Source organism: Neolamprologus multifasciatus, chromosome 5 (genome assembly GCF_963576455.1).
Source record: "Neolamprologus multifasciatus chromosome 5, fNeoMul1.2, whole genome shotgun sequence".
NCBI classification, from domain to species: domain Eukaryota; kingdom Metazoa; phylum Chordata; class Actinopteri; order Cichliformes; family Cichlidae; genus Neolamprologus; species Neolamprologus multifasciatus.
This window is the reverse complement of record NC_140443.1, coordinates 30,897,960-30,970,048: the sequence shown is the minus strand read 5'-3', so window position 1 is coordinate 30,970,048 and position 72,089 is coordinate 30,897,960. Positions and strand designations below refer to the sequence as shown.

At 39.7% G+C, this 72,089-nt stretch overlaps 2 protein-coding genes, 1 long non-coding RNA gene and 1 pseudogene across 6 annotated transcripts; 3 read left to right on the top strand and 1 right to left on the bottom strand.

Annotated features, from left to right (window-relative positions):
• Positions 1–19,667: 19,667 nt before the first annotated feature.
• Positions 19,668–25,588, top strand: eevs (2-epi-5-epi-valiolone synthase). Its single transcript, XM_085158425.1, is given in 6 exon segments — positions 19,668–21,295; positions 22,071–22,375; positions 22,378–22,502; positions 22,717–22,956; positions 23,173–23,425; positions 23,635–25,588. Coding segments are annotated over 6 exon segments (1,164 nt in total). The 5' UTR covers positions 19,668–21,152; the 3' UTR covers positions 23,733–25,588.
• A 7,642-nt stretch (positions 25,589–33,230) lies between these two features.
• On the top strand, positions 33,231–35,788 carry LOC146519096 (uncharacterized; annotated as a pseudogene).
• A 2,669-nt stretch (positions 35,789–38,457) lies between these two features.
• mitfa (melanocyte inducing transcription factor a) lies at positions 38,458–71,602 on the bottom strand. 4 transcript variants are annotated; one of them, XM_085159387.1, is made up of 10 exons: positions 71,413–71,601; positions 61,296–61,545; positions 45,955–46,155; positions 45,763–45,858; positions 45,513–45,618; positions 45,137–45,220; positions 44,731–44,787; positions 44,454–44,529; positions 44,077–44,224; positions 38,458–41,340 (listed from the first exon to the last, which is right to left on the bottom strand). In XM_085159387.1, the coding sequence occupies exons 1-10, from the start codon at positions 71,424–71,426 to the stop codon at positions 40,936–40,938; spliced, it is 1,437 nt and encodes a 478-aa protein (XP_085015513.1). In that variant the 5' UTR covers positions 71,427–71,601; the 3' UTR covers positions 38,458–40,935. The 4 variants fall into 4 exon arrangements, with proteins under 4 accessions (XP_085015513.1, XP_085015514.1, XP_085015515.1 ...); XM_085159388.1 differs by lacking the exon at positions 45,137–45,220 and having other exon boundaries at positions 71,413–71,602; XM_085159389.1 differs by lacking the exons at positions 61,296–61,545; positions 71,413–71,601 and adding an exon at positions 46,833–56,343.
• LOC146519095 (uncharacterized) lies at positions 64,755–65,819 on the top strand. The gene is made up of 2 exons (XR_014874080.1): positions 64,755–64,832; positions 65,484–65,819. It is a non-coding gene; the product is annotated as an uncharacterized LOC146519095 (long non-coding RNA).
• Positions 71,603–72,089: the final 487 nt, after the last annotated feature.

Genomic DNA, 72,089 nt, shown 5'->3' with positions numbered 1-72,089 from the left:
CTTCTATCTGTTTTCATTCTTGTATGCTTTTCATACAAGTTTCACACAAGACAGATACAAACTTTATAAGATTTATATATATCTTTTCCATATGGGTGGGCCTGATATCCACTTACGAGGACATTATACTGCCGCTGTTCTATCAAAGTTTTAAACAAATATCCTCATGTCTGCTTCCAAAAAGACAAAAAACAAACTAAAAACCAGCAACAAACAACGTAAACATTTACAAAGAAAGAATAATACAGTATCCACATCTGAACCAAAGAGTAAAACAGTGAAATGTGGATTATTAAATTCAAAATTCAAATTTTTTTATTTGTCACATACACAGTCATACACAGTACGATATGCAGTGAAATGCTTAGACAACTGCTCTTGACCTAAAGAAAAAAAAAGAAAAGGCTATGAATAAGATAGGAAATAAATATGAAAATTAAAAAGGGTAAATTTAACCAGGAAGGAATAAAATAAAATATAAAAATTAAGTTAAGAATGAGATAACTGTACAACACAAATTAGAATGAAGGGTAAATTTAACTGGGAAAGAATAAGATAAAATATATAAATTAAAGTTGAAAATAAAATAACTGTACAACAAAATACACAGTATAGAAATATATAAGAATGTATGAAGAAATATAAATATAAATATATATATACACACAATAACAGCAGCTGTACAAGAATTAACTGGAAATGAGGAATATAATGTCCAGTGTTGTGCAATCCACATTATTTAGTGTCTTGTGCAGTGCAAATATGCTTAAAGTGGTTTAAGTGATGAAGTGAAAACAATGTCCAGAATGTCCAGTGTGTGTGTAAGAACTATATGTGTGGGTCAGTACTGTGTGGTGGTGTGATTGAGAGACTGTATCGCCTGCGGGAAGAAGCTCCTCCTCAGTCTCTCTGTGTTGGTCTTCAGGGAGCGGAATCGCTTTCCTGACCTCAGCAGAGAGAACAGTCCGTTGTTGGGATGGCTGAGGTCCTTCACGATCTTTCTGGCCTTGGTCCAGCACCGCCTGCTGTAGATTCAGTGCAGGTCAGGGAGCTCTGAGCGGATGGTGCGCTCAGCTGAACGCACAACCCTCTGTAGAGCTCGTTTGTCCTGCATGGTGCTGTTCCCGAACCAGGTTAAGATGTTTCCCGTCAGGATGCTCTCTATGGTGCAGGAGTAAAAGTTCCTGAGCACCTTGGGGGGCAGTCGGAAGTCTCTCAAGTGTCTGAGGTGGTAGAGACGCTGACGGGCCTTTTTCACCACGGTGTTGATGTGACAGGACCATGACAGGTCCTGCGTGATGTGAACTCCGAGGTATTTGAAGCTGTCCACTCTCTCCACTGGGCACTCGTTGATGACAGGGGTCTGGTAGTTCCTCTCCTGCTTAGTGCTGAAGTCCACTATCATCTCCTTTGTCTTACTGACGTTTAGAAGGAGGTTGTTCCTCTGGCACCAGTTCTCCAGATTCCTAATCTCCTTCAGGTAGGGCGTCTCGTTGTTGTCAGAGATCAGACCCACTACGACGGTGTCGTCAGCAAACTTGATGATGGTGGTGGAGCTGGTAGTGGCCACACAGTCATATGTGTACAAGGAGTACAGCAGAGGGCTCAGAACACACCCCTGGGGGGCTCCAGTGCTGAGAGTGGTGGAGGCTGAGACATGTCCGCCCATCCTTACTGCCTGTGGTCTGCCAGTTAGGAAGTTGGAGATCCACTGACACATAGATGAGCTGAGTCCCAGATGCTCCAGCTTGGTGGTGAGTGAGGAGGGAATTATGGTATTAAATGCAGAGCTGTAGTCTATGAAGAGCATTTTAACATAATTCCCCCTTCTAGTGTCCAAGTGAGTGAGTGATGTGTGGAGGAGATGAGAGATGGCATCGTCTGTGGAACGATTTGGACGGTAAGCGAACTGTAGTGGGTCCAGTGTGTCTGGTAGTGAAGAAATGATGAAGTCTCTGACCAGGCGTTCAAAGCACTTCATCACTACTGAGGTGAGGGCTACAGGGCGATAGTCATTGAGAGAAGCAGGGTGGGGTTTCTTTGGGACAGGAACAATGATGGACTCTTTGAAGCATGTGGGGATCACCGACTGAGATAAAGAGATGTTGAATATCTCAGTGAACACAGGAGCTAGCTGGTATGCGCAGTCTCTGAGGATACGACCTGGGATGCCGTCTGGTCCTGCTGCTTTCCTGGTGTTCACTCTCTTGAAGGCTCTCCTTACTTCATGCTCGGAGATGACGAGCACGTTTCCGGTGCTGGCAGTATCTTCCTGTCTGCAGCCGTTAGCGCCGCTAGCACTAGCATCGTTGGAGTCCTTAGCTGCAGCCTCGAAGCGAGCATGGAAAGTGTTCAGCTCGTCTGCCAGAGTCACGGCCGTGTTCGTCATACCGGTTGTTGGTTTTTTATAATCCGTTATTGTCCTTAGTCCCCGCCACAGGCTCCTAGAGTCACTCTGTTGGAGTTGTGACTCTAGTTTCCTCCCGTAGCGCTGCTTCGCCTCTTTCACCGCCTTCCGCACGATATATGACGCGGCTTTGTACGGGTCCATGTCCCCCGTCGTGAGTCCCATGTTGTAGGCAGCGGTGCGGGATCTCAGAGTGTCGCGGATGGTTTTATCCACCCACGGCTTCTGGTTGGGAAACGTTGTGATAGTCTTTGTCTCCACGGTATCATCCGCTAGTTTCCCGATGAATCCCACAACCGCTTCCGTAAACACGTTGACATCATCGTCGGAGCTGTTTCTGAACATGTCCCAGTCTGCGTCGTCGAGTGCGTCCTGTAACGCGGCCACCGATTGATCCGTCCAGCGCGCGACCTTCCTCTGAACCGGAGCTTCCTGTTTCAGCCTTTGTTTGTATTTTGGCATGAGGAAGATGGCGGCGTGATCGGATTTGCCAAACGGAGGGCGGGATTGTGCCTTGTAGCCGTCCTTGACCGTAGTGTAGCAGTGGTCCAGTGTCCTTTCACCTCTGGTGGGGCAGGTGATATGTTGATAAAAGTTCGGCGCTACGCGTTTGAGGTTGGCACTATTAAAGTCCCCCGTTACAATAAGCGCAGCGTCCCGGTGTTGTGTCTGGTGCTGTGTGAGTGCCTCATGCAGCTCGCATAAGGCGGTGACCGTGTCCGCTTGTGGTGGAATATAAACGGCACTTATAATGACCGATGTAAACTCTCGAGGTAGATAAAAAGGACGATACATGATGGACAGTAGTTCCAGATTTGGTGTGCAGGAGCGTGTGAGAGGAACAACGTTCGCACTGTTGCACCAATTGTTGTTCACCATTAAACACACGCCGCCTCCCCTTGACTTCCCCGAGTCCCGTGTCCTGTCCATGCGGTGAACCGAGAAGAACTCGGCCGGCTGAATGGCGTGGTCCGGTACCGCTGGGTTCAGCCATGTCTCGGTGAAGCAGAGGAGATTGCAGTCCCGAATGTCTCTCTGGAACTTTATCCTGGCCCTGAGGTCATCAAGCTTGTTCTCCAGTGACTGGACGTTGGCGAGCAGGATGCTAGGCAGAGGTGTGCGGTGTGCACGAGCTCTCAGCCTGTTTCCTGACGCCGGCTCGTTTCCCTCGAGGCCGCCGCTTCGCGTTGCGTCCTTTGTTCCCCCTCAAGATCTCACTCGGCCAGCTCGGATCCGGAGTTAAAAACTTCGAATTGTGAGTACATTGTATACCAATAGAAACAAGAGTGTCACTGTCATACCTAATGTACCCAATGGTGATGATTTTGCCGATTTAGAAACGCTGAAAACTAACTTAAAAAGCAAAAACAAAGAAAAGGTGGTCGGAGCAGTCGTGACGGCAGCCGACCTCACCGGCGCCATCTTTTCTTCTCTTATTAAATATAATCTAATAATCTAATATTCTTATTAAATATTAGGTCTCTCTCCTCCAAGTCTCTGTTAGTACATGACTTAATAATTGATCAACAAATCGATTTACTCTGCCTTACAGAAACCTGGTTGCAGCAGGATGATTATGTTAGTTTAAATGAATCAACACCCCCGAGTCATTCTAACTACCAGAAATCTCGAAGCAGAGGTCGAGGGGGCGGTGTGGCAGCAATTTTTCACACCAGTCTATTAATTAATGAAAGACCAAGACAGACTTTTAATTGACCCTGTGCACGAGAAAATGCTAACTTCCTGGTTTGAGACCGGATGTGGGGTTGTACATTTCCGGTAGCTTTACTTTGCGGTCAATCGCTACTGCAAAGATATACTCCAAAATCATGTACAAAACTCAAAAACGGAAAGGTCACGTTAAGTTACAAAGAGCAGAAGGTGGGAACACTCACCACTGTTGTGTCATAAAAAATCTAATGATCAATTTTGACGTTTAAAGAGTTTAGATCGATCAGTTGTTTACATCACTCAACACAAGCAGAACTGCATCACTGCAGCAGAAGACACATCGTCCACATTCAGAAGCACATCTCTGTATAGTGACTGGTCTTATGATTTAAACAGGCAAATGTTCAGCATTCAAACTACAGGTGAAGAATAGTCAAACCAGATGTTTCCCCGTTATGTTGATATCAGCTAGTCAAGTACACACCCGCACAGCATGTTAACAAACCATGAAAAAAGCCACACAAAGTGAATGATTGCTGGTAAGGGTTTCTATACATTAGTATGTACAAAGGGTATGTTGTGACTTACCTTCAAAATGACAGTGGTCCCTCGCTATAACGCGGTTCACCTTTCACCTCGCTGTTTCGCAGATTTGTTAGTGCAAGTTTGCATGCTTTTTTTTTACATCACATTGTGTCCTGCGTCCTGATCGCTGCAGACGATCTCCTCCGTGCTGTCTCTCCTGTACAGTACAGAATCGCTGCATCAATCGCTAGCAGTGTGACTCTGAAGTGCAGTGCTGTATGTCCACGATGTCCACGAAACGTTTTGCACCGTCAAAAAATAAAATTGGCTACTTGATTTCACCTATCGCTGGTTATTTTTAGAACATAACACCCACGATAAACGAGGGGCAGCTGAGAAATATAACATTTGAATCCCTTTTCTCTTTTGCTCTGAGGCGCCGGGGGAAAATATTGACAAGTCGATGAACATCATTTACAGATATATTGGGTAAATGCCCGAGACATCTATAGAAATGTAAATCGCCGCTTGATTCATTCATTTGCTTAACTTGTTTTGGACCGTAAACCGGGCGCAAATAGGACACCGGAAACAAAGCTCCCCACAGGAGTTTCCGCACCGGAAGTAGCACATGCTAACATGCACATAGTCAATTCATTTGAAAGCCTGATGCTTAACATTGTCCACCCCAGCTGTGAAACTCAGAAACCAGTCTTACTTGTTATCATCTATCGTCCACCTGGGCCTTACACAGAGTTTCTGTCTGATTTCTCAGACTTTATTCTGATTTAGTTCTGAGCTCAGATAAAATAATTATTGTGGGTGATTTTAACATCCATGTTGATGCTAAAAATGACAGCCTCAACATGGCATTTAATCTGTTGTTAGACTCAATCGGTTTCTCTCAAAATGTAAAAGAACCCACCCACCACTTTAATCACACTCTAGATCTTGTTTTAACATATGGCATAGAAACTGAACATTTAACAGTGTTTCCTGAAAACCCTCTCCTGTCTGATCATTTCTTGATAGCATTTACATTTACAATAATTGATTACGCAGCAGTGGAGAGTGGACTTTATCAAAGTAGATGTCTTTCTGAAAGCGCTGTAACTAAGTTTAAGAATATAATCCAGCCACTGTTATCATCGTCAATGCCCTGTACCAACACAGAGCAGAGCAGCTATCTGAACGCTACCCCAACAGAGGTCGATTATCTTGTTAATAATTTCACCTCCTCACTACGTACGACTCTGGATACTGTAGCTCCAGTGAAAACTAAGGTCTCTAATCAGAAGTACCTGACCCCGTGGTATAATTCTCAAACACGTACCCTAAAGCAGATGACTCGTAATCTGGAGAGGAAATGGCGTGTCACAAATTTAGAGGATCATCATTTAGCCTGGAGAAATAGTTTGTTGCTTTATAAGAAAGCCCTCCGCAAAGCCAGAACAGCTTACTACTCATCACTGATTGAAGAAAATAAGAACAACCCCAGGTTTCTCTTCAGCACTGTAGCCAGGCTGACAAAAAGTCAGAGCTCTTTTGAGCCAACCATCCCTTTAACGTTAACTAGTGATGACTTCATGAACTTCTTCACAAATAAAATTTTTATCATTAGAGAAAAAATGACCAATAATCATCCCACAGATGTAATATTATCTACAGCTACTCTTAGTTCCATTGATGTTAAGTTAGACTCTTTTTCTCCAATCGATCTTTCTGAGTTAACTTCAATAATTACTTCCTCCAAACCATCAACGTGTCTTTTAGACCCCATTCCTACAAAACTGCTCAAAGAAGTCCTGCCATTGATTAATTCTTCGATCTTATATATGATCAACCTATCTCTAATAATCGTACCACAGGCCTTCAAGGTGGCTGCAGTTAAACCTTTACTCAAAAAGCCATCTCTAGACCCAGCAGTCTTAGCTAATTATAGGCCAATCTCCAACCTTCCTTTCATATCAAAAATCCTTGAAAGAGTAGTTGTCAAACAGCTAACAGATCATCTGCAGAGGAATGGTTTATTTGAAGAGTTTCAGTCAGGTTTCAGAGTTCATCACAGCACAGAAACAGCTTTAGTGAAGGTTACAAATGATCTTCTTATGGCCTCTGACAGTGGACTCATCTCTGTGCTTGTCCTTCTTGACCATAGTGCAGCATTCGATACTGTTGACCATAATATCCTATTAGAGCAATTAGAACATGCTGTAGGTATTACAGGTATTGCACTGCAGTGGTTTGTATCATATCTATCTAATAGACTCCAATTTGTGCATGTAAATGGAGAGTCCTCTTCACACACTGTGGTTAATTATGGAGTTCCACAGGGTTCAGTGCTAGGACCAATTCTGTTTACATTATACATGCTTCCCCTAGGCCGCATCATTAGAAGACATAGCATACATTTTCACTGCTATGCAGATGACACCCAGCTCTATCTGTCCATGAAGCCAGATATCACACACCAATTAGTTAAACTGCAGGAATGTCTTAAAGACATAAAGACTTGGATGGCCACTAACTTTCTGCTTCTTAACTCAGATAAAACTGAGGTCATTGTACTCGGCGCTGAAAAGCTTAGAAATATGGTATCTAACCAGATTCTTACTCTGGATGGCATTACCTTGGCCTCCAGTAACACTGTGAGGAACCTTGGAGTCATTTTTGACCAGGATATGTCCTTCAACGCACATATTAAACAAATATGTAAGACTGCGTTCTTCCATTTGCGCAACATCTCTAAAATTAGAAATATCCTGTCTCAGAGTGACGCTGAAAAACGAGTTCATGCATTTATTACTTCCAGGCTGGACTACTGCAATTCATTATTATCAGGATGTCCAAAAAACTCACTGAAAAGCCTTCAGTTAATCCAAAATGCTGCAGCAAGAGTACTGACAGGGACTAGAAAGAGAGAGCATATTTCTCCTGTTTTGGCTTCCCTTCATTGGCTTCCTGTTAAATCCAGAATTGAATTCAAAATCCTGCTCCTCACATACAAGGTCTTAAATAATCAGGCCCCATCTTATCTTAATGACCTTGTAGTACCATATTACCCTATTAGAGCACTTCGCTCCCACTCTGCAGGCCTACTTGTTGTTCCTAGAGTATTTAAAAGTAGAATGGGAGGGAGAGCCTTCAGTTTTCAGGCCCCTCTTCTGTGGAACCAGCTTCCAGTTTGGATTCGGGAGACAGACACTATCTCTACTTTTAAGATTAGGCTTAAAACTTTCCTTTTTGCTAAAGCATATAGTTAGGGCTGGACCAGGTGACCCTGAATCCTCCCTTAGTTATGCTGCAATAGATGTAGGCTGCCGGGGGATACCCATGATGCATTGAGTTTTTCCTTTCCAGTCACCTTTCTCACTCACTATGTGTTAATAGACCTCTCTGTATTGAATCATACCTGTTATTAATCTCTGTCTCTCTTCCACAGCATGTCTTTTATCCTGTCTTCCTTCTCTCACCCCAACCGGTCGCAGCAGATGGCCGCCCCTCCCTGAGCCTGGTTCTGCCGGAGGTTTCTTCCTGTTAAAAGGGAGTTTTTCCTTCCCACTGTCGCCAAAGTGCTTGCTCATAGGGGGTCATATGATTGTTGGGCTTTTCTCTGTATCTATGAAGCGCCTTGAGGCGACATTTGTTGTGATTTGGTGCTATATAAATAAAATTGAATTGAATTGAATTGAATTCATATGTGGCTCTTATTTTTCTTAAAAACAAAAATAAGGTTAAAAAAAATCTGGTAATTCTTTGTTTTTACATTCATCGGGCCCCAATATGCCCAAATATCAAAGACAAATTAAAAATGCATGTCGTGGAAGAGTTTGGGTCTTAGGCACTGCAAAAACCCACCTCCTTAATACTAGATAAATACACTTATTTTTGGTCAAGATTAGCTTAAAACAAGTGAAATTATCTGCCAGTGGGGTAAGTGTTTTTTTTTTTAATAAGATTTCTTAAAATAAGAACAATATCTAGATTTAAATAAAGCTAAAAAACAAGTCTTTTACACTTATTCCAGGCAACAAATCAGAACAATTGAAACTTAAAATAACTTGCACTAAAAAATCCGTGAAACAGCGAGGTGAAAGGTGAACCGCGTTATAGCGAGGGACCACTGTCATTTTGAAGGTAAGTCACATGAGCGTTCAGATCCCACCCACTGACCCTGATTGCCTGAATAAGAAATTCATTCTGAAATAAATACACCAATTTGAAAAACCCATTATGAAACAAAAACAGACTTTGGGAAAAAGAGATTTTGGAATATAAACTCATTGAATTTAATAAAATGTCTCAAAAAATGTTCTATAATTCATAAAAAAAATTTAATGCTACTTTAGCTTCAAGTGACAACAGACTAAAACAATCCTCTGGACAAATGCTTATATTGATCAAGATTTTGACCTTCTTATTGGACAGTGTTGTAGAGAAAAATCCCTTTATCCAGTTTATTTTGGATCTAATTGAAATTGAGACAATACTTTTTGCCCCAGTTGTGTCTTTACAAACGGTGTCCAAACTAAAAAAAAATGATAGAAGATTACATGCTGCATCTTCCCTCTCAGATTATTGCCCTGGGACCTGTAATACGTCATACGTGTATGAAATTCGAGTCTAAACACAGTTTTTTTTTAACAATGGGCAGCCAAATTAAACTTGAGTGTGCAAGTCTCTTGTAAACCACAATCAGCTGCTGGAGTGTTGTCAAAGTGAAGCAGGAAATGAGCATCCGATATTTGTAAATGAGAAAGAACTAGATCCTGTATCAGAGGTTGCTAATATGGAGCATTTGCAATCAAATGTTGTTGATTTTTTGGTGATTGAAGATGCTATACATCATGCCGTTAGAGTAAAGTGGCTTATTTTACATGGTAACAAATACATCTGTGACAGGTTTCAGATATAAATATACCTTCCAATGATTGACTTTCTTATTTCAAGGAAAAAGGTGAATGTTTCTTATTTTGAGATCATTCTTTGTTTTACGCTCTATCTAAAAGCTAATTTTGCTTGAAATAAATGTAAAATGGTTCATTTTTAGATTTACAGACTAAATAAGAAAAAAAAGTAATATATACTTGAAACAAGTCTAATCATCTAAGACATGAGACTGGAAACTAGCTTATAATGTTCAAAACAAGATAATCTGGCTAAATTTAAGACAATAAATCTTGTTAAGCTACAAGAAATTTGCAGTGTGAGGTTAATAGCAATAAATAGTCTGGATTTAAAAGTCTGTTTCTTAAACAAACGTTATTCTATGGGCATAAAGTCATATATTACAACACAGAGCCCTGTCAGTCCTGTCAACAGACTAGAAACAGATCTCAACAGATCTCATTGCTAAACTTCTACTGTTGTCTTTCATACCTTGCAAGTTGCCCCAGGGCTGTGAAACACTATGAACTCAGAGTCCATGGAACCTGTTTTGTAAAATGGCTTGGTTAGACAGTTACAAATTATGAAATTTTAAAGAAAAAATAACCCGTAATTTAAAGGTTGGTCAGATAAAAACAATAGACAAGTTAGAGGAAAAAAATGTAAGCCTCTCCAATGACTTTTCACCAGTTTCCAGAATCCAGCTGAGCACCTGAGCTCCAAACACACAAATGAAAGAGCACAGAAGCTGTTCTGCCCAACATCTCACTTAATGCTGCTTTGTCCTTTATTTGTCATCCGTCTATTATTCTAGGGTCTATACCTTATAATATTAAGTAACTTGAGGCAACTGTTGTTGTGATCTGTTGCTATACAAATGAAGGGTTCCAACACAAGGATGAGGGGACAGAAATGTTTTAAAAAACAAACATTTTTAACAGGTTTTAACAAAAACTTTGCTTTATAAATATGGGGCAGTCTGGGCCGGAGGACAGCAATCTGCGGCTCGCCACATTTCTTTAGTCGCATGCAGCTTGCGAGCCATGGGTTAGAATTAGAGTTAACAGTAACCCTATTAATACATTTACTACATGTGTTCATTTATCCTCTTCCGTTTACATCTGCCACCCTTCCCCATCACCTGCGTGTCCTGCTCTTTATCTCCTCTTGTCTGGTAGGAGGAGCTAAAATGGCTCTTTCTCATGTTGTGGTTTGCCAACATCGGATCTGGGCAGTGACCTACCAGACCTTCATGTAGAATAACTGAGATGTGCTGCTGTAATTGCATTTCTTTACGTAATATTAAGATATGTCGAGGATTGAATGTGTAAATTTCTTTATGCTGACAGAAAGTGTCGTTTCACTTGTCAGGCAAACTTAAGATCAACGTGGGCTTGACACCCCTGATATAAATAAAACTGAACTGAATTGAAAAATCAAGCTAACACTGAAAATGTAGACGGTTAAGGTTAAAATACCTTAACAAAACAAATTTGTGTTTTGTTATACTTTTTTACTATTTTCTTTTCACTTGTTAAATATGGGACAGACTTGACTGGGGAAAAGAAAAGGGAAAGAAAAACAGCAGGGAAGAAGGACGGGGATAAAGGGCAAAAAATAAAAACCAGCAGACAAAATAAGCAGACAAAAAATACATATATCAATCACCTGGATCACCTGTTGAGAAAGAAAAAAGAGAGAACAAGCAGAAGAAAAAAAAGGAGCAACATAATAAACAACATCACGATGATCTATGGGAATATAACAGTAAATACTAAATATTAAACATTATTGTGCAGCACGTAAGATCGACAGTGCACAGTGTGCTTTGAGTCCCCGTGTGTACACCTGTGAGCATGAACGCACTTGTTTTAAAAGGTTCCTTCGTGTAATGATCTGCTAGAGGGTGTGGGGAGCCACAGCCCCATCCTCCAGGACATGAAGCAGGTATGGAGGAGATCAAGACTCCAGACATCCAGAGGCCCTCAGAACACAAGAGACCAAGGAAGACCAACAGAGGGGCAGCCGTGTCACTATCCCAGAAAGAGCTGAGGAGAGCCCCAGATGAGGGGTCACTCAGCAGCTGCGGAGCAGAAGCCAGGGGGGTTGCAGTGACGTGCCCGTGAGCTCCGCCGGCAGCCAGCTGTGCTAGAGTGACCGAGCCCCAGGCCGAGGGCCTCCATACCTTGGAGGGCCTGAGATGTCCCTAGAGGGCTGGCGTCTGATACCCAACCTGACATATAGACACAGACATACAGGCACACCCAGATACAAACATCCATTCCCACCCTCATGCTCTCATATGTAATTACTCAACACTCACCCAACGTGGGGACACACATAAAGAGACACTGTACACACAATCACACTCCCCAAGCGTACTCTAAGCCCCAGGTCTAGGTACCCTGCTACCCAGACCCAGGTGGTGTTACCCTCTTCCCTGGAGTGGAGAGAAGCAGACTGCCCCGGCTCGGCAGCAGCAGGGAGGCCCCACTTTCCAGACCCCGATCGGGCGGCCATCTCCTCCTGGCCCCCCGCTCCAACAGGCCGCAGAGAACGGGGGTGTGTGAAGACTCCAAACCTCCCTCCGCCCGCTCATATGTAGTGTTGATGCATGTGTGTTCTAAGGTGCATTTAAAACCCAGGAGGGCATGGAGCTACCTGCCAGAGAGCAGCAGGTAAGCGCATAGCCCCTCCGGATAGCCCTCGATGTCTACATGTATTTAAAATTGAGAGATGGGCAACGATGCCAAGGGTGAGGTTGTATACCCTGATGGTCTTTTGGATACTGTGTAGCGTGCCCACCCCCAAGATCCTATATGTATGTGTTATGAGAGTGTGAGTAATGTGAATGTCTAAGTTGTGGGATAAAATTGAGGCACAGGAGGCCAGAAGGGGACAGAGGGGGGATGCCTCCCCTGCACCCTGGTGACACAAGGCCCTGCATGTGTGGGTGATTGTGGTGGAACGGGAAAAGGGAGGCAGCTGGAGATGGGGAGGGAAGGAAGGGAGGGTCAAGTGACCCCTCCCTGGGGCCAGCTCCCCCGCTGACCCCAGTAGGCACCCCCATACTCCGCAACCCGCCAGGGAAAGGGGGTCCAGGCCCCTCCGGACTGGGGCCTAGTTTGGCAGCGCCGACTGGCCCCGCTCTAAAAATCTTTTCTTGTTGATCCCATATTGTGTAACTAGTCTGTCAAATGAAATAAATTCTGTTCCTTCTAGTATATGTTCTAAATATTTGATTCCTTTACCACTCCAATCTGGAAAGTTTATCATATTATTGTTTTGTAATATGTCAGGGTGGTTCCAGATAGGTGTACGTTTGCATGGGATTAATGAAGACTCCGTCAATTTTAGAAACTCCCACCATGCTGTCAGAGAAGAGCTGATGCTTTTGAAGCATTCATGTCGTTGGATATTTGAGCTGATAAATGGTATCTCTAGATTATTGCAAAGTGCTTGTTCTACATCTAGCCAAGGTTAATCTAAGAAGGTATGTTTTAGCCATCCTGAGATAAACTGAAGCCTGTTGGCTAAGAAGTAGTGCTGAAAGTTAGGTAGTTCTAATCCTCCTTTATCCTTGGTCTTTTGTAGTGTTTTTAAGTTTATACGTGGTGGTTTATTTTTCCAAAGGAATTTGGACATATATGAATCTAGAGATCTGAACCAATCTTGTGGCGGTTTAGTTGGGATCATTGAAAATAAATAATTTATTTTTGGTAAGACCATCATTTTTATAGCGGTAACCCTTCCCATGAGTGATATGGGTAGACATTTCCACCTAGGCAGATCACCTTCTACCTTCTTTAAAAATGGGATATGGTTTAATTTAGTTAGATCTGCAAACTTGGGAGCAACATTAATACCTAAATATTTTATATTTCCCAATTGCAGTGGAGTAGAAGAAGAATTATAGAAGGAGCAATTAATCGGAAGGACTGTAGATTTTGACCAGTTAATTGAGTAATCTGATATTCTTGCAAAAGAGTTTATCAATTCAATCACCCCAGAGATATTGGTTTGTGAATTTTGGAGAAAGAGTAACACATCATCCGCATAAAGGCTGATTTTATGTTCCACGTTCTTGCATTTTATGCCCTTAATTACTGAATTCTGTCTAATTGCTGCTGCTAGTGGCTCAATAAAAATTGCAAACAGTGAAGGGGAGAGTGGGCATCCCTGTCTGGTGCCCCTCAGGAGACAGAAGCTGGAGGATGTCTGGTCATTTGTTTTGACACAAGCTGTTGAGGAATTATATAATATTTTTAACCAGTTAATGAAAGAGGTTCCAAAACCAAATTTGTGTAAAGTTGCAAATAGAAATTTCCAGTTAACTCTGTCAAATGCTTTTGCTGCATCTAAAGAAAATATTGTAGTTTCAAGGTTTTTACTGTATGAGTAGTCTATCAAATTAAGTAATCTGTGTGTATTTGTTGATGAGTGCCTACCTTTTATGAAACCAGTTTGGTCAGGATGAATTAAGAGGGGGGTTATTTTCTCTAATCTCTTTGAGAGAGCTTTGCAGATTATTTTGAGGTCTACATTTATAAGGGATATTGGACGATAGCTTGAGGGATGTATACAGGGTCTTTGCCTGATTTTAGCAGGAGATTAATGTTTGCAGAATTCATATTTGATGGTCTGCCCTTTTCTTTGATTTCCAACAACGTTCTGTTAGGGCTGCTCAATTAATCGAATTTTAATCTCGATTACGATCTGGGCTTTCAACGATCATTAAAAATGACTGAGCCGATTATTAGCCCCTCCTTCGTGCTTTACTCTCGCGCTGCTCCGTGTGGCAAATCGAGCGCACCTCTCTGCATTTTGAACACGTGTCACAACAATTAAGAGCAGCGGTCCCCAACCTTTTTTGCGCCACGGACCGGTTTATGCCCGACAATATTTTCATGGACCGGCCTTTAAGGTGTTGCGGATAAATACAACAAAATAAAACTAGTACTGATATCGGAAAAAAGAAAATTTATTCATAACACACGTGAAAAGACCAAGAAAAACCAAGTAAACAATAAAAACGATAACAAAATAACGGTGAAAACCGATAAAAACCCTAAAAACTATACATTTCACACCTGAGCCTCAACTCTCACGGCCTGGTACCAAACGACTCACGGACCGGTACCAGTCCAAGGCCCGGGGGTTGGGGACCGCTGATTAAGAGGACCCGAGGGAAGCTCGGAAAGCTAAGCAGAAGTTATTTGGAGAGGAGAGTGACTGCTGTTGGTTGTAGTGATGGGATTTCCGGCTCTTTTTAGAGATCCGGCTCTTTCGGTTCGGCTCACTAAAAAGAGCCGGCTCTTTCGGCTCCGAACCGGCTCTTCAGGTTGTTGCTTTAATTAATTTATTATTAACAACAATATAAAATTATGCACAAAAGGAATTACTAACGTTAAAAAAAGTGGTTTTATTTATATATGTTTATATATAAATATATGCGGTGGCCCCTAGAGACAAAACACGTACAAACTCCAAGACACATTTCTAGCATGAACTGAACTTCCAAAGCAGAGCTACTAGATCACTTAAATTACACAATTGAAAGCATGTGTGTATTGTTTGTGTATTTATACACAGGCACTCATATATATTCAAATAATTAAAAAAAAAAAGTTCATTTACCTGTTACTACCACACACCAAATCCGTTGGTACTTGCTGGCTTGTGTAGCCACTAGGTAGCAAAAGCTCAACACTGCGGCCAGCATCCTGGAGCACTTCTGTTGTCTTTTGTACGTGTTTTGAGTTTTTACGTGCTTCGGAGTTTGTACGTGTTTTTACGTGCTTCGGAGTTTGTACGTGTTTTTACGTGCTTCGGAGTTTGTACGTGTTTTTACGTGCTTCGGAGTTTGTACGTGTTTTTACGTGCTTCGGAGTTTGTACGTGTTTTTACGTGCTTCGGAGTTTGTATGTGCTTTGTCTCTAGGGGCCACCGTAAATATGCTTTTATTTATTCACTCCACATAAAATGTAATAAATAAATCATATAATACAAAAACCAACTATTCACATTTCAAATTTTAACTATTTAAATTTTCAGCTTTTTCCTTTTACAAATTTAAAGTGAAACAACACAAAACACTGCAAACCACAACACAATTAAATATAAATTAAAATATGAAAACAAAAAGAAGATGCATATTCTCTGTCATATGGGCCTGCATGAATAAACTTTCTGAATCCTTTATCATCTGCAACTGAAAATAGTTGTGGACGATTACTATACCTTTCTAATGTGACGTTGTTGTCCCTCGCTCTCTTTCTCTCTCTCTCCCTCTGGCTCTGTTCCTGTGCTACTGAGTGTAACTACCGCCCCTCCCCCCTCTGCCCAGCGTAAAGCACAAGGCTGCGTGCGGAGTGAAGCGGAAATAAAGTGCGAGAGAGAGGCTGAGAGAAAGAAAAAAAAAAACCCATGTGACGGCTCGCGATAAGGAGCCGGCTCGCTTCGTTCACGTCAAAGAGCCGGCTCTAAGAGCCATTTCGTTCGCGAACGACCCATCACTAGTTGGTTGAAAAACTTCAGTGGTGTGGAAACGTTATGGGTTCGCGGAGTCAGACGTGGATCAAGTAGACATAGTGTGTAAACTTTGCTACAGTGTCGTAGCTGCACCACAGAGCAACACTGCAAAGTTCACTAAACATAGATGTCTACATTTTTCATTTATTTTTTATATTGCAAACATTTGCACTGTTATCAGTATTTGCACACTATTTTATATTATTTTTTGACAATCTTTAAAGTCATTATTCAATACATTGTTATTGTTAAATAAATATCGTCAAATAATCGAGATCTCAATTTCAGTGACAATAATCGTGATTATCATTTTTGCCATAATCGAGCAGCCCTACGTTCTGTAGAAAACTGGTGCTAGAATCGTCCAGAATTCTTTGTAGAATTCTGCAGGAAAGCCGTCTGGACCTGGAGCCTTATTATTGGGCATACTTATCAGGGCTTCCTGGAGTTCACCTGGGGTCAGTGGTGAATCCAGTGCCATTGCTTGAGTGTCTAATAATTTTGGAAGAGTTATGTTGTCTAAAAACTGATCAGTTTCCTTTTTAGATGGATTTATTTGTGGTGAATAGAACGTTTTATAGAAATCCCTGAAAATGTTGTTTATTTGTTTCGGTTCATATATCGTGTTCCCAGATGAATCTTGAACAGCACATATAGTTGTTGTTTTTTGACCGGATTTATTACTATGCGTAAGCGTAGTCTTTGTACTAAGAATTTATTTTTTTTTTAAAATCAATTATCTCATTTAATTCTAGTTTTGTTTTGCGTATTTTGTTCAATGTTTCCTGATCTTGGTGGGACACGTAGGCTTCTATCTAGAGATTTGATGGTTTTTTCTAATTCCTGAATATTTTTGTTTTCTTCTTTCTTTTTATGTGATGAGAAAGAAATTATTTTACCTCTCATCACAGCTTTCCCTGCTTCCCATAGAACAGAAGCTGATGTTCCGGGAGTGTCATTAAAGTCTAAATATGAAGTCCATTCTTTTTTAAAATATTTAATAAAGTCTTCATCTTTAAGCAGTGATGTATTAAATCTCCAGTTTTTACTTGGCGTAGTATTATTCTTGTGCATTAGTGTTAAAGATACAGGAGCATGATCGCTGACAGCTATAGGGTGAATCTCAGTGTCTGAAATGTTACTCAGCAGTGAGCTGCTGACCAAAAATAATCCAGACGAGCGTAGGAGTGATGGACATGTGAGAAAAAAGTATATTTCTTACTGGTGGGGTGAAGGGAGCACCATGCATCGCAAAGGCCAAAGTCGCTCATATACTGTTTGATTATATTTGTGGAGTGCCAATTACACAGAGTTCCTGCTGTATTGAGCCTATCCATTTCTTCATTTAGTCCAAGGTTGAGGTCGACTCCAAGAACAAGTGTGCCATCTAAGTGTTCAGAGAGTGCACTGAAGAAACTGTGAAAGAATGAGGGATCATCAACATTTGGACCATATACACTTACAATACATAGCTTTTTATCAAGTATAGATAGTTTAATGATTAAGAATCTGCCCTCTGGATCTATAACTGTATCGAGTACTGGGAATTTAATATTTTATGGATTAAAATTGCTACTCCCCTTTGTCTAGAATTATTGGGAAGCGGACCCTGCGTCGTTCCAGGCTCTCTTTTGGGAACTGGTTTTGTTATATTTTTTAATACAATGGAAATCTATGACTGCTGCATTCTTCTTGCGAGGTACTTCCTTTCAGTTTTTGTGTTCTAATTTATTATTTTTTTAATTTGCTGGTTATGATTGCTTTTTGCTTTTTGAGAAAGAGCACTACAATACCAATAAATAGCAAAACACATTCATTATTGCAGTGGATCCAAGTCAACTGGTTTTACTCATGGTGCTGCCCACACCCAGTGATGAAGGGCTGTACTTCGGAATCACACTGCTGTGAAAGCACTATTTGTATAAATATTGATCACAACAGGTAGTGCATACCCCAACAAATACTACACACAATTGCACATTTAAGCAAAAGCTTTTACATGCATTTCTACATGCGTGCATATATACAAGCAGAGGAGAGAATACTGTTCTGTAGTTTAAATGCTATAAACTCTAACCATGGTTGCCTCTGCATTTAAAATAAGAAACCACAGAAGGCCCACATCTTATGATCAAATAGGTCAACTGCTGAATAAAGTCTCAGATATGATCGCATGCTTTTCTTAGTGAAAAGTGAGTTCTAGCAATCCAGGGGTGAGAAATTTTAATTGTAATAAAACTGTTAAGCAACTCAGTGCCAGCAAAAGTGTGATACGTGAGTTTCCTGTTGCTAAAAGCATCAAAGTAAAATATCTCTCTCACAAGTTTTTAGCATTGCATACACTTAAAAACACCAAAGAGTAAGTGTATCTTTTATTTTCAACAATGCTTATCTTGCCTTTGTACCGATTTTATTTAGATTTAGACTGCTCTGTGCTTTTTGTTTGTTTGATTTTAGTGGCCATGGAGCACCTGTTTCGAAGGCCACAGATACACAGCAGATAAACTGGTTGAACTTATAAAGCCCTATTCTAAGATAAATAGTTATCTATACCTATAACCTGCATAATCACAGAAAATTGTTGTTGCTGATTAGTCTCTGATTCTTTTCAGGCCTCGACAAACTGCTCATCTGCAACAGCTTGAAAGGGACTATTACAAAACTGACCACGTGACCCAGTTGTTCACTTATTGAAAAAAAATGTCAGTGTTAACCTGACATGTCAGTGTAAACCAGTGTTTACAAATATATATATATATTATATATAATATAATATTGTGGAAAGGATGAGACCCATCACAAAGGTATTCTTAATATCCAAAAAGGACCCAATGCATCTTCAGAGTTCATCAAATTCTCTGATTTTAACTCACCGTTAGCACCTTGATTGCATTTTCAGTCTTGACAGTGATTTTTTTTGACATGTGGAGAGCCATGACCAGAGCTCTGTAGCCAGTGAACATCCCCATCTCTAGGACCCTCTGTGCTTGACTCAGGTGGATTAGCATCTTCAGTTTTTGACCTGCCAAAAGCACACGAAAGATCACAGCAAAAAGATGAGTCTGTTCATGGACATAGCATTTTCTTTGTCAGTCTCACTGAAGACTGAGAAGTCACTTGGATGAGTGACAAAATGTTTCTCTCACTGAAAACGCTCCAAACAGATCAACAGAATCAACTGTGTAGGATCACTGAGCATGCATCACGTCTTAGCCTTGTTTTACTTGATCCAATCAAATTAAAATGATCTCACCGGTCGAAAAGAACTTCTGGATTATGGATTATAACCCACTTAATATGGGTTAAGTGGTCAAGCCATTTATTATCAAGGAAACCATTGGGTTTACATGACTACAGTTAGGCAAGCCTCTCAGTTTAATGGGGATAGGGAAATTTTAGTTGCAGGATTGACTAGTGTCAAGGTACTGTACATCAAATGCAGTCTTTTTTGGTTCACTCACTCAGTTGTGTGTTTCCTGTTCTGCTGCTTGAAAGGTTGCCATGGACATTAAAGGTGTTCAACAATAACATAGCAGTATGATGAACTATAAAATGGGTTTTGTTTTGGTTTTTTTTGGAATCCAATACACAGATTTCTGTCATGCAGCAACATGTTGTGGTTAGAAAGTCAAGTTTCACATGCTAAATATGTCACGGCTGGCGGGGTGAGCCGTGTGGTGTGGAGGAAAGGAGGACCCAAAATGCAGACAGCGACTGGTGATTCGAGTGAGGTTTATTTACAAGTGGTGGAGTGGCAAAACAGGCAGTGAGGGGAGTGTATTTACAGTACACAAATAACAGAACCGAGGGCAGGACAGAACATAAACCTAAACTGGGTGAGCTAAATAACAAACCTGAGATCATACGAATGGGGTGGGAGGCAGAGAGACGCAGACGAGGAACAGGACACCATGAAACACAGACGAGCCGACAACGAACACAGACCGACACCCACTATAAATACACACACCAGGTAATCAGGAAATGGCACACAGGAGGGGACACAGCTGGAACTAATGGACATAACGAGACACAACCCTACAAAGTAAAACAGGAAACACACAGACTGTTTTACATAACAACACGGGGACATGAACAGAGCACCGAGGGAGACGCAGGTAGGGAAGATAAACACAACCAAACACCAACAACCAATACAAGATCAGAATAAACTAGAAAGTGATAATCATCAACTGAAAGCGCTGGGTCACCGACCCAGGACCATGACAAAATATTAGTTCCCTTATTTGCTGTTGAGCAGTTGTGTTTATAAAGGATTTTGTTGAAGTGCATGTAGCACTTGCTGTATTCATTTTGTCCTGGTGTATTGTCAACATATGCTTACGCTATTCTTACTCCATGTTAAGTTGCAAAGCAATGCCTCTTTCCAGGACTTCTTTCTCCATTTTAACCATCAGATACATAGAATATTCCTGACAGGAAGAAGATGAGAACTGAGCGGGTTTTGGTGAGCTTGTACTTCCTTCCAATCTCACAGTGTTGGATTCTTTTCTCGTTGTATTTGTACTTCTGTGTATCCTGTAATTAGTGTTTACAGAATAAGTCAGGTTGTGTTTTACAATGTTGTTAATTAGATTAAGAAAAATACATTAATACTTAATCAGTGTTCTCAGTCTAACATATTCAATGCCAGTGCCATGTTGTTTGATGCCTTAAAACTTAACCTTAAAGTCAGTCAAACCTGTTTTGAAAAACGTCCATGTTACAAAATGACTGTTTTGTGTGGTTTGAAAAAAATAAAAACCCAACAAAAACTGCACCTTCACCAACAGGAGCAAAAAAGTGTGCATATTCCAAAACTGTTCAACTGCTGTATGTATTTATTGTGGTTAAACTGAAAATACCTTTTCCACTACACCACAGCACCATCCACAGCCTTTTAATGTCTTCTGAAAGCACACCATACAGTTAAGTAATGTCATACTTTCTCATAAAGCAGGTGTTCCCTCAGAGTTACGCAAAATGCGTGCATTGACATGTGAAGCATCTCAAAAAGCTCCTCCCTTGTCCTAAGGGCATTCTCTAAACACTATGCTATATTTAAAGGCTCCTAAGGCAGGATGAACTTGTCACTTGCTTTGTTCACACCTGTAACTTACAGCCTACAAGAATGGGAAAAGTTCAACCAGAGGAAAAAGGTGCCAAAGAAAAGACAACTGAGTTTAGTTTAGTACGGGTCAAAAGTACATGGAAGTGCCAACTGGGAAAAAAGATCAATAAGGACAAAGTGGACAGTGTCTCGGCTGCAAAAATGTGAGTACACACACAGTAGTCTAATTTACAGAAATCACAGGTAAAACTGTGATAAACCTTTAATCGTATTTTACGACTGACCTCTTTTTGTTTGCATATTTCTTTCATTTTCTTCAGTCTAATGCTCTTCTCAGTAAATTATACACTGCAAATGATCACTTGGTTAGTTTGATAGTAGTAATCTGATATTTGCAAATATTGCAGAGTTAAATTATAATTTCTGCATTATTTAGTCTTTTCTAATGGCAGAAAGTGCCACTGGTATTTTTCAGGAAGTGGAATTTAGCCAGAGGTTAGCTGCTTTTGGCTGCAATTAAAAAAAAAAACATTTTTCTTTGCTTTAAGTCACACATCAGTTTGAAATGTAACACTACAGTCTTTTTCTGTAATAATGCATTACATATGATTACATACCACAGTTAAAAAGTACAACATCAAGCATTTTGAAGACGAGCGTTTTAGTGCTTTAAACTGTTTGTATCCTGACATAATAAGATTCCTGCTTGGAGATAAGAAAGAAATAATGCTGTTAAATGAGGCTCAGATGACACCTCTGTCTAATAAAGAAGCTATTTATTGTTTTTAATCTTGCATAATTGTGAGGTTAGACCAAGATGATGGACAGGTAGATGGCGTCTTTGTTCAGAAATACTTTAATTGTTACTGTTAACTGTTATTAACTTATAGTCTTTTTAATCTCAGCCCAAATACAGACCAAAGGTCATCGTAGTGTCCTGTGATTATAATAAATACTTTTTTGTGTCTTGTCTGGCAGCTGTGAAAGTGTCACAGAGAAGGGTACAACCTGGACAGTTATCAGTCCCATTGTCTTTACTTACAAGGTAACTGAAACTCAGGGCTTGCTGGACCCAGGCAACGACACCCTCCTTCTGGGCCACATCAATGACCCTCAGCAGCTAGAGGACGTTAAAAAATCAAACAAGCCAATCAGACGCTTTGTGGTGGTTGACCAGGCAGTCTTTCAAATCTATGGCTCCAAGCTAACTGAATACTTAGAGGCCAACAATGTCTCTTACAAGATCTTGGCTCTACCCACCACTGAGGAGAACAAATCTATGGAGATTTTGCAAATTGCAAGAATAAGCTGGGTGCCTACATTCCACCTGCTGCCACCTTCCTTGATCTATCATTCATACAGACTGTTTCCCGACGACATATCTCCAATGGGCTGGCAGAGATTTTAAAGGTACGGCAAATTTAATTTATGATAAAGTCTGTACGTTGAAAAAAAAACCCAGCAACTTGTGCTATTCTCATGGGCCATAAAGGTCAAGTACTACAGACACACACACACTACAGACTCTGCCATTTATAGCAGAGAAGCTAGTCCCGAGGTCACTAAAGATGAGTGACCCCGACAGCAGAAGTAACTCCATGCAATTTTTGTTGGTCCTTTGCAGATGGCTATGATGAAGCACAGCGGCCTCTTCGAACTTCTCGAGAAACACGGCTCTATGCTATTGGACACTAAATTCCAAATTGATAACAGTGTATATGGGTGCAGCACCCTAAAGGCTGCATCACAGGCAACTCGCATAGCTATTATGACTATGTTGGAGGAGCTTGCCCCAAACCTTTGGGAGGATGACCTCGACAGACTTGTGGACTTTGGCCATCTTATCAGTCCAGCATTAGAGATGGTAATGATCACTAATGGCAAATACAGCTGAACTCTTTGTATCTTTTGCTGATAAAGTTTATGGAGTATGTGCAAAATATACATTAACGCTATGTAGAGCTTTAAACAGTTTTGAGATTATATATATACACACACACGGATATCTTAAAAGTGTAGGGTTTCACATTTTCATTCAGATTGCAAATGATATCATCTCACCTTTTTCTCCCCCGTCCAGAAAGTTCTCCCGTCTCTGCTTCACGGTGAGGCAGTGAATATAGATATGTCCTATATGGTTTATGTGTCCAAAGAGAGTGGTCTATTGACAGAAGAAGAGAAGCAGAGGATCATCAGCTGCATGGTGAGCCTGGAGCTTCCTGTCTGGCATCAAGAGTTTACTATGGAGCTCATACAGAATTCTCTGCAGGACAGGCTGAAACATTCTGGCGGCCTGGTCAGAATGCCTCTCCCTGTTGGTCTCGGGGAAGCAGGTACGGATCCCGTTGCTTGATTTAAATGTACTTGTCACTGCTACAAAACACGTTTTTTCTTCCAGAAAGAAGTAGAAGTCATTGCTTATGTATTTGCAACAAAGGTGGAACTGAAAGTTTCACATTTTTTGCTGCTGAATTAACTGTTTGAGTTAGTCTTTTGTACTAAATATTAAAAAAAATTTGCTTTGCTCTTCTTTTTATTGCAGAAATTTTTAATAACACATCATATGAGATCTTGCACAGAGCTTACGAAAAATGGTGTGAGGAACTGAGCGCCGCTTCTGAGAGCAACTGTGACCCTTAATAGTGTCATCCTACAACCCCCTCAATACTGTTTTTTTTTTAATGTTTTGTTTTTACATTTTTAAGTGTGTAGTATTATGTACTGTACTTTTAAATGTTTCATACCGGTAGGAGAAACTGGTTTATAGCATTGGTCTGCTGCATTTTCAGAAACAGTCACATTGTGAGATAACTATTTTTGTATTGATAATCTTAAAGCCTGTAGAAATGGCCTATAACTGTCACAATTATTGCTAGTGTGTGTTCCTATTGTTATTATTGTCCTAAGTGTTCTCATTGTTGTGTGATGCAGTCAAAAATAATTTGTCACATAAGGGCAGCAACAGCTAGCAAATAATATAAGATCCATAGAAATATAAGAAGCCGCTTACAGCTTGTGTTTGTTGCTTGTTATGTCTGTCAAATATATAAGCGCCATTAAAGATTTTTAATTGGTTATCAGTGGAGTTTGTGTTTGTAACAGTTCACTCGTGTTTTACCCTTAAAACCTTTTTAATAGCATTATTTCAATTATAAAATTGATTTAACATTTATTTAAAAAAAATTATATGTTAAGTGTATTTATTTGCTTGTTTCATAGCAAACCTGATATGCTAAAAACATCAACATCAAGGCAATGATTGCTTTTGGATTGTTTTGCTCTGCTGCTTCATGAGAAACTCAGGATAAACTCTAATGGCGGCTACAACCTGATAAAATACTGACATCAACATCTTGAGGCCTCTGCTAGCAGTGAAAGAAATGCTTTAGTCATTGTAGGCATAAGTAAAAATGAAATGTGGAAGTAAACAATTGGATACTTCCATAATATTTATAGGGTCTAGAGGTCCCCATAAAAAGTCCTCAATTTCTGCACTGCCTAACCTTTTGGATTTGTTGTGTCCATATATAAAAGTTTATTATATTAAGTTAAGTGTCAGGACTATGTGAAGACGGTCAAGGTGTGGCTACGAACAACATGATTTTTTTCTTCATTTAACATATTAATCACAAACGATATATTTCAACAAGATGTTTTTTTAAATGTACCTGTTTTTTTTGGTTTTTTTCTACAAATGTAGAAACAGCATCACACAATCTTACCACACGTGTTTGTTTTTTTTAATGAATGATTAAAAAAAACAAACAAATAAAAACACAAAATGCAGTTTCAATCCTGATACTGTTCCTGATCCTTTCTTCTGGGAAAAAAAGGTGCAGTTGGAAATATATGATTTGGAAAGTGGGGGAAATTGCATTTTTGTCAACATCAAAATGCAACACAAAAATCTATAAAATGCACATTATTGATTAATTTCCTCTTCCTCTGTATGTTCCACATTTCCTGATATATCCTAATACTCCAACTGCCACATCCTTACACCAGCACCCTGGCATTAAGTTTTGTTTATGATAGTATGACTACTTATCTTCTTTAAATTTCTCATTTTGGCTGAAGATGCAATTACAGGTTTTACTTAAACAATTTATGGATGGATGGATAGGTTAACGTAAAATATATACTGACTAAATATTCAATTCAATTTTAATTATACAGATGCTTAATAATGTAAGGCACAGACCCTTCAATAAATAACATTGCAGTGATAAATACGTAACCACGGGTGCTTTGATACAAATACAGAGGAGTTGTTTAAATGGCCAGTAGTTCTCGGAGGCTTGAGGGAGAGATACAGACCAGCCCGTGTTTATTCACCAACACTGAATGATGTTAACTGGCATCCTTCTACAGGCTGCTACTTCTGCTATTGACCCCCGAGCCATCCCATTGTATCATCAACTATTATGTAATTACTTCCTCATTTGGCCTACAAGCTATATATAAAATAAAAGTCTATCTTGATTCCTCATTCAAGTATTTTTCTTTCATTCTTAACAGTAGTAGTTTCTTTATTTAAGTTCAGTTCTTAATTTTAATGGAAAATTCTATTTTTGTAGCTTTTAAATAAGTTTATAACTTTATAAAAGAAATCAATCAGTGTGAAAGTTTAGAAGTGAATGGTGTTCTGTTATTAGCAGGGATTCATGTTAGGTTCATGGGTGATTCAAGATAAGCCAGGTGTGAGTGTGAGCATGAATGGTTGTCTCTGTGTTTTAGCCGAGGTCCATCACTCCTCCGAGACATCATTTACAGTGCAATCTGCCCTTGTTAGTTTTTTGGCAGTAACTGTGACATTCAGTTCAAAACTACTACACAACAAACTAACTGTACATTCCAAACACACAAATCTCTCATATCTGAAAACCAGGCTGCATCTTGCTGCTAAACATCATCGTTCATGTGATCTGGACACCCCAGAGGCTTAAATATTCCCTTAGCAAGTGGCACACAACCAGATGCTTTTAGCAGCCACCAAAAACCTTCTGGTATAAGTCTAGCTGGATATCTGACCACTGTTCCTGAGAGATTTGGCAGAGCTCATTCAAAGGACACTGAGAAAAAGTTTACACAGGTTTATTTACAGGTTGCTAAAAGTGCAGAGAAAAAAACTGTCTGAAATGCAGTGGCTTCTAGGCTGCATATAAGTCTGTGTACACACACACACACACGCAGTCACATTTACTGGAGGTGACAGAAACAGAGGTTAGAGCAAACTGACAGGAAGCAATAACAGCAGGGATGGCAAAACAAGGCTTATGAAGCGCTGAACCCTTTTTCTACAACTGTGTTAAAAACTGGCCAACTACCCCAAGCTTCATTCATTGCACTCATAGTGGACATCTACTGGCAACAGTGGTTGTTGCACAGCCAAATCTGACTTCATTTGATAGGTCTTTGTTGTCTATATCCAGTACTAAAGACATCTGCCTGAGTAATTCCATCTATAAAATAATAATAAAAAAACATAAAAAAAATATAGTGAAATGGGTTTGTCATTGATTGTAAATTACATAATTGACATGGAGGATATTACATAATGCAATGAGGCAGTAGGAATGACTATGTTGTGATGTGTTTATATACAAACCCTGCACTGATGTCGTCAGTTCATCGTTTTCACCCACATTTCTTTATCTCATTTCCCAATATTCATCTTACCATCTTCCCATATTTATTTCCCAGTGAGTAAGAAAGGCAACTCTTGAATAATATGCCACCATGATTATATTATATTTGAATAAATATGGAGAATAAACTAATTCTGTAGCACCAACTGTAAATATTCCCACACTTGGGAACGTTTCATCAATGGCTCTATTATTGAAAAGTCCAAAATACACCAAAGCAAAAGCTATTAGTAACGCTCAGTGCGCGTAGCACAAGATGTGAAACAGTGAATCAGTCATCTTAAGTACACCGAGTGTAGCTCTGGCCCACTGCTTCACAATAAACAAATTAAAAGCTCCATGGTGCTGAAGGTCAAAAACTCTACTGGGAACTTTTGATTGGAAAAGGGAGGAAAACCTTCACTGATTTTTATTCACATATTAGACACACAGGCTGTGTGTGCTGACTGCACAGGCTCAGGCTGAAGCAGTGCAGCGCCCGGCCCTTTTTCAGGTACCACTAAAGTTACAATGTCACCATTAGTTGCCAGTAGATTGCAGTCAACTGAATTCACTTCTCTTAACCCTCCTAATTCAAGTCCATGAACTGAGCTACGGTAGGTAGGTAGCTCTGCTAACTCTGACTGTAGTTCAGTGTATGTTCAATCTCTTCATTTGCTTTTTGGACACGTGAAATTAGAAAAATCTCTTGAACCATATTGACTTTGGTGGACAGAAAAAAAAACTTACACCGTTTGGGATAACATCTCATAATGTGGGACTGTAGTATTGCATTTTCAAAACTGTATTTTCTGCTTATAGTTGTATTAGCCACCAAACACAATATGGCAACACTGACAAGATAAATCATTAGTGCTGTGTTGTCAGATACAGGTGTAGGTGTGGCTGCCTTAGTTCTCTTTCTGTAGCAGGACTTTATAAAGCAGACTCAATTCTTCTGATCAGCTGTTGTCTGAGGTTTAAACCAATTTTAACATAACTATAAAGTCGAACCACTTCAAGCTGTGGGTTCATCTCCTCCAACTGAAATCATAGAGCAGCAAATAACCAGTTCAGAGACAGACTCTAATGTAGCATCACATTCATGGATCACTCCTGAAAATCCTGCATTTGTAACTCTGCATCAGACTTTAAAAACAGCTCATCTGTGGAAGAGAAACCATTGAGTTCATTCACACCTACATTTTATCTTACGCAACTTTGGAGAGTATTTAACAGGTATTGTTCCCAACTTTGATACAACAGCAACATTTCAATGGAAGCAAGCAGAGGACTCTACAAACCCATCAGGTTAAGTGACAGTCTTAGTTTTTGCTGCATTTCAACAGTTTGAAGAATTTGATGTAGTTTTAAAAGCTGACAAACTGAGAATAGACTTAACAATGAGTAATTTTTTATTTCTTTGACAGGTGTTGTTCAACACAAACATTTACAACATGGCTGTGAAGATCTGCTGGCATCTTCCGGGCTTCAGAGCTCAAGTAAGACCTATATCTGTCCAAACCAAAACTGAGATCAAATATCAGGTGATTTTTGAGGACCGGAGAGTGGTGGTGATTAAATGTCTCCTTTTATTTTTAGATTGCAATGAAGATGGAGTTCCTTAGACTTCAGCAGGAAAATCAAATCCCACTGCACATCACTGCCGAAGAGCTGAGGGATGCTTTGGTGGAGAAGAGCAAAGAGACACTCAGAGAGCAGTGAGTTACTGTGACACCGTCAGACCATCCACCTCACACCTAAAAACCTGTTTGTGATGAAGTGTAAATGCTTTGAGAAAACCTCTCTTTGGCTTTGCTCTTCTGAAACTGGAAATTGATTTTATTCATTATGTTCACATAACGTCTAAATGAAACTGTACCGTAAATATCCTTTCTGTTTCAGGTGTGGGCATTAAACATAATTAATAAAATGAGGGACAGAGTTTCAAGCCTGAATCCTGCTTAAGTTTCCAGAGGCCATACCTCCTAAATTTCAGTGATTTACAATTATTAACAGTCCAGCTACAGTGTTTCAATATTTCTGTGATTCTTTAAATAGGTTTAAAAGATAATTATCAACAATCTCTTTATTCCATACGACACTTTGAGCATTACGTCCGGATGGGAGATTTGCACAGGAGGGTGTCCAGCCAATCTCGAAGTGTCTGACCGTTTCTCACATTCTTATAGTTTCGGCCTCCTCCAAACTAAGCATGCACATTATTTCTTTCTCTCAGTGAGGCTAAGTTATGACCTTGGCTGTCTGTGCAGTATGTTTTGTTCTTTCTAATCAGACAAATAAGGCCATGATTCTCTGCAAACAGTATTTTTTATACATCAGCAGTATAATGCATCATAAAATAGTGTATCATCCCATTCCTGTTTTTTTCCTCAGAACAAACAATCAATTAAATCAAACAATCAATCTGCTGGTCCCTCTCTAGTCTAAACAACAGTGTTTTCAGTAGCTTTCCACTAGAAGATGGTCCCCTGTTATCTACTTACTCCCAGGCAAGCGTGAGCGAGAGTCTACAGCAGTCTTCAACTAACTTTAAACATCTATGAAATAGATAAATGTCTTTTCATGAATAACAGGATATTTATTCCATTTTTTTTTTTTGTAGTTATTAACAAATATGACATGATACAGCTTACCTTTCTTGTTGACTCTTCTGCACCTGACAATGGGAGAGCAGATTGGCACTTGTAACCAGCATGATTTAGACGCTACAAAATCAATCTTGGGAGCTGAGTTTGTATACTCATAACTGTTGTTAGCTAAGAGACTCTTGTATAAAGTAAAATTAAAAATACTTAAAATACAACCCTGAACATTTGAAAAATATCAAATTGTAGAATTTCAATCACAAAGCTATTTATAATTGCTAAAGGTTCAAGGATGTATAAGCCATCACAACCAGAAGCATATATTACACGTTTCTTTTTTGGTGCCTTTGTAACAGAGTCAGAAAACAGCTTAATGAATTTCCTCAAAATTGATGTGCTTTGTGAATAGTTGGAGCCACCTGGTGGACAAATACCACAACTGCAATTGTTAAGGTTCCAAATCGCATGCACAGCACACTTAGAGACTTTGTCGCTATATGTAGCGAGTTTTCAGACCCGTTAGCGACTTTTTTTCTAAAAAGCAACTAGCGACAAATCTGGCGACTTTTTCTGGTGTTATTGGAGACTTATATATGACGACTTTTTGACGTGAAAGCGGGTATCGCTTTTACTTTCAACAAGCAGCGGGTGCTGCCGTGGGCACCTTGCCCGTTCCAAAGCGCTCATGGGCGGCGGATAGTCCTCCCCCAGATGCTATCAGGGCAGAAGATGTTCACACCTATGCGTCTGAACTGCAAATGAATCGCGCATGAGCGAAGCCACTGCTCCCGCACTGACTGTAACGCAGTCAGTACTTCTTTTACTGTTATGTTGTTTTGTGGATCACGAGGTTTAAAACTACTTATAAACACACACACACACACAAAGTAACTCCACCAGAGTGCCTATTTCGGGTAACTTTTGCCGGTCCAGGCCCGGATAAAGGAGCAGGGTTGGAATTGTGACATTAAAAAAAACAATAATTGCTAAAATAAATTTAATTTGTAGTTCTAAATAAATTCTAAATGCATTTAGGACGTTTTTTACTCACTTTATGTCTCTTCCACAATGTTATTTCTCTCTCCAACAACGTAGGTTACAATTATGCAAATTAGATGATGACGTCATTTAGCGACTTCTAGCGACTTTTAGGACAACCAATAGCAATTTTCCTTACTGAGGAGTTGGCAACACTGAGCACATGCCTCAGCAAAGGAAAATACTCCCAAGCTGGTGGTAGGTGCTTGTGAGCGATGCTGTTGTCAATTTTGTATGTGTATTCATGAAAACATTCTCATAGTGGTAATTGTCAACATGTATTTTGATTGTAAGCAGTACTAGCATGTATCCTGAAAGTTACAGGCATTTTGATGCATGGGTAGTAATTTTATTCACAAGTAGCATTTTTAGTTAGCATGCTAAGCTAATACTCGTTAGCTAGTTGGGTGCTTTTTGACTTGCACTCAGCTCTAATTTTTCTCTATGAGATTGTAATTGTTCTAATTCTTGTTAACAGAACTGAATGTTGCAGTTGCTTTTCACACTGTTGATGACGACTGTGTGCTGTTTTCTTTGTACCAGGTAGGCGCTGTTAAGTACAAGTTTTAGTTGATGCTGTTGTATAGAAAGAAAATGATGAACAATGATGTTTGTTTTATTATAGAAGAGCTGTTTTTATATGTTATTGTTGTTGTTGGTTAGGAAAAAGGAGATATAATGTCTCTCATCTCTCAGTTACCATAGGGATAGAGGTAGATAAATAATACTGCCACTATATGATCACAGGTTTGGTTTCAGCTAGAACTTCTGCTGTTTTGCATGCCTTCCTCCATTTCTTCCTATCCATGGCGTCTTCTGGTGTAACATTCGCAGCCTTCATATCATCTTTGATTCGGTCCATCCAGCGCTTTTTTGGTCTTCCTCGTGGCCTGTTGCCACTCAGATCTAATTGCTGGGCTGTCTTTGCGATAGTTTTTATCACTACGGGCAACATGGCCGTACCATTGGAGCCTCGCCTCCCGCATCTTGTCTGTGATCGGTGTCACTCCCCGTCGTTTCCTGACATCTTTGTTTCTCGCTCGGTCTAGTCGTGTGAGACCCAGAGGCCACCTCAGCATCTTCATCTCCATGGTGTGAAGGGCTTGTTCGTGCTTGGTCATTCCTGGCCAGCACTCTGACTTACAGTTTTGTTCCTCAAGATCCAATTGGTGATTTAAGTGTTCCAGAAATGTTTTGAGCAGTGTGTTTTGCCGATTTCTTTACATTGACACAGAAAAGTGGTAAGGAGAATGGTATTTTGTTAATGTGCTAGATGGAAGTTTGACTGGGAGACTAAGGTTATGGAAGAATCACAGATGTACTGCAGCACATCAACTTCCATGAATTGTTTCTTTATATCTTTAATGTTGATTTCTTCATTCAGACTAATTTTTATCATTCTCTGCAAGTCCTTCTGCTTCTTTCCTATTTGATATCAAAGGGTTTTCAGTAGATTGGTCACTTGCCTTCATCATTCTTTGGTCTTCATGACCAGTGGGCAAGTGTTGAACTATCTGAATCTATCTGAATTGAAGAGCCACCTCCACAGGACAAGACTCAGCAGTCCATCTGCATCTTAAGGATAAAGGACACTCTTTCGAAGATGCCAATGTTTACCTTAATTGAACGAGTTGTCAGTCGCGGTAAACCCATCAGCAAAGTGTAGGGGGGCGTGTTTGCGGTCACGTCCAGCGGGTGTGTGGGCGGGAGCGTGACACAGTCACTCCACCTCAACTTACTACTGCACAGACTCTGGCTCCAAAATGGCAGCCTCCACAAGCGGGATATTTTGGTTTCACTTTTGCCCAATCGTCCATGTTTTCTACAGTCATTGGTCTGAAATAGTGATTTTCTTTTTATGAAATAGTTTTTTCAGTGCTCTCGCAAACTTTTGGAAACATGTTTTCCCTTTCGGTTTTTCATCTTGAATCTCAGATTCTGTGGTTTCCAGTAGAGATGGACCGATCCGATATTGCATATCAGTATCGGTCCGATACTGACCTAAATTACTGGATCGGATATCGGAGAGAAATAAAAAATGTAATCCGATCCGAATCACCACCCAAAACGTGCTACATGGCCTAACCAAGCTTAGCGCATTGGAGCAGTATGCATCATTTGATAGAGCGGCTGTTGTCTGCGAGACCTGCGAGATTAAATTGTATTATAATGTACAAAACAGTGTTGTCATGATTTGAGACGAGGACCCAGGGACAGAGAGACTTGATGAATTTAAGAATCATATGATTTATCTTGCCTGGCTGGGCAGCTCTCTGGGTGCTCAGCACCCCTAAAGCCCTGTTGGAAACTCTACTAACTAACCTTATAAATAAAATAAGATAAAACAAGTTCAACATCAGTAACATCATAGCACCCGCCCAGCTGTATATAAACTCCGTCATGCTAGCTAGCACACAGTATGAGTTATTGTAACTGACTGTAAAAAGTCAGCATAACGAAAATAAACTCCACCTAAACTTGGTTTATATCTGACCCAGATAGACTGCAGGTTATAACTTCTTACCTGAAGTTCAGTTCACCGCCTCGGGTCTCTGCTCCTCCTGCCTTTCCGTCATCCACCTGCCAGCATGTTGCACCTGCTCGCCTCCACCACTTGCTAATGTTACTGAATCTGTGGAAGCTCCGCGTTAGCCACCACCAAACAATTGAGTTATTTTTACACATCTCCCAGCATTTGGCCAATCCACCACCTTTCAGTGTTTATACCGTTACGGAAAAAAACGGGAAAAAAACCCCATCGGCCCATAAAAACGAAAAATCACCGTCGGCCCACCGGGCAAATGCCCGGTATGCCCGATGGCCAGTCCAGCTGTGACTGCGCGGGGGGGGGGGGGGGTCTAGCAAAGTTTTGCCAGGGGGCAGGTAGGGCATTAAGTAACGCGTTAGTGTAACTACGTTATTATTGTCGTAATGAGCACGGTAACTAGTTATGCCAAAATCAGGAACGGGTTTATTGTTACTGGGATTTAGATAGGGTCGTTATTCGTTACTTTGTGTGTTGCATTCGACTTACCTCGTAAATCTTAACATGGACCTGGGAATGATGTCACACTCTGGTTAGCCTTGTCAGAGAAGTCGGGATTCCAATATGGCGATGCCCTTGAAAATGGTTGTTTTGCTAGCCCTCTACAAAAACAAATTACTACTAAACACATATGCAGCTCATCTGCAGTCTGGAGTTACCTACATCTTACTACTCGGAAGGCAGAATTTTGCGAGTCCCGAGTACAATCAAAAGCACCACAACTGCAGTTTCCGTGTTGGACGTAAAAAGCGCACATGACGCTGTGACATATGCTAGAATCATCCCGGCCGGAAATGATGGTCCAGGATTGGGGTTTCTCTCGTGGAAATATGCACATTATTTTTCCTTTCTGTTGGTAAAAGACAAGAATATTGTGGTGAACTGTACTCTTTGTGGAGGTTCTACAACTCTTTCAACATCAAAGACCAGCAATTCTAATCTGATGAAACATCTTCAGAAACAGCATGCATCTACCAAGTTAGTCGAAAAAGAACCCGAAGGTAATGTCGGTGACTCTAGCTCTGCTGAGCTATTCCACCAAAACAACGAAAGCTTGATTTCACACAGCCTGCTGCACAGTCCATCACCCAGCCACAGCTACACAGGCTGATTGGCAGGTATGTTGTGGAAGACATGAAACCCATCTCAACGGTTGAGTCCCATGCTTTCAGACAACTAATTAGTCATATACCTGGGCGAGGGAGAGCTGGGAAGGCACCATGCAGAAAGACATTTTCCAGTTACCTAGACCAAGAATATGCCAACATGGAGTCAGAGCTCAAAAATACACTTCACAAGGTAGACTATATCCCCACATCAGCAGACATGCGGACTGTGCATAATACTTTTTTTCTTGGTGTGACCGCGCATTGGATAAATGCACAAAACATGAAAAGTGAGAAAGCAGCGCTGGCATGCAGGCGATTTATGGGTCGACATAAGTATGACAGTATTGCATCTGAACTGAACAACATTAATTCATCTCATGGCCTATCGTTTAAAATCACATCAACTGCAACGGATAATGGTTCCAATTTTGTCAAGGCTTTTAAAGTGTACCTGCCACCACCTGAGTCGAATGACTCTGAAGATGAGGAGGATGAGGTGACTTCTGTTTCCATTGGGGATGTGCTGCAGAATGGTGCTGATGATGGTGATGGCGCGATTTCTTTACCGCCACATCAGAGATGTATATGAATGATGAATCTTATCTCTTGCTCTGATGTGGAGAAGTGGCTATTGTTTGAAGCTGCAACAAAAACCATCTACAGAAGTGCCACCACAAAATGTGCAGGGCTGTGGAACAAGGCCAGTCGTTCCACAGTGGCTGCTGAGATTGTGGAAGACATTATTGCAAAGAAGCTACTAGTACCTTGCACAACAATGTGGAACTCGTTCTATTATACTCTGGAGAGAATTTCAAAGATACCTTTGGTGGAGCTGAACACATCTCATCCACACTACATTTGAAATGTTTCAATGAGAGGGAGCATCAGTGTATCAGCGAGTACAGTGCAGTTATGAAACCACTTACTGTAGCACTGGACATTCTTCAGGGAGAAGACCATTGTTTTTATGGCACACTCCTTCCCCCCTGGAATTGCTGATGACCAAGACTCTGGCTATAAAAAATGGTCTGCAAATCCTTGTTGGGCTACCAGATGCAGTTGTCCAGGTAAGACATGATATTTTCTTTTGTTTATCTTTAATGAAATGTATTACTCAATTGCTTTTTATATTGTGCTGTGCTGTTGTGTCACATGCAAGTGAATGCTGTTACAGTTTGAGATTCTTAACCCCAATAACTAAATAAATAAAATAAATAAATACAACATAGTAAAATGCACACTATTTACAAATTAAAATACTTGCTGTGTCATTATTACAGGCAGTCAAAACAAGGTTTGCACATGTCCTTGGAAGTGAAGATGCTTTGCTGCCTGCTGTGACACTACCAAAATTCAAGCTTCATTGGTTACATGACCAGGCGCGGACGGACCTCACAAAGGCACGTCTGCTGGTAGAGTGCCGAAAACTTTCCAAGCAACATCAGCTACAACCATGTTCCAGTGCCACCAAGACAGCACAGCACCCGAGTTCTTCTCCTTTGAAGAGAATGAGGACATATATGCCACTGCTGAAGCTGAGGTAGCCGAGTACCTCAAATCAGAAGCAACAGGGTTGGACTCTCTGAAGCATTTCCCGATGATAAAGAAACTCTCTTAAACTTAATGCAGCTACTCCTTCTAGTGCCCCAGTTGAAAGGCTTTTCTGTCATGGTCCCCGCACCTCGCCAGCTGACAGCAGTCAGGCGCTATGTTTTGTGTTGTTTATTCTCCTCTCTTGCCTCTGCTTTCTTTCTCTCCCGTCCTCTCCCTCTCTCTTTCTCCTGCCGGGGCGGAGCTCAGTATGGGCTCCCGCCCCTGGCCCACGCACCTGGGGATGATCAGCACACCTGCCGCTGATTACGAGAATTAGAGTACTACTTAAGATGGCGAGTCTGCTCTACTCGTTGCTGGATCGTTGAGCCATCAGCGTCAGTCGCCCTGCAAACCTGTAATTTGAACTCGTGAGTACTTCTGAACCTGGAAGCTGACTGTCTCTCTATATGTGTGTAGATCTCCCCTGGACCCTGAGCAGCTGTGACTGAGCGTGTGCAAGACGAGTGGTGGTGAAGAGAGGAGCTGTTGTCTGTGTATGGAAAGCCCCCACCCTGGACTCCTTCCCCTGTCACTCCTGGACCCCGAACCCCGACCCTTTTCCCGAACACCTTTGTATATATATTGCACCTGTGGGAATCACTGTAAATAAATCCACTCTTGTTTGAAGGAACTAGTGGTCTGCGCCTGAGTCCGCTTCACTAACCTTGACATTTTCAGCCTGGGAAGTTGTCTGATCGTAAGTTTTTTTGAAGCTTCTCCTCTTGAGGTACAATTGTTGATTTGAGGGAACCAAAGTTGAGAAGTACTGATATGATAAAGATGTGTTTCCTTCAATGGTGCTCTACAAGGTCAAACAGTTTAATATTTCCAAGTGAAACTTAAACCACTGAAGCACTTAAAATACCATTATATTTTATTTATCTACATGACCTGGAGGAAATATTATTTTGGTTAAATATTGACTATTTGACTAGGCTGAAAATACTTATTATTTTATTTTATTTATATATTATTTATTTTATTTCTCTTTGTCAGGCTGAGGCTGTAGCCCTCTGGGAGGCACTACAGGAGCCTCCGGACTAAGACCACCAGGTACTGGAAAAGCTTCTTCCCTACAGCTCTTCAGACTCCTGAACTCTGCCTCCTGACATCTGACCCACATTAAACTCACAGACTGAACATACACACACCCACAACCACCTATAACTGAACACACAATGGACAAAAACAAACAAATGGACATACACACAATAATAACATGGACTGAACCACTGCTCACAACCACTAGCACTTTATACAACCTGATTAGAAATTATCCACATATCTAAACTGCACCACTGTAGATGCTGTATAGACAGTCATTCTGTACAATATGATAATTACAATTCCACAACTGTTTATAACTTGCATAGTTCATATTTCTGTATAGTTTTCATATTTATATCCTGTTCATAGCTTGTACACTCACTACAGCCTGTACATACTTATAGTTATAGCATATTCATAACATACCTTCATAGGTGTACATTGCAACATACCAATAATAAAAAGACCAAGATGGCGGTGCGAGAACAACGCGAGGCTCAGTGTCTCTCCAGAATCTGCTACTGCATTCCGTTGCCCTGTACCTGTGCAATGACAATAAAGTTGAATTCTATTCTATTCTATTCTATTCTATTCTAATAGACCCATATTTTGTACCCACATACCTATAACAGACCCATTTCTGTAATATATCTTTATTATGGCTAAAGCACTTTCTAAATGGATGCAAACTGCATTTCGTCACCTTGTATTGTGACATGTGCAATGACAATAAAATTTAATTCTATTCTGTTCTATTCTATTCTAAAATACTTTAAGTTTACCCGTCATTACTGAACATGAGGTCTCCAGTTGGTGCAGTTCAGCAGTTAAGTTTACAAAGAATGGACAAACCTCACTGTGTTTCTGTTGAACCATTTTTGCACTATTCTGATACCTACAGCTCCTAAATGGTCTGAGGCACAGTTTAATGTTGGCACTGCTAAAAGTATACTTTCTACTCATTTCAGTGGCAAAAATGAATATATCTTTCAAAAGTTTTAACACACTGTAAGTCGTCTTTTGTGATCCAATGCTTCTTCCTAGTGATACTACCTACAATGATTAGATTTATAACACTGCTGCACCAGCCCCAAAATGATGTGTTTGCATTTGTAGAGGGTTGGAACAATAGAAATAGATTAAAACAGACAGATAAAAAAGTGACACATCAAAAAAACATTGTTAATATCTAATTCAGTTTCATTCATTTCATCATTAACTTGCACTCACACTACGACACTGCCATTTTAACCATTTTCGGTTCAGGCCATTAGAGGGCAGAGTGCACTTGTGGCAGGTTAGTGCTAACATGTAAGCAAGCTAGAAGACTGGCATCCTTGCTGGGTATCCAGTTAGGGAAGCAACGCATTAATAAGAGAATTATGGGTAAAACCAAAGTTACTTTCCCTAGTAACTAGTTGCTTTGAAAGTAACGAGTAACTTGAAGCAACTGAGTTACTTTTGATAGAAGTAACTAGTAATGTAACTAAGTTACTAATTTAAAGTAACTTACCCAACACTGGTCATAAGGGCAGTTCTTCAAGAGCCATATATTCAATGCGGTGGTAGTTATTGTGAAAAGTTTGAGAACCACTGCTACAGACTATAGTGTACACTGTACACCCTACTTACTGGTTTTTGATGCGTCAGTCTGCATCTTTCAATTGTGTGTTTCCGCAACAGCTTCGCACCACCCAGGCAGCAAACATTTGAGTGCAGTCCAGTCTTAGGAGCACCTAACATACTGCACAGGACCCTCAAGCTTCCAGGCATGTGGTAGACGACCCAAGCTTAAAGGATAAACCGCCCGCAGTGGTGAGAGGAAAAATGACATGTATGATTGTTATTTATGTGTAATGTATCTGTACTCTCATGTCTTTCCTTGACTTTTTCAATTTACAGGTACACGAAAAAATAGTAAATTAAGAGTTATTTGTTTGTGTATGGTTTGTGTGTATTATAATGCCTCATCTTCTGCCATTAAAACTCTGTATACATAAAATATAAAAATTAAATTTTCTGTAATACCTTAATAAAGTTTTGATTTCCATTTTAATTTTTTTTCCTGTTATTCTCATGTGTGTGTCTAATCATTCTAGTAATGACAAGTTAGTAATGGCATAACAAAGTTTTAGTTGCTGAAATTTTGGATCCCTATCATGTTATAGGTGGGTCCATGGTCTTAATTCAACATCAGTATATACGTATTGAGCGCCTGTCATCTCCTCTTTCAGCCTGTTCTCACTCCCGAGGCATAACATCCTGATGATTTGTCCTGAGGAACGCGGAAGGCAACCTTCAGCGTTCTTATGGTACGTGCCGGGTTATGGGTGAAATACAGTAGAATGATGGTCTCGCGGTAAAACACGTTCCAGCCATGTATTCCAGCCCTAACCCTAACCTTATCCCTAACCAGCACTTCAATGACATTAAATAGCATTTTCCAAAGTGATTTGAGGAAAATGAACGAACATGTGTGGATTGATTTCAAACGGTTCTCATGCTTCCTCATGTGTCCGATCTCATCATTCAGGAACGTTTTGGGTGCCCGGAAGCGTAACATGTTGATGATTTGTCACCTAGCACAAAACATTACGCCTCGGATGTGAGAATGCGTTGCCTCTCCATCTCGTCTTTCAGCCATTGTCCCCCACTGTTGACCTTGTCTCTGGCTATGTCTACACTAGCACGGATAAATTTTAAAACAGCGTATACGCCAGAAAACGCTCTGCGTCCACACTATCGTTTTCAGAGTTGTTCATCCACATTGATACGGCCGAAAATGCTTGTGTTCCAGTACTGCACATATGTGAAACTCGAGACAATTTGACCTGCGTCATTTCTGCCTGCCGATTATTTACTCTGAAACATCACGGCAGAATTTTGAGGAAAAGCACCAAGTTTTTAAAAACGGACTAACAATGAGGTGGAGTTGTTGCTGCGAGTAACACAAAAGTACAAAGTTGCAGAAGCGAGTGAGAATTAAAGAATTTGAACAAAAGCTATCTGGAGCATGTACAGATAGTAATCTGTAATAATTGAGAGCAAACAAAACAACTGCTGTATAATGCCCTTCACTATCTGCATCACATGACAAAATTGTGTCATTGTTTTCGAAAAGCCTCCGGGCTCGCTGTCCACACTGCGACACAAAAACAGCATTTTCAAATGTATCCGCTTTGGAGAGCGTTTTCAAAATGCTGTGTTTTCAAAATGCTGCGTTTTCCCTTGACCAAAAACACCATCTCAGTGTGGACGGAAGGCCAAAACGGAGAGAAAAAGATGCTAATACATTTTCAAACAAAAACGTATTAGTGTGGACATGGCCTCTGTCTTCATGTTTAGTTTCTGTTCACAGTGAACATTCATTTTGTTTTCCTGCAATGAGGTTGTAGTGAATGTTCTCACCTGATTACTGTAATTACTTACTTAATACGTCTTTAATATATCTTGCGGTTTTACCATTCTCTACTCAGCCCTAAATGCTATTATCTTCTTCTCAGTCCCCCCACAACACTCTGCATTGGGTTTTTGTCTCTCTGACCCTTGTATTTAAGCTTAACCTTGACTGGATTTCATCGGCATGTCTTGAGTTTGACACATGCTTTATATTGTCATTTTAAAGAAGCAAAAGGCAAATCTCAAAGTGTTAAGCACTTGTACAGCACCAGATGCTTCTCCACTGCTCTCATCAGCATAGAAACCACATTCATATAATGTAATTTCAAAAGTTCTACCCAGTAAATGAGTATAATGTGTTTTATTATGTGGCCCTTTTTCTAAAAGATTGCTCTTTCCTCATAATACAACAACCACATAGTGTAAAAATTACTTTAAATAATACATGGATTTCTAATACCAAAACTTTTCTTTCTAAATACTTATTATATGTAGTATTTCCAAATATTACAACATGTGCCAAGTTTTGGATTTTATCAGCAATACATTTTACATATGCATACTTTTGTCATTTTGGCATTGCCACCAGGTTCACCGTGTATTTAGAAAAGATATGAAAAGTTTGAAATATGACAAAAATAAACAGATTTGCAAGTCCGAAATAAGACTGTAGTCATGTTTCACAGACACTGTATATTACATGTCAAGTAATTTTGAGCTGTCTGACTATGTAACACTTAAAACTTCTACACCAGTGTGGACAAAAATAAGAAAAGAGTTGAGTTCTTTAATCCATTCACATTGATATCTTTAATGTAGGCGCTACACTGGTGAGTTGCTACAAATGTAAATGTCAGTGCAGCTCATGCTGTTGGGCTAACATCCATGCTCTTTCTCCTCAAAACTTGAGCTGGAAGTGTGGTGGCTGTCGATGTTGCTGGAGATATCTGGGGACATCGAGGACAGCAGGGGATCACTGGGGGAAATTGGCCCTAGGGTGTTGTCCCTTACCAGCTCCTTCATTTTACACGCACTAGAGCTGCCGTAAGGGCCAGGTTCCCCCGCATCTGCTGGTATATGGTCAAAGGTGATGGTGCCGTTGTTGAGGTCTAATGTGGTTGGAGGGGACATGTCAGGGGCAGAACTATGCTGGTAGAGCTCTGATGGGCAGTCACCAAGGACAGGCTCCTGCTTAATGGCACGAGCCATTAGCTCTGACGTACAGACAGTTGGGGATGACACCACTGTAAGACCATGAGCACGGGCTTGGATTTCCAACTCCTAGATAGAGATAGAAACGGTGGAAATGTTGCAATGTTTTAACACTGGAACAAAAAGTACATCTATGCTAATCAACTTCAAAATCATGTTTTGTGCAAATTTGCTAAGCCAGCATAAGACCTGGAACACAGAGCAAAGAAGAAAATCCAACTAAAGGCATCTTTTGAAACTCACTAATGGTAGTGCTGTATCTTGTTTGTAAAGTGCAAAACAACTGGTGAAAAGGGGGAGGATGCAAATACACTGCCTGACCAAAAAGTCGCCACCTGGACTTAACTAAGCAAATAGGTATGAGCCTCCTATTGGACAATTACTGCATGGGCGATTATTGTTCATCTGGCAACAAGTTATTTAACCCCAACTGGGCTCAGTGCTCGGGGTAAGAAGAGAGGCAGATGAAGTGATGGAGAGACAGTAAATGCGTGTGTATATGTACGTGTGTAAAAACTTCAAATAGTCAGATTAACAGCAACAGTATTTTGTCTATATCGGCCATTGTAGAAATAATCACATATAAACAATAACGTGGCGCACAGCGTCACATCAAAAAAGGGGCACACCTTTGATGTTGCATCTCCGTTTTCCTCGTCCACACGTAAATGCAAAAACTGAGTTTTCTAAAGTCTCCACCCTGGCAGGAATTTTAAAAAATCTCAGTTTTCAGTGATCAAAAACACCGTTTACGTGTGGATGAAAGGTGCAAATGCATAGAAAAATCTGCGTTTTCAAAAATACCCATGTACATGTGGACGTAGCCATAGACTGGCCACCACAGAGTCCAGACCCCATTGAGAATCTGGATGGAAATAAATCTTGTGACATTGCAGAAACACCCCCATTCTTTGCGGCCTGTTGGAGCGGGGGGCCAGGAGGAGATGGCCGCCCGATTGGGGTCTGGAATGTGGGGCCTCCCTGCTGCTGCCGAGTCGGGGCAGTCTGCTTCTCTCCACCCCAGGGAAGAGGGTAACACCACCTGGGTCTGGGTACCTAGACCTGGGGCTTAGAGTACGCTTGGGGAGTGTGATTTTGTGTACAGTGTCTCTTTATGTGTGTCCCCATGTTGGGTGAGTGTTGAGTAATTGCATATGAGAGCATGAGGGTGGGAATGGATGTTTGTATCTGGGTGTGCCTGTATGTCTGTGTCTATATGTCAGGTTCGGTATCAGACGCCACCCCTCTAGGGACATCTCAAGCCCTCCAAGGTATGGAGGCCTATCTCCCCCCACCACTTCCCCTGCCAGTGGCAGACGCCCTCAGATATCGGTACGTTGGTGGTTCTTTGTGTCCAGTGATGGCCGTCCAGGTACCCACCGGCTCACTCCTTGTGGCTGCTTGTCGGGGCCTGGAGCCTGGGGCTCGCTCTGGCCACTTCGGGGGTGGGGTGCCCTCGGCCTCTCGGCCTGGGGCTTGGTCACTCTGGCGCAGCTGGCTGCTGGCGGAGCTCACGGGCACATCACTGCAGCCCCCCCTGGCTTCTGCTCCGCGGCTGCTGGGTGACTCCTCATCTGGGACTCTCCTCAGCTCTTTCTGGGACAGTGGCGCAGCTGCCCTTCTGTTGGTCTTCCTTGGTCTCTTGTGCTCTGAGGGCCTCTGGATGTCTTTTTGACCTCCTCCGTACCCGCTTCATGCCCTGGAGGACGGAGCTGTGGCTCCCCACACCCTCTAGCAGATCATTACAAGCGCTTTCATGCTCACAGGTGTACACACGGGTGCTCACACACACAAACTACACCCTTTTTGACTCCTACCTCAAGGCACACTGTGCGCTGTTGATCTTACGTGCTGCACAATGATGTTTAATGTTTAGTATTTACTGTTATATTCCCATAGATCATCGTGATGTTGTTTATTATGTTGCTCTTTTTTTTTCTTCTGCTTGTTTTCTCTTTTTTCTTTCTCAACAGGTGATCCAGGTGATTGATATATGTATTTTTTTCTGCTTATTTTGTTGGTTTTTGTTGTTTGACCTTTATTACCTTTCCTCTTCTCTGCTGTTTTTCTTTCCCTCTTTCTTTCTCCCTTTCTTTTCCCCAGTCAAGTCTGTCCCGTATTTAGCAAAGTGAAAAAAAACCCAAAAAAACCAAAAGGTGAATCAAATAGACCATTACGGCAAGGCTGGGATGGTCCATTTGGTAAAGTAAATCCGTTGGGCATCTTTCTTTGTCTTTAGACAATAATTCTGATGGCAAAAGAGCCAAACGGGACAGGCAAAAAAAAAAAAAAAGACATTGCAGAAAAATATTGAAACAATGCCAGAGCGAATGCATGCCGTAAAGGCAGTCCAACGAAATAATATAGTGTGTGACCTTTTTATTTTGGTGACGACTTTTTTTTTGGTCAGGCAGTGTATGACCCAAATTACTCAAAATTGGCTGAAGCATCTGTTGACTAGAACAATTTTTTTTTCCAGATAAAACATTCTCTGGTTTTGCACACAGGTTCTTTTGCCACCCTTCATGCTATAGCTGCCAAGCTATACTGGCTGCTGGCTGGACAGGATAATTCCCTTATATATTAGAATGTCAAACACAAGTAGCTTTCTACATATTACCTGTAATAGATGCATTAAAAGAACAAGCATTTGTTAATTTTGTGTAAAATACTGTACATCTGGGATCAAGTAGATTTTTGCAGATTACTGTACTAATTTTGTGGTTTTACGTAAAAAAAAAAAAACATGACCATAATACTTTAAAAAAACCTACATAACGTCTGCAAAGCCTTAGAGTGACCCACCTGTATACGCAACATGAGATGCCGATTTGCGTGCTCCAGCTTCCTCTGTCTGCACTCAAGCTCCTTGGCTCTCTGCTGCTCTCGCTGTAATTTCCGAATATAGTCCACCGAGGCTTTCAGAATAGTGCCCTTATTCCAGCGCATGTCTCTGGGGTATACATGAGACAAATATCTACAGTCAGACTCAGCTGACCAGCTGACCAGAACACCTCAGGGTTCTTTACATCCTGCTGAGCTAAACGGCAATTGCATTTTAAAGAGACTTTGAGACATTAGGATGTTAAAACACGGTTAATGCATGAATCACTACAGTAGGCAGACAAGTAGATGGCTGGGCACATGCATCCATTAGCATAAATACATGCAAAAACACTTACGGATCATTTGACTTGGGTATTAAGGTTCCCAGCTCTTTAATGCGATCATTGATGTTGAATCTCCGTCTTCGTTCAACTAGAATGCAAAGTAAGGACATGAACTGTGAACACGGATTAATAGAACTTTACAAAACAACTAGAAGAAGAAAATTAAGTATAAAAATAACAAACTATTTGCTTTTTAGGATATTTAGGCAATTGTGTAAACCACTACACAATGAAGCTACTAAAATTAAACATAGAAAATTGAAATTCAGTTATATTTTGATTGCCTTACTTAAGTTGTGGTTGTCCTTCTTCTGTCGCTCTTTTGCCAGAGCACGAACTTCAGCCTCTGTGAAGCAAAAGAAGGCTGAATAGCAGTACTTTAGACAAAAGCATTTGATTACAATGTGATTTAATCCAGAGTAAATGATTTCATTTTATAGGTTTGTATTTCACATGCTTTGAGGTTTGCTTAGCATATTTGAAATCTGTTAATCACAAGCAATACAAAAAATAACAATCTGAAGGCTAGAACTGGAAAAAAGCTTAAAGTTTGCATCTCAGATTTTGCAATATACAGTAGTATGATGTGTGCAATTTAAAAATACACAAAACACTCAACATACAGTTTCTGAAAGTGAAGTTTTACAGTTTACAAAACATTATGTCTTTTTTTCTCTTCATTTTGCTTTGCTTACCTACTGGAAAGCCCTCTGGCCTTTGATAGTTTTCATATTGGCCACAGGATCCAGGCTTGTCCAGTACTTGCTTCATGCCAGGAGCTGGAGTAATTATTTGGCACATGATTGACTTAACAGTATTTTGTGCACTTCTAAATTGCACACAATATTGACATCAGCCAAAAGTAATCTATGTATTTAGATGTAAAAGCGTCTGAGTGGACTGGGATTACGTCATACAAAACAAGGTTATGCATGTATTTTATCAGCAGTAAATTTTTAGGCACAGAAAGGTCACAGAAAAGTGTACTAAACTGAGTGTCCACAAATATACCTGTAGTAAAGGCTTATACTTTTTCTAATCCAAATGCTCATAAATTGAGTGTTAGTTTACCAGTGAATTCCCTTTTAATGTTGGGTGGACAATTGTTGATGGCGAGGCCTGGTAGCTGGAGACTTTGGTTGGTGTATACATCCAATAAATTTCCTGACACAGGTAGCTGTTGGTGTTAAAAATCTGTCATTATAGTGTCCTCTTGAAAAGAGCAACTGTCATATATTTTATTTAAACTCAAAGAAGAAGGTGTCAACATTACACACTTTGGTATTTATTGTAGTATTTATTTTATCTTAAAATAAATTACCTGGTTGTTCATTTGGAGTCCCGGATCCATCAATCCAAGAACATCGTCGTTGTAGCTTGACTCCAAGCTAATAATATCATCAATGACATCATCCATCTGTATAACACAAAGGCACATTTCATGAACTCCTCACTCTCTGTCGAGACATCTGCATGTAAGGATACTGAATGTCCTCGAAGTGAGCAGGTGTACCTCTTTCTCACAGTTGGAGCTGAGGGTGAGCAAAGCCATGGGACTATTGGGTGCACTGCTGCCAGGACCGGGTGGCATACTGTGTTCGGGGGGCTGGCTGCCAGCTTTACCACCCAGGGTGGTTGACAGATACTGCCTCACCTGCTGCCGCTGAGCCTGCTGGATGTGGTATTTGGTGGGACTTTCCAGGTGAGTCTGGACCTAAGTGGCAAAGTCGTAAACATTAGACCACATTAGTTTTGGATTTATTCTTTGACTAAGCTCGTGTGATACAGTTAAGGGTAGGGAGAAAAATACACTGGCACGTAGAGAAAAAAATAGATTTAAAAATTAATGTTTTCATTATAATAATTCAAAACATCTGTTCCAGTGTGGTAAAAGCACAAATTAAAAATGCAAGAACTCAAATGTTCAAATGTTTCCAGCTTCAAAGTTCAACTTACAAATCCAAATTAATCACACTATACTACTCTGTTAATTAAAATAAAACAGCCTTTTAAAAACCAAATAATCTAACGTGCTTGCTTTGCAACATTACGGTGATAAGATGTTGAATTGTCCAAACAACATTTCTTTTACATTTTTTTTCATCAAGTTCTCTTTTTTTTCTAAAAGAGCACTATATAACATTTCAGCACCTCCCCAACTCGTGCAGCAATTTAAATACGACTGTGTGTAAAACAGCTTCCCTGTCTTCATTTAACCAAAGACTTGTGAACTGGGTACACATAATGAAGTATTTAGAACTCAACCCTAATCTTCAACCTTAAGTCCTGTTTTCAAGCGCAGCAAAGATATTTAGACTCTTTTGGTGTAAAAATCGCATCTACTCTGGTTTTTTTTTTTCAAAATTTTTAAAAAATGTCAGCCCATCTCACCTGATAGTGGCTGTATTCAAGCATCTCCAGCATGGTTTTTAGGTATTTCAGAAGTTGAAAATAATGCACATACAGTACAATCCCTTTGTCTTGTTAGCTTACACTGTGGTCCACAGATAGCTTGTGCAAATCTGACAGCAGTCACTGGTCCTGCTTAATTTATCTGATTTTTAAGGCTCATTAGTTATGCAAGTTAAGAAATGGAGGAGGACACCAAGACTCATCCCCCCACTCCTGTGTTGTTCCAAATTAGCTATGAATTTATGTCTTTATACAGCCCATTTGACGTCACAACCTGCAGCTCACAAAGGAGTCTTTCTACTGGTTGGCCAGTAGTCTGCGAACCGAAGCTTGCTTAAGGCCAACTAACATTTAATCTTTAGTTCTGCTCATCCAGTATAAAACATTATTTGTTCTGAACACCCAAAACACAATTGACACCATTGTTTCACTATGATCTAGCCATACGAAAACTCAAACGTATGCTGTTTTTCCCTAGCCCCATCCATTTAAAAATTTTTTAGAGGTTAATTACATTTGATCATCAGCAGGTAAAAGTTAAAGTCACATTGATATCATGTATATATCTGAGGTGAATGTCTTGTTTTAGCAGCAAAATATTTTTTCATTCCTGTTTTTCCTATCTGGCTACAGTTTTGTGCTGCCTAGGTCAATTATCTTTGTATTTAGGAGAATTAACTTGGAACTGAGCAAAAGTGAACAGGGATTTGTTGCTTTTCAAATCTTTTATTGAACATGCTTAATTTTTGTGAATTGGTTGTCACCAAGTTCAGTCAATGGTGCACTGCATTGAGCACAGAGGGTGTGCTGAATGACTTGGAAAAAATGTTTTGGCCAGATATGCATGAAGCGTAACGCTGGTGGAAGTCGCGTTGTTTTCTTTCAACTGAAAAATTTACACAGATGGTCCTGATATGAATAAATCTTTTGAAGAAAAAAAAAGACAAGTTGGCTTGTCTTATATAAAGAACCGAAAAGTAGTGACCCCTTATTGGCCCTTAACAAGCATAAAAGATGGAACATGGAGATAATAATACTGAAAGCTGGGAACCAGTGCTGTTTTACCCAGCCTTACCAGAAATGGAACTATCAGGAACCAGAGATACACTGTTTTGGGGCGCCAAAATACTACCGTAAAATAACAGAAAATAACTTTCTCATGAAAATACAGTTATTTTCAGTAATGAAAATAGAGTTTGTCGTGCTAATTTTACATGGGATTCTGCCTTTTCCAAGTGCTTTTAGACATTAACTTTTTAACGTGATCAAACAATGAAATTACCTATAAACAAGGTCATGGGGAAACAGCAGAAAGGCATTACCCAGGGTCGAGAATAGTTGCAATGCTTGTCCAACAGGTGGTATAGAGCCACATGTCACCAACTCGTGGCTTCATTATAGGAGTGACTTGCAGTTTCGGGGAAAGAAACCACTGAAGCTCCTTGACTTCAAGCTGCTCCTTGGTGAAGAGTTGATTACTCAGGCTCAAGGAGGAAGTGCAAATGACAGTGTAGATGACTATACTCCCCCACTCAAAAGTGGAAACCTCAGCCAAATGAAGCTCTGAGACACTATGATGCCATCCATCTTCCAGAGATGGTGGATGAAACACATGCATCAAGATGTCGCAGATCCAACTGCACGAGCAAAACATACGTGATGTGCACAAAGTGCAAGGTATTCCTCTGTGTTTCCAAGAAGGGGAATTGCTTTTTGAAGTATCACTCCAAATAAACACAACAGAATTAATCAAAAGTGATGCTGGTCTGTGGATGTTAACCTTGTTCTTAGGTTTACCTCTTTTTTGGGGGGAAGCAACTGTTTGCCATCAAAGTTCCGTTTTACATGTTTGGCCTTCCAATGTCCTCTGCAGTGGACATGTGATATCTAAAAAATAAAAACTTTTTTTTCTAAAAAAAAATGATTTCAGTCTTCTGATTACCTTACAAACATTGGGGGATTTAAAAAAAAATTTGATTGGACAACATTTTTTTTCCTGGTAGTCAGGAGGATATTGATGACACTTTATTTATCAATATTTATTATATGAGTATATTAGGTAAACCGTAGGTGCTGTGTTTATCCAAAAGATTGATGCTTAACTTGTGTTACATGTAAAATAATATCTGGAAGCAACAAGGGAACAATGGTGTAAAAAAATAAAACATTGCATTTTTATGCTGGCTGAGCTTTTGTCCTTTAAGCATGAAATACATAAACTGGATAGTTTAAATAAATATGTCTTGCGGCCAAGCTGCAAGCCCTGGAACTGGAAAATGAATTTAATGTGGAAGTGACACAAACTGCAACTCCTCTAGTGGCCCATGTGGCTGACTTCATAAGCGAGTCAGCGCGCACAAACGTACATGTTAATTGGCTTTTTAATGCCAGGAACAAAAACAAAATTGCTCTTTATGACTATTTTCCTTTCTCCTTAATAACAGGCATCATTTGACCTTCAATTTGACCTTCTTCTGTCAAGAGCGTCCCACGGTGCTACAATAATTTTTCACAGCTTCAACTGGAAAAAATGGGAACAAATTATGTTTGCTGTTTTTTCTTGTGATACAATATTTGAAATTTTAAAACTGTCACGGCTAACAGAGTGAGCCGTGTGGAGAAATAAATGAGGACCCAAGAGCAGGCACTCGCTGAGATGTGAAGGAGGTTTATTGTAAAATAAAACACAAGGAGAGGATGGCAAAACGGAACTAAAGATAATCTATACTGGGTTAAACTAAACGGCAAACCTGAACACAAAGGAAAGTGGGCGAAGGCACATGAAGGTAGACAGCAGGGAGAACACACACAGGTGGGGAACACAGCTGGAAGTAATTGACAAGACGCGATAGGGCAAGCAAAACTGAATATATTCACATGAGACAGGGACCTTCACAATAAAACAAGAAACAAGGACAGAGACTTAACCCTGAACTAAACCTACACGAAACACGAGGGCACAAAACACAAAACCTGACAACAAAACTCTAACCAGAATAAACTGAAACAAAAGATTATAATATTCAAAATGAGAAAACTAAAGAATCAGAACATAAACCATAATACAGATAAATACCAAAATACAAGAAACTGAAAATGCTGAACAAATGACCCAAAACCGTGACAAAAACAAACAAACAAACAAACAAAACACTACATTTTTAGAAATATTTGTGGGCGCTTTCTTGTTTGTTTGTTTGGTTTTTTTGTACTACTTGAACACTAAAGTGGCCGTCACATGAGATGACAATGCCAGCAGTGGCCCACGGGTCATTTAAGTTATAGATGCTTCCACTAGGCAATATCATTCAAAGGCAAAGCATATATTTTCATTGCTATGCAGATGATACCTAGCTTTCATATCTATGAAGCCAGATGACACACGCCCATTAGGAATGTCTTAAAGAAATAAAGATCTTGATGGTCTCCTATTTCCTGCTTCTAAATTCAGATAAAACTGAGGTTATTGTACTTGGCCCTACTAGCCTGACACAATATATTATTAAGTCTCCTAAAACCTCCCTGAAAATCATTCAGGGTCGATTCAAAATGCTGACAGGAACGAGAGAAAGAGAGAACACAATTCTCCCATATAGGTTTCTTTACACCAGCTCCTTAAACCAAGATTTGGAAATCTCAGCCCAAGGTCTCAAGCCGCATTTTATCATAAAGACCCCATAGTAGCATATCACACCAACAGAGCACTTTGCTTTCAGACTGCTTGTTTACTTTTGGTTCCTAGAATGAATCTGCTTTTAAGATAAGGCTTAAAACATTCCTTTTTGATCAATCAAATGACCCTGAAACCTCCCTTAGTTACGCTGCAATAGGTCTAGGCTGCTGGGGGATTCCCATGATGCAACATGTATACACCATCTGCATTTAATCATTAAATGGTAAATGGCCTGTATTTATATAGCGCTTTACTAGTCCCTAAGGACCCCAAAGCGCTTTACATATCCAGTCATCCACCCATTCACACACACATTCACACACTGCTGATGGCAAGCTACATTGTAGCCACAGCCACCCTGGGGCGCACTGACAGAGGCGAGGCTGCCGGACACTGGCGCCACCGGGCCCTCTGAGTAGGCAACGGGTGAAGTGTCTTGCCCAAGGACACAACGACCGAGACTGTCCAAGCCGGGGCTCGAACCGGCAACCTTCCGATTACAAGGCGAACTCCCAACTCTTGAGCCACGATCGCCCCATTAGTTATTATTGATCTCTGGCTCTCTTTCACAGTGTGGCGTTTGTTCCGTTTCCTTGTCCTCAACCCAAATTATTATTGAACATTTTCAACGTTAATGTTGCCAATGTTCATGAAAACAGACTAACCATTTTCACTGTACTGCTACTATTTACAGTTTTTGCAGTTTTAATGAGAAACTTCATCACCACATTTATTACATTACATTTTTATTTAAGAAGGGCAAATAAAGCCCACGTTCACAGACACCTGTCTTTTCTGTTTGTAATAGTTAGGGTTGAGGACATTTCACTCATGATGACAAGCAACATTAGACTAGCTGTGCATGTTCTTGTACCACCGACATGGTGTCAAATTTTCAGGCCATACTTCACAGAGGGGTAACATTGATGTCACGCCAAATTATTTTCCATTTTGGGCTCTGCAGATTAACCATTAAATAAAGTTCCACAGTGCTACCAGTAATTAAATCACTCATTTGAAAGCAGATTCAATGTTTTTGCTAGGAAAACTGAAGCATCAATTATTTACACTATTTCACATTGCATTTTGTGATTGTCAATAATGTTTTATGTCTGCTTTTACAAGCAGAAAACAACTGCAAAGCAAGAGGTACTCTGCACTGAAAGCTCTTTGTGTGCTTCTTTTTTCATGATGAAAAATAGTACACTATCTCTATAATCTCACATTTATTCAGAGATCCTCTCGATGACGCTTTTTTGACGAGGGAGCTCATTAATGTCTATATGAGCTACTGCATCTCGTGTAACGCTGATAGAACATGGAGCATCACGCCTTTGTCTGAATTAGTGGAAACTCAGTAAAAGCTTGAGAGGTGAGCACAAACAGAAGAGGAGCCCCCTGGCTCGACAGAGGTTTATACAATAAAACAGAGAAAGCATTCTTTGCAAACTCATAGTAGAACGTTTCTTTGTCTCTTCTTCACAGCTTGGCCTTTTCCTTCAGCAAAACCTTTGGGTCCACAGGGAACTATTAACAAGGGATCTATTTCATCTATCCCTACAGCAAGACGAGCTCTCACTTTATTCACAGACTCTTTGTGAGACAGAGGTTTATTACCTTCTCAAGGAAAGCACATGGGTTCGTGCTTTAAACTAATGCCTTTAGGACCAATAACATTTCGAGATAGTCGTCACTCTTTGACCCCTGAAAAGAAATACATCCATTCATATCACTCCACCAGCCCCACTCCACTGTTTCTAACTTCCTTGGCAACCAGCCACACTCAAAGCATTTGGTCAAAAGGAAGATGCTAATTGTGTGAGCTAACATTTAAGAATATGGCTACAGTAGCGGTCCTGACTACTTAAGATCTTTCCTATCTTAGGCAATGTGAGTCAGTAGCAGAAGTACAGTAGATGGATTGAAAAGTCAAGCATTAAATTAATTATTTTAGAGTTCATATCTTGAGTTTGAGAGAACAATATTAGTGCAGTAATTCAGCCATGTGCTCACTGAATTTGATCATGGTAGCAGCAAATCCATTTGTGATATTCCTTCCCTTTTTGATATTCCACTATCAGCTCTCAGTGATTGCAAAGTGGCAGCATTTAGGAACTACAACAAGTCAGCGACAAAGTGGCAGACCATGTAAAGGCACCAATGCTCTGTAGACTCAGTAACTGCAGAGTCCAGCCTTTCACGGATTATTATGTAAAACTACAGAGCCCCATAGTTTACAATAAACACACACACACGAAAAAAATTCAATTTCTCTGGTCACTAGTCAAGCTAAGCCCGACTGAAAGTAGTATTAGACATATCCAGGACATACACATCTCAGTGCTATCAAAGCACTACACGACTAGTAATGGGGGTCAACAAAACTATATAAAACATATAAACAAAAACGGACGACCACAAAAGTTAAAATGAGGTCCATAAACATCAAAAAGTCATCTGTAAATTCTTTTTTTCTTTTCTTTTCCAAGTAAACCCACAAAAACACCACTAGTCATGCTTACATTTTGGATCATTTTGACTATTTTTTTTTATTGTGTTAATTTAAAAGGCAAAAATTAATAACGCCTTATAAGGAATTTAAAAATACTATACTAGCAAAAAATACTAAAATTTTCTTCTGCGTAATTTTCAGTAGTAGAATAATTGATCTCCAACATAATATCATTTTTGTAAATATAAAGCTTTTGTATTTATGGAAGGAATTCACATAAATACAAACACAAATATGAAAGTTTGTGTTTAAGGTGACAAATTTCCCAAAACATATTTTCCTGACAAATGTAAGACATGAGCTGTGAATATATTTAGTACAGGTATTAGTACCTTGACTTTTTCTGATAATTCAGTAGAGAAAATGTCAGTGCCCATAAATGATGCACTGCAGGATTTTAGCATGTTCAGTTAACGAACAATTAAATCTGACACATTAATGCATGGTACCGTCAAATTTGTTATTACTTTTTACCAGCACAGATCATCTAATCTCTGGACGTTCACAAAGAAAAATCTATTGTGACATACAGAACACATGATGTGACTTATTTGTAGTTGATTCTTTACTTCACTCTGCAGTGCTAGACTCAATCTTAGGGTTCCTCCACCTGCCAAAACCTATTCGAACTACTCATAACACCGTGAGACATAAAGAAGCAGACAGAACATACAGGTTAAAAAGGTAACTTTCACCTCAACTTACATTTCCCATTTTTTGTTGGTGAATAACTGTTCTTAGCTTAAATAATAAAGTTACCAAAATGACATGCTGCTAAGCACAACAATGCTTATGTTGATTTAAATGTCAATGTGGTCATTCATATCAATGAAGAATATCTAAAAATGACATTTTTATTAGTCATAAAATAACTTTTACACATCTGAACAGACCATAGTAGAATTATTAAGATGGACTTTTCACATTTCTGCCGTTTATTGTGTGTGTATTAAATAACTTTTCTAATAATAATAATTCTGCTTATTATTATTAGATAATAAGCGGAATTATAAGAGAGAGACCGAGTCTCTCTCATATCTGAGAGACCGAGACAGACCGAGTCTGTGGCATCCTTGTCAAATGAAGCTGAACTCCCCACTCTATCTCTGAGGGAGAGGCCAGCCACCCTTTGGGAAAAAGCTCATTTTCGCCGCTTGAATCTGCGTTCTCGTACTTTCGGGCACAACCCAAAGCTTGTGATCAGAGGCTCCAGTGCGAGCTGGATGCCACCACTCGTTGAAGCCAACAGAACCATATAATCAGCGAAAAGCACAGATGAAATTCTGAGACTGCCCAAGGTGAAGCCTTCAACCACTTGGTTACGCCTAGAAATTCTGTCCAAAAAATTATGAACAGACTCGGTGACAAAGGGCAGCCATGGCAGACTCCAGCTCCCACTGGGAACAAGTCCAACTTATTGCTGGCTATGCAGATCCACCTCTTGCAACGGTTGTATAAGGATCGAATCGCTTGTAGCAACAGGTCAGACAAATACGTGACCCGGGACATTCATTGCCACAGAGGACAAAATTGGGTTTCTTTCAGTGCTTTTTAATATCAATAAGGACCAAAATCTGTAAGAAACGTCTTGAATAGAGGCTTTATTATATTCCTCACTTGCCATACTTCACTCATGTTCACAAGAATATGACAGAATACACTTTCCTGGAAAATGGAAAGTGCTTTTCCACTTTGCTTTAGCTGTTTATTCATTTGCACTGTGAAGACATTGAGGATTCCAATGAAAGCTTCATTCTTCCACATATTGATGTGTTTAATTTCTCATGAGACAGCAAGCTTCTATCTGACAATGAGCCATCTCATTCAATTGTCCTGTTACTTTTGAAACTATGTATGATGGTAATATATGAACATTTAATGTAATGCTTTTGTTAAACCCCTTGAATTAACGCTGACAATCAGCCCTTTAATCAGATTTTACCCTGGGTTAAATTCAAATGGTGCTTTAATCAGGAGAAATTAAGGAAAAACAAAACTATTAAAAAACGCTGTATTTGTCTTTGAAGTTCACACAAAGATACAGCATTTAACAAGACAAAGCAGTCACATATTTTTACACAACCGTGACCACTGTTATTCCAGAAAACCCCGAACACAGAACACAATCTCTACTGAAGAAATGGCCCCCATTAAAACTTTTAATGTTTTAGTATAGGTCGCCTCCGCCTCCCCCATAGCTGCCCACCCTCAAGGGCTCCTCTTTTTTACAAGTACCAATTTAGCCTTTGTTCAGACGTTTTTTTGTTTGTTTGATGTAGATACAGTTATGAAATCCTTTGTGTACGTTGCAACAGAATACATAATAAACATAATAAATAAAATGTTACTGCGAAGCCTCTTTTTGAGAAAATTGTTTATTTTTCAAGAAGGCAGCAAAAACTCTCATATCCAAAGTGGTCGTAAGAAGGATTTTGAGTTGAACAACCACACTATGTTGTTTAGACATGGCCTGAAGGAGTCAGTTTGCTCTCTTGGCCAGTGCCCTCACTAACACTTCTCTTTAGCAAAGAGCAGCTACAGCAGAGACAGGCCAATTCATTAGGAGGAGGAGCTTGGGACAAAGACGTGTTCTTTTTTCTTTCCCTAAGGCTAACGGGTAACATTAGAAAGAATGTAACATCCTCTTCCAAGAATGAGACACACAGTCCAGTCAGTGTGGGATTAGAAACATGCACTTGCTTAAGTTACAAACAACAGAGCTTAATTTAGCAGCTACATAAACACGCTGTCTGGCTGTCATGTCTGATGTGGGAGCTTTGCACTAGACTAAGCTTTGAGTTTTAAAATTGAAATTTTAACCAAGCAGCGTACATTTCCATCTTGCCATAATGAGAAGGGCCACGCACTTCCTCAGTGTCAGCATTTACAGATGAAATGCAGTATTAAAAATATACAAATGCTATATTTTAGGTTTGAAAATTCTTGTCATGAATTTGGAGACTTGTTGAGACATGTCCTACTCTTGGTAAACGTTATCTCGAAGGATCGACTGGCTCTTCGAAATTGAGAACAGAGCTTTAGGTATACTCTGAGAAATGTAACAAACAAAAGACTCTCTCTTTGGTAGTTTACAGCTCAGTCTGAGCCAAACCCAAAAATCAAATAGTACAAAGATCTCGCATTATTCAGCTTATGTGCCTGAAGTTTGAGGAAAAGGTCAGTGTAAACCACAAAGGGCTGCACGTGGACTTGAATCTGATGGGTTTTTTATTTAGGGCCATCAAATGACTTTGGAAAATCTTTGATGGCACTGTTGAATAAATTCAATTTTTATGTAAATTAGTTTACATGTTATTTTAAAAATCTAATATAAAACGCATCATATAAAATAATCTTTTGCAAATAAAAGCATACTACTAGTAAACATCCTACTAGAAATAAGAATAATGAAAACATAAATACAAGCTCAGAGTTTAGCACTGAACATTATATTATATAAGCAAAAAAGGTAATAACTGCCACAGGAAAACATGAAAAATGTGACTCAAAATACAGTTAATACAATGGACAATGTACACTTGCCTGACAGTTTATTAGGAACAACTAGTATAGCATTGGACTCCCTTTTGTGTACAGAATTGTTATTATTAATTCTTCGTGGTATAGAATAAACAAGGTTCCATCACTCCCTAAAGGTGCTCTGTTGGACTGATATCTGGTAACTGTGGATGGCATTTGAGTAAAGTGAACGTATGGTTATGTTCAAGAAACAAGTTTGAGATAGTTGGAGATTTGTGGCATGGTGTGTACGTGCAAAGGGATGGCCGGCAACAATACTCCTGTAGGATGGGAATGATGTGCATTCAGAGATGCTGCAGAGATGCTATTCTGCATGCCTTGATTATGGTTATTGTTGCTTTCCAATTGGCTTGAAGCAGTCTGCAATTATAGCATCAATAAGGGATTTTCTCCTGGAGATATTTTCTATTTGTTAGACCATTGTCTAAACCCTAGACATCGTTGTGTGGGAAAATCCCAGTAGACTAACCACTAACCTTCAACAACCATTCCACATGCACTGAGTTTGTCCCACATGATTGGTTTAGATATCTGCATTAACAAACAGTTAAGCCAGGGAAACCAAACAAAGTCAGGTAGTACTGGTCACAGTACCAGGTAGCAAGGAATTGCCAAAAAATCTGTAGTTCCTCTAATAGCCTAAACTTAAGAAAAAATTGTGCAGGGGTTACATATTCATACAACTCGCCCATTTAACTTGGCACGTGGCAACTTTGAGTGGCGATTACCATCTGACTCAGAAAGTAATCTCCAGCAGTTTCAGGTTAAGACCACTTCCTATTTGTACCAGTGTTCCACAGGAATCTATTCTTGGACCTCTTTTATTCACTTTCTATATAACCAATATTATCTTTACCCAACCCAATATCACAGCGTAACATGCCAGTCAATCCTAGCTTGTGCCACTATTGTTTATATACATGCTTCCACATCCACCTTGAAGGCTTGTGTATTACGATTTATCACAGGTGATTTTTTTTTCTTACTCATCATTGTATCATACATAAAGAAGCGGTATGATGCTCCCCGGGAAGCTGAAGAGAGCAGCATTTTATGATATTTGTTTACACGGCTCTGCTGAAAAGATTCCCTGCTTCCCTCAACTTCTTTATGGAATTTAAGCATGCTACTTAAGATGTCACATTACGACCATAGATACTTTGATGCTCATAAATGGACTGAACTACAAAAAATTATGAAGCTGCAGTTTCTGATTTCACTGGAACATTTCCAGAGATAATATTTTGTGTGACCATGTATAATGTGTCCTTTTATTATGCAGCTGTCTATCTCAGTTTTCGTATAGCCTTGTGTACACTGGTCTCACCTGAAATATAGAGCTCAATCTCAAAGAGACTACCTGTTAATAATAACCTTCTTACTCAAAATATGGTCAGTTAGAAATAACTGATCTCTTTTTATGTTCATAGTTTTTATGTTTATTTTTGAATAAAATGACAGAAAACACAAGTCTTATGCATAATGAGCTAGATAAACAAATAAATAAAATTATTATTAATCACTAATCCTTCAAACGATACCATGCAGAATCCTACCAGTAACCCATAAAATAAAGGCTTTTGAGCAACTTTGATAGGAGAGAAGCCCGGTGGGACGTCATGTGCGACAGAGCTGTAGAAACAGGTGTAATGCCTTTAAACAAGTTAACTGACACCCTCGGTCCTCTTGCTTCTCATCTTTCTCACACTGTAAGGAATCTCGGAGTGTTTTTAGATAGCTCCTTTAAATTAGAGAAGCAAGTGTCCACAGTTGTAAAAACAAGTTTTTATCAGTTACGTGAAATTGCCAAAGCTAAGCCTTATCTTCCTCCAAAAGACCTAGAAACACTTATTCATGCCTTCATTACCTCTAGACTGCACTACTGCAATTCTCTCTATTTGGGTCTCCAACACTCATCTATCCATCGCTTGCAGTTAGTCCAAAATGCCGCTGCATGTCTTTTAACAGGTGTTAGATTGTATGAACACATCTCTCCAGTTTTAGCAAATTTACATTGGCTTCCTGTAAAATATTGTATTGATTTTAAGATTCTTTTACTTACTTTTAAAGTTTTAAATAATATGGTGCCTAGTTATTTAAACGAACTCCTCAACATGTATGACCCCAAAAGAGCACTGAGATCATCTAGCCAGATGCTCTTAGCACAACCAAGGTCTCGATTGAAGCATAAAGGAGATCGGGCCTTCGCAGTAACAGCACCCAGACTCTGGAATAATCTGCCAGAGGAGATTCATACTTCAGAGTCTATTCAGTCTTTTAAATTGCATCTTAAAACTCACTTTTTTACTGGCTGTTAATTCGAGTTCAGTATGAGTACCATCGGGCCTGTTTTATGCTTCTATTGTTAATTCACTGTCTTCTTATTTATCTTTATTTGTTTCTCTATTGTTTTCTCTTGTTTTTAACCGATTGTGAAGCACTTTGTTCAACTCTGTTGTTTTTAAATGTGCTATACAAATAAATTTTGAATTGAATTGAATTTGAAATTCCAACTGCACACATAATAAGGGAATTTTATTCAAGCACAGCTGAAGCAAACAAGACAAAGTTCTGAAACGTAGAAGGTGGACTGGCAGGCAAACTTTAAATAGTTGCTGATGAAGCTTTTTCATGTCCGTATGTTGTTCCATGGAAAGTAAAACAAACGTTTTGTAACAGCTCTGAGATGATCTTAAAAGCCACAGTGTACACACAGCACAACCCCAAGAGGAACAGTTCCAGCTCATAGGCACAAATTAAGGAAGCTTTCCTATCCGTGGTGCACCATGGAAACAAAAAGCAGTTATTATTGCATACTAAGATGTTAAACTGCAAAAAAATCACCTTTAAAATGTTTCTCTAACAAGTTTTCAAACTGAGTGAGATTTGGTTTTTAGATGACCTAAATATAGTTTTATAAGCAGTGCTGCCAGTCTTAAGTAGTCTGAATTTTAGCTGGTTCTTAAAGCTTGAGAGCAGTGTAAATATCCCAAACATGATATAGAGCAAGTGTTTCTTATCTTACATTTTACCAACCAGTCAAAATGATCTAAACTATTAAAGAAACATTTCACTAAACAATCCATCCTGATGTGGCATTGCAGGAAGTCTGGTTACTCAAGTAAGACGTTAGAGTTTTGTGTTGCTACAGTTACTTCCCAAGGATAACATAATAAATGGGCTTTAGTTAATTCATCCCACAATTTAGCAAACACTTTTGGTTGAAGCAGTAGCTCAAAAAATGACAACATTTCTGTAGGGTTACAAGTAGAAACAACAACATTATCAATTCCAATAGGGGTCCGCAACATGCATCAAAAAAAATGAAATGGAAAAGGTTAAGGATGTGGAACTACATTATTCTATTTGTTAAAAAAAACGTGTAATCTCAACTCAAGTTATTTATTTATTAATATTATAGTTGGTCTTTTTTCCTATAGGGTCTTTTCTCCAGCCATTAGGTCTGACAAAAAAGTGGCATTTGCATAAATTAAAGGTTTTTTTTAAAGGTTTTAAAGGTTTTTGTCTTCACTTCATGTTTCTGTGTTTTATGACCCACATTTCTCTGCAGCTCAAAGCTGTGGTGGTTGGTTATGAAACTGTCAAGCATCAAACCCATATCGTCATCAATTACCAGCCGTCTGCACCAAAATTTTGGCCATAACTCAGTCAAATCCAAAAACAAAGTCATATGCAGTTCTGTGAAACCCAATTCTTAACACTGCTGAGTGAGTGCCTTTGTCTCAATCCCTGAACTGGTTTTACACTCCATTCTCACAGGGGTCAGAGAAAGCTTGACTAATTAAGGGCCCCCCATCCCCTTTTGGACTTCAACTGAGCTCTATGTTTTCACTTTCATGCTCCAGCAGCTCTGCCTGGTACTTCTAAGCTAATTTTGCACTGAATACATGTCTTAAGGGGGGTCTCTCTGATAATCCAGACAGACAAGGTTCAAACTGTCAGGAAGTGTTTGCCCACATGGCATTTCTGTCTGGGTTGTGTGAAAGTTATGAAGTATAAGAAAAAGATCCTCCAAACGAATTCCATAAATAATCTGCTTTATTACAGTAATGTTGTGTTTTTCCATGTACCAAGTAACATTATGGCAGGTTTAAACACAATGATATATCAAAGGTGCAACACGTCAGCAAAAAGACGATGGTAAAGTCATTTTACTTTAACTCAGATACACATCAAATCTATAGAGCCAATCCATCAGCTACACACCAACTATAGTCAAATTTTTCTTTAACAGCCCCTTACACACTTAAAATGCAGAATGTAAATACTCATACTTTCTCTTCATCTCAAACCTGGAAAAATAACTATATTTGAAGACCTCTTATTTCAGGAAACTAATATTTATAACTAGCACAGACTGAAAAATGTGTACACTCACACTTTCAGGGTCTATCCGGTCATTCCAGGACTCAGATGAATGAAAATATGTCAGTGTAGTGGAGCAAATAGGATTAAATGAGTTTAATGCCAAATGTCTGGAAACAGGAATTCTGTCAAGAGATAATCCCCTGTATGGAATTAACACAGTCCCCTCTTAAAAAACTGTATTTGTTCATCGTTCATAATCGAGCTGAAATTGTGATTTAAAGAAGAACAAAACCCTTAAGCAGTTTTTGGAAACAAGGATCAACTGGAGAATACCCATTACTGATCATCAATGACTCAAGCAGGTTTTCCAGAGTCTTGGAAGTCTTACCTTCAGGTCCTTTATGGATGACTGGCTCACAGCAGAAGGGCCAGGTGGAGGCGTCAGGTGGTGGATTGACCTGTGTTGGGCGCCGTGGTGAAAAGGGTGACCGGACTTCTTCTTCCTCGCTTCCCCACACTCTCGAACCTGGTAGGGGGAAAACACTGGCATCTCTTGGAGTTGGACCTGTGACATCACGGCCGGTAGAGGGGGGGAATCCTGGCAGCGCTTGTAGAGGCCATGCTGGTCCAGAGGAGCACTGAAAACACCGGCCCACCCAAGGGCAAAAAACGGAGGGAGGAGTTCAATAAGCCAGGCTAAACAAAACGCTGGTGTGTATGTACTTGGCCAATGGCATTTTTTCCTGAGCCATCCTGAGTCACTGAACTATATGAGGTATTGTAGTAGAGCACAATGTAATGATTGAGCAAGAGGGAAGCCAGAGATTCTTTTACTGAGAATATGTTATTGTTCTACGAATGAGGGTGAATGATGCATTTATGCTTCATGGACTGTTATACACTATAAGAGGGTGGGTAATTATCTATACAACCCTGAACGTGGATGTAATCTAACTGATTAAGTATCCTAAAATAATATAGAAAGCATTACTGTAATGTCCGTTTTCTTTTGTAACTCTGCTTTTGGTTTGTAAAAGTATCAGGACTTGAGAAATAGCACCTAATGAACATCATGGTGTAACTTTGGTGTAGTGCTACACTGGGCTTTGTAGCTATTCAAATAAACAGTGCTATCTTTAGCACTATAAAAAAGTGCCAATGCTAATAAACATTTAGACCAAACTATTAAATTACCAGGCAATAAATGTTCCACAAAGCTAAGGGAATTGTGCTATAATTCCTGGTTATGGGTTCACTGCATTATCCAACCTCTACCATGTTACTCATAGTAACTGACCAATGGACCAAAGGTCATTCAATGGAAAATCAGTAATTGGTTCCAACTTGACCCCTGAAAATGGGAAACGTTTTTTCATACAGTAACCCTAACATTTTTGATGAAGCCATGCAAAACTTTACCTTCATAATGTAAAAACATTGAATTGTTAAATCAATATGTAAGTCAAAACAACGTTTGTCATGGGTCTGTGGCCCAGCATTTATGTGTTTGGACTCTATTATATAAAGGGTTTCCTTTATGCATACATTTCGATGCCAGGAAAAGTACATTTCTAAGCTGAGCTGCTAAGCTGATCAACTGTAGTTTTTTATTCTGATCTTTACCTCACTGTCAATAACAATGGCCAGATAAGATTGGTAATATCATTGGGTCTGCTTGGGTTTCTATCTAAACTCTGCCAAGTCTGAAAATGATTTCAAGGAAATCTAATGCTGACTGCGAACCGTCAGACTCCAAATAACCAATCAGCTTTGAGGTGTGAGGCAGTGCCTTGGGCCTTTGGAAAACCTTTAATAAACATCGCAGATTTACTCATGTGCAAAAACTCAGTCTGTCCACTGAGAGTTCATCCATTCAAATCCATGTACATATTTCAGCAGACAGCAGCTGCACATCCCAAACTGAACTGGGTCTGGCATTGCACATGCTGTCAGGATGAGGCATTCCCTCAGAAAATGATCCTTTTGATAAAACCACTTCAAATCCTCTCAGCCTGCGCAGCTGTGTGATAATCGCACTAATTAGCCTGGCATGTCAAATCTAGCCTCTGGTCGACAGCTATTGCTTTTACATCACCAGTGAAAGAGCTTCAGAAGAAACTCTTTTTTTTTCTTTTTTATGCAACCTATTTCACAGAAATCAACATCTTGTTTCATTAAAAGTGATTCTTTGGGGTCCAGTTCCAGTTCATTAATTCGTTTTATAATGTTCAGTGTTTGTGTGTCGTATATTGATTTTCCACGGAAAAATACCTTCCATTTGGCCTTTTAGAAGACACAGCAGTTTTCATGCACTTGCTATGGTTTAAATCATACTTGTGTTATAACCATATTTTAAAAAGCTGAGTCATGCTTAATTTAGTTTGCAGTTCATTTGTTAAGGTTCAGTGAGACTGGCTGTATTCTCGTTGTTGCCTTGCTGAAAATATCAATAAAAAAATCAAAATAATTTGGATTATTTTCCTAATTTCACAAGAAGCTGAGTTACTGCGAAATAATCCAACTTTGTCCCTAAAACACTGTTCACTACAGACAAAAAAAATGATTTACCCTGTCAGGGTTTAGGACGTATGTACTTATGAGTCAAAAAAAAGCAAACACGCAAAGTAAAATATTTTTATATGCACAGATTTTATATCCATATTATGCTCATGAGCTATTGTTTTAAAGTGTAAAATAGTGATGTATACATTTAATTTCTTTATATTTTGTGTGGAAAATGGGAAAGTCTTCTTGAAGGACATACAAAGCTCTTCTTTGGATGTTGGCTGCCTTTTGTTCTGGTCTCTATCAAGATGATGCTACACTGCTTCAATAATGTTGGGGTGCAGGCTCTGGGGAGGCAGTTTGATGACTTCATTGCATGTTTTTTATTCACCTATGCTTTGACTTTTTTGGCAGCATGTTTGTTATCATTGTTATCTCTGAAGAACAAAGCCAGTCCCAATCAGACTGTTTCCAGATGGTGTTATATGATGGATCAAAATGTGACTTTCTGAGCTTATAATTCCATCAATTTTGAAAAATCTCCATCTGTGAAACAGAGCCTCCGCCATGTTTCACAGATGGCTTTAGACACCCACTGTTGTACGTCTTTCCTGGCCTCCTCCGTTGGATTCACCACTCTATAAGACCTCTTGCCAATGACTTTAAATATCTAAATATGGCTACCTTTGTGAGCTGCCCTTCTAGTGAGACCATTTCTGATGAAACTTCCGCTTCAGGAAATGGATGGATCAACTGAACGGCCTGATATATTTTCGTCAGGAATTTGCTGGATTTATTTTCCATTTTCTGAAGGACCTGATTCTCAGATACTCTTCATCTGCTGTAGATATTTCAAGGCCTCGCCTAGTTTCCTCAAATTTTTTAAGGACACACTTTGTAAGATGCCAAGTTTTCAGCTTCTTTGGGAATCATCTTGCTGGTGCAAGTACAATTTTATATCTGTCTGTTAAACTGTGTTATCTTTGGCTTTTTCCAGAGATACAACAAAGTTAGCCTCCCCGATAAGTTTTAAGTCTAGAATGACCAGATTTACAACAAAGGACTGTTTTTGTGTGATGTGATGTGGGGCATGTAGAGATGGACCGATCCGATATTAAGTATCGGTATTGGTCGGATACTGACCTAAATTACTGGATTGAATATCGGAGAGAAATAAAAATTAATCCGATCCATTCAATATCACGAAAGCACCTCACAAAACTTGTGACATAGCGTTGCCCAGCTCGTAACCTTAGCAGTATGGGAGCAGTATGCGTGTTGTGATAGAGCGGCTGTGGCATGTGAGACCTGTCGGGGGTACGGTGTACATTTTAGGACATCGTCAGGTCTCAGGAAAAAAGTCGTCAGGTATCAGACAAAAAAAATGTCAGGTCTCAGTTCTCAGGAAAAAAGTCGTCAGGTATCAGGAAAAAAGTCGTCAGGTCTCAGACAAAAAAATCTCAGGTCTCAGGAAAAAAGTCGTCAGGTGTCATGGTCCTGGGTCGGTGACCCAGCGCTTTAAGTTGATGACTATCATTTTTCTAGTTTGTTCTGATTTTGTATTGGTTGTTGGTGTTTGGTTGTGTTTATTTTCCCTACCTGCGTCTCCCTCGGTGCTCTGTTCATGTCCCCATGTTGTTATGTAAAACAGTCTGTGTGTTTCCTGTTTTACTTTGTAGGGTTGTGTCTCGTTATGTCCATTAGTTCCAGCTGTGTCCCCGCCTGTCTGCCATTACCCGATTACCGTGTGTGTATATATAGTGGGTGTCGGTCTGTGTTCGTTGTCGGCTCGTCTGTGTTTCATGGTGTCCTGTTCCTCGTCTGCGTCTCTCTGCCTCCCACCCCATTCGTATGATCTCAGGTTTGTTATTTAGCTCACCCAGTTTAGGTTTATGTTCTGTCCTGCCCTCAGTTCTGTTATTTGTGTACTGTAAATACTCTCCCCTCACTGCCTGTTTTGCCACTCCACCACTTGTAAATAAACCTCACTCGAATCACCAGTCGCTGTCTGCATTTTGGGTCCTCCTTTCCTCCACACCACACGGCTCACCCCGCCAGCCGTGACAGTCAGGTATCAGACAAAAAAATGTCAGGTTTCAGTTCTCAGGAAAAAAGTTGTTAGGTCTCAGACAAAAACATCTCAGGTCTCAGGAAAAAAGTCGTCAGGTATCAGACAAAAAAATTTCAGGTCTCAGTTCTCAGACAAAAAAATGTCAAGTCTCAGTTCTCAGGAAAAAAGTCATCAGGTCTCAGACAAAAAAATGTCAAGTCTCAGTTCTCAGGAAAAAAGTCATCAGGTCTCAGACAAAAAAATGTCAAGTCTCAGTTCTCAGGAAAAAAGTCATCAGGTCTCAGACAAAAAAATGTCAGGTCTCAGTTCTCAGGAAAAAAGTTGTCAGGTCTCAGAACACGAGAGACAGACAGAGAGAAAATCTTCCTGCAGGTGGCGCTGTTGTCATGTGCCAGCCGAATTGATTTTCAAATACGTCATCAACGTGTGTGACAGTGGAAGAACGTAAGGTCGACTTTTTTCCTGAGACCTGACGATGTCCTAAAATGTACACCGTACGGGGTCTGGTTGAGCATTTGGAGCCTCGATACGTGCTTCCAAATCAGCACTTAATCTCCGAGAACGTTATCCCAGAGAAGTAAAGCAAGTGTGTAAGTAAATCTCTGAATTTTTGTAAAGCATTCCCAGGCTAAGCTTAACAACCGATATATGGATTTACTGCCTCTCATTCTCTCTCCCCCTCCTGCTTCTACTTCAATCATGAAACTGATCAATGATCAGCGTTTCTGTCGCGACTCCCGTCTCTCTTGTTTGTTTATCGCCCACTTTGCGCCAGAAAGAGGAAACCAGCGGATAAAAAACAGTAGCAAGTTTAAGCTGTTGTTAGAATTTATTTAAAATTACTTTCTACACCAGGATCCTTTTCTATGTAGCTGACAGCTGGTAACTGTGCAGGGGCGGATCTAGCAAAGTTTTGCCAGGGGGGCAGGTAGGGCATTAATAGGGGAAGGGAAAACCATACTTTTCTTTCAAATTGTCATGTCTAGCTTTTAATAAATAATTATCTGAATCTTAAAACCAAAGTTTTTATCTGATGTAAAATATATCAAAATCCATTATTGTATATAGTAACTATTAAGTCAAATTTATAATCTAGTAAGCTATAGTACTTTTTCCTTCGGGAAGATACCATCTGTGCAGTCTGCAGTTCTGTTGAAGAGAGATGGTGAATATGTTCAATTATTGTAGAAGAATTATTGATTTCTGTGCATTTTTTTTTTTACACGTGCATTAAATTAAAGTCAATTACGTCAATTAAGCATTATGAGGCGGAGGGTGGGTCCCTATTTTTATTTTTTTGCTGGGAGTTGGCAACCCTATTAGTTAGGTTGCTTAATATTTCCACCACGTACTCTTTAAAATACCAGAATAGGAAGGATGGAGTAGGTTTAAGTTTATTAGATTGATCAGTTTTGCTGAACTATGAAATATTTTGGGTACACTGTATTTTTTGCATACAGGTATAACCAGTGTTGGGGAGTAACGGAATACATGTACCGCCGTTACATATTTAAAATACAAAATATGAGTAACTGTATTCCGTTACAGCTACCGTTTAAAAAGGTGGTATTTAGAATACAGTTACTTTGTTGAAATAAATGGATTACACGGCGGTACTTCCCTGTTTCATATTGTGGCGGGTCAGGCCTGTTTGGGTTTTGTTTGACAGCTACGTTCTGTTGTTCCAGGTGGCAGCGTTACGGTTGCCATGGTTACAGGGTGACGCTCTCTCTGCGTGTTTCCTGGGTGAGAGAGGCCTTTTTGTTGTTGTTGTGCTAAGTTGATAGGCAGAATGCTACAGGTATAGCTCTAAAGAATGTAGCATCATAGGCAGTGTAGTCCGTGCTGCAGGGAGAATGGACTGCCATACACGTTATGTGTCTGTGAGCGAGGGAGGGAGAAAAAGGAAAAGTACGAGCTGTCATCGAGCAAAAACGGGAGCTGGAAGCACGTAAATATAATAATAACCACTGCAGCCAAGAAGAGTGCCTGACGAGCCCAGTTGTAAGTAAGCTATTAAGACTCGACTGTACACCGTGTTGTGTTTTCCTCCAAAAACAATAAGTTCCGTTGAAGCAGCCTTTCAATGCCTCTCTCTGTCTCTCGCTAGCAAAGTTGACCCAGACAACAAAGTAAAGCTAGTTTTTAGCTACGAGCCCGACACAGAACCCACCGTATTAGTCAGAGGTCCTTTACTACGGTTCGGGGCCGCAGACCTTCAGTAACAGTAATAAATCACAGCAATAGTACATTCATGTAGTTGTAAACAGCATGATAATATATTAAGTAATCCAAAGTATTCAGAACACCTTACTCTCATTGAGTAACGTAACGGAATACGTTACAGAATACATTTTGGGGCATGTATTCTGTATTCTGTAATGGAATACATTTTAAAAGTAACCTTCCCAACACTGGGTATAACAGAATAGCTTTAGTTTTGTTTTTTAAACTTGAGTATGAACTTATACAAAATGCAGCAAGATATTTAAAAAAAAAAAAAGGTTTTATTGATTATAAAATACTCTATACTGGATATTGGATATTGGATTTATATCAGTATCGGCAGATATCCAAATTTATGATATCGGTATTGGACGTAAAAAAGTGGTATTGTGCCATCTCTAGTACTAAGCGAGCAGTAGTCTGAAATTCATATAATATAATATACATTTAATTGGAAAAAAAGCATACATACCAGGCAGGTTACAGTATGGTCTTTCCTTAAATGTATTTTTTCCCATTTTAAATGGAAGCTCGAGTTTGTTTTCTCAGACCTGTGTCCTCACGTTCATTTTTTTCCTGCTATAACAGCTGTTATTCCAGCTGCTGTTCTATGTACTAATCCATCAATGAATACAACTACAACCACAATGTATTTTTTTCAAAGATATGAAATGCTAAAGCAGGGGTGTCCAAACTTTTTTCACTGAGGGCCACATACATAAAAATATAGGAGGGGCTGGGCCACTTACTAGAAATTAGGTATATAACCTTAACTTTAGTGTATTAAAATTAGAAAAATCACTTACATGTGGTCGAATATATTATATTGTTGAATATAATTAAAGACAAAACTGCCTTCATCACAGCTTTCCATAAATGGATCTTTATTGATTTATTCAGAAAAAGCTTTGGTAGCTCATTCTCAGAACAGCAGCCTCAGATTTCTTCTTAGACAGAAGATTTACAGCACAGAGAAAAAACAACAAAGGGGAAATGGGACGGGCACATTTCAAGTTTGTTATTTAAGTTATTAGGCTTAGCAACACACCTATTAACGTTCGTTTGAAACCGTTATCAACATTAACAGACTGAACTGGACTTAATAACAGGAGTGCATATAATTTTAGTAAATTATTCTGGTGAGTATCAGCTGCGCTGGGTGTAAATCGGGACATCCAGCCGCGGTGCTGATCGCCACTCGTGCCAAAAATCTAGACAAATGTCACTTGATCAAGGAGCAAATCTGCATCAGATGAGATCAGCTGACTTTGCGTGTACGTGGGCAGTGCACAGCGGTGTGTACTCTGTGTGTTAACAAGAAAAGCGCATATAAGAAAGTGGTGTGCAAAAGCAGGGTAGTGACAGAATTGATGTGCATTATTGATATTTGAAGCATGTGTACCTGCACATTAACACACAGGTACTGTGGAATATATTTTTTACTCACCTAAAGTGCTCGTGCTCTCGTTCACTCCCCGCAAAAAAATAGCAGCTGTGCGGTGTCTGTGGCATCAGTGCTCTCATCGCATGCGATGGAGTAAAGATCAAAAGCACAGCTTTATCAGACAGTTGCAGTTTAATGTTGGCTGACAAGTCTTCAACAACTGGATTTCTGGACATGCTGACGTTGTTGACGGGCGCATTATTTCGGTGACTTTAACGAGGCCGTGTTTTATGAGGTCTCCATCTGAAAAAGGCTTGCCATGTCTTGCGATGAGTTGGGCGACCTCATAGCTGGCTATTGTAGCCTTTTCCTGGACCTTTTGAGCACGAAAAAATTACTGTTGCTGACCCCGCAGGAGAGATACCCTTTGCTTTAATTTCTGCTCTCGATCAGCACCAGTGTAGGGTGCATAGGCCTGATGTTTGGTTTCATAATGACGTCGTACATTATACTCTTTCATAACTGCCATAATTTCAATGCAGATCAAACAGACACACTTCCCCTTGAATTCTTTGAAGAAATATTCACTCTCCCACCATGTCTGAAATTTTCTGCATTCACTTTCTACCTTTCGCTTCTTTGGTTCTGCCATGTTTAGTAACTAACTTGGGCTAAATTTCTTCTGTGATTGTCCTTTTTGGTGGAGCAACTGCCTCGATCGACAGTAGCTCCCCCTGGTGTTAAAACTAAGAAGTGCAATACACTCAAGCAAAAGTTGAAGTGCGGGCCATATTCGATTCTATTTATAAAATTACTTGCGGGCCAACTAAAAATGGATCGCGGGCCACAGTTGGCCCGCGGGCCGGAGTTTGGACACCCCTGTGCTAAAGGATGAGGACATTAAAACACTGTTTACATTGTTTAAGTGTAGACAGACCAAAAAAGACTATTGGAAACAAACATGTAGACACACACATTCTCTGCCCAAGTGGATCTTATCAGTCACTCAACATCCGACGTGTTTTGTCATAATTAAGGAAACAACGATCTTCTTCCCATTTACAAAAACATGCTGATGCACAGTGTACATGGACAGTCATGTGATGTGCATTCATGTGTCATAGTTTGAGGTTTCTGTTTAGTTCCTACTTTATTTTGGAATCTCTGGTTTTTTTGAATGTTAGTTAGTTTGCTTCCGTCTTGTAGCTTTATTCATTCCCGTTATATCATATACAGTTGGAAAATTGTCTTTCAGTGTTCCACATCAAACTTTTCTAAGTTTTTGTTTCCATTTTCTTGCTCAGGTATGAGTTTTTGCATTTTACTTAGTTTCCTTATGTTCCTAGTTGAGTTTTTGGACTGTTTTGCTTTACTTGCCCCTTTACTACACTAACTGACCTCCTTCTTGGTGCAAATGTTTCAGACTTCACTCTATAGGTGTGTTGTGTTTGGGTTGTTCTCCTTATTGCAGTACGGAACAAGATTACAGAAAAACAGCTAAAATAAATCTCCCCAAAAATGTTTTGTTAAACATGTTTTGGAACAGCAGAGTTTTGATAAAACTTTAAGGACTTTAAGGACACATTTTATACATATTTTCACCAGTCATAATGATTCCAGAAAGTGAATATGGCCACTGTGTAACAATACTTAAGCTTAACTGATTTTAAAAAAGAGAAACACCATTAGTCATGTTTTGCTTCTCCATTGTGGTTAGTTCGTTCCTTACATCTGCATGTGTTTGTCACTTTTAAATACAGAACCAACTATCTGTCATAGCTAAACCTTTAAAAACTGTGACTTCTAATTGCATATATGCATAAACATGCCCTAGCAGATTATCATTTATCTTATTGTAATTGCACACCTGTGTTTCCTAAATTGATTGAACACATATTTAGTGCCAGCGTGGAAATTTGACTAAACAATAATGAACTGATGCATCACAAATATAAATAAATGGATCATGTCTACAGCAAAATGAGTCCCACAGAGTTGTTTGTGAAATTAAGATCTCAAAGTCTCCAAAAACCTTTTGCCTTTTGATTTTGTATAACCACAAGCCATTTCTCTACAATCGGCATTTAAGAAAAAGATTTACATGCATGTGCAGCACAGACACACAGCTGATGTGTTGCCAGTTGTTGGTATGAAGTTCCAATTTAGTTAATGATAAACAAGCTTCAGTTAAATGTAGAAAAAGGGCACGTGAAACATAATATTAAGGGAAACATAGCTGAATTTAATTCTAAACCCATGAGGCCCATAGACCCAAAATAAAAGAAGATATATTTACAGAGAATCAAGGAGGCTTCTTACCTTTTTATTTTCATGATAGTGACTCCAGGATTCACCCTTTACCACTGCTTCAGATTGAGGAATTAGATCCTTTCCTTTTTTTTCTTTTTTTAAAGAGCTCTAAAATGTCAGAAGTGACACAACGCTGTCTCACTCATGAGCTGGCCTAAAGACGAGTGACGGATGTCTCCACTTCCGTGATTTAATTGAACATATTGATTTAGGGAAGGAGAATGAGCAATTTTGGAGTTTTGCAATAGCACTGTTATCAGGCAATATTTTTTCCATTCAGAGCTGTGATGGTGAACAGTTTTGCAACCCCATTTACATCAAGAATGCAGAGGCTGCATAAAATGACAGAATTCAGTAGATCTTCTTATCATTTAATATGAAAGTAGGTAACAGAAAATGTTGGAACAGAAATTTTGCACGTTTAAAAAGGGTCCTTTTTGATGAGCTGGTGCAAGGACCAAGAGTAAAATAAAATAACATTTTATTTATTACAGTAGAAATCTAAAAAATAAGAAAAGAAATAAAACCAGACTAGGTACACTAAGATAAGATAAGATAACCTGTATTAGTCCCACACGTGGGAAATTTATTTTAAGTATAAGTCAATAACCCTTTTTTATACGGCACCTTTGAGACACAAGTGTAAAATCAATAAGAAAATTAAGGACTTGCTGCTGATTTTTTTG

Bases quoted from the DNA above. Each gene is read 5' to 3' on its own strand.
- mitfa (XM_085159387.1), bottom strand. The intron at 45,859-45,954 runs GTACACCTGCTC...TGTGTTATACAG, and splicing joins GCTCCAACTGTGAGAAAGAG to ATGGATGATGTCATTGATGA. The intron at 44,225-44,453 runs GTAAGTGTTTTT...TGTATACCCCAG, and splicing joins ATACCCAAGTCAAATGATCC to AGACATGCGCTGGAATAAGG.